Source organism: Oncorhynchus keta, chromosome 5 (assembly GCF_023373465.1).
Source record: "Oncorhynchus keta strain PuntledgeMale-10-30-2019 chromosome 5, Oket_V2, whole genome shotgun sequence".
Lineage (NCBI taxonomy): Eukaryota > Metazoa > Chordata > Actinopteri > Salmoniformes > Salmonidae > Oncorhynchus > Oncorhynchus keta.
Window position 1 is genome coordinate 16,874,976 of NC_068425.1, and position 57,370 is coordinate 16,932,345.

Here is a 57,370-nt window from a genome sequence, read left to right on the forward strand (position 1 = left end):
ATGTGATGGAAGAATACACTGTGCATGTAGAGGTTTACAATTCCATTAAATTGGGTATGGTTTAACCAAAATATGCCCTATGACCTAGAATTGCCTTATGTGTATCCCACAAAAAATATTCACTGTTATAAGCTAACTTTTTTTGATGAATTTAAGGAAAATTCCCAAAATTCCTGGGCTTAACTTCACATGGAAAATGTCCATCCTTTGCAACCCTAGTTATTGCTCTAATGTTATTCTTCTACTATGAGAGATACTATGACAGCAATTACCTGTAATAGGTACACACGTATCTGGCACAAGTGACGATTAAACTGATTTGGATTTCAAAGACTGCTATTATTGTAATGTTTAATATTACAACATTGATGTGTGATACCTTTTTTATCAACACATATGTTTTGCAAATGTATGCCTTTATTACTATGATTTATATTGCCAGAATACTCAACGATGATTAACACTGCAGTTGTGTGTGTTTCTGTCAGGGTTGTGGTCAAATGCATGTCATTTAAAGTCAATTTGGCAATTGAACAAAAATCCAATTAAATTTGAAAATGTTCCTCATTGTAAAAGCATGTAACAGAATTGGGGTATTCCAGAATTGTTATTTACATGTAAATAAACATAACCCTGTTTTATGTTTTTAATACTTCCGATAGAATGCTCTGTGTGTCAGAGATGGTACCATTCAGCTTGTCTGGGGATGACAAAGGACTTCAACAAAGCGAAAATAGAAAATGATTGGAAGGAGCTTCTTCGCTGTTAAATTAGAGACGTGTAAATAAATGACTGTTGTGCCTTGTAACTACTTTAACATGTGGAACTGTTGCACTAATATATGCAAACATTGATTTGGCATACAATTTAAGATAGACAGTTTACATAAAGTTGTACTAATTTCATATAGAACAAATTGCACTTGAAATTATTTTTTTTAAAGTTATTGCAAATAAATGCATATTTTCACTTTTTTCTGGGACAATCAATGAATTAGATTTCTTCATCTGTAAATGCAATATGATATTTTATGTATTTCTATCTAATCAAAACTGGAATTTCTACTCAAAACAAAGTTTGTTTAAGTATGCTAGACATTTATAGAATAAATCATACCTAGTTTGATGATTCTGTCAATCAGTGAAAACGTTGATTTCCACTTTAAAATGGCATTTTATAGACTTTGTATTTCTATTAAATCAAAACTGGAATTTTTCCTCAAACCAGAGGTTGTAAAAGTATGCAAGACATTTATAGACTAAATCATATCTAGCTTGATGATTCTGTGACAAACGGTGAATTAGTTATATATACATTCTTAAATTGCTTTTGGCGAATGTCTGTTGAAGGTCAGAATAAAAAATGTAAACTTTACTTCGGTCTCACAAGGTCATCTTCTGCCGGTGACTATTAGTGACCAATAGTGGGTCAGCTCCTCACAGTCCATGCTCGCTCCATGGATTATCCTCTTCAAATTTGTCTTCCGCAATAAATGGCTCTATTTTGGGGAGGTTCTGGAAGGGTCTACCCTCCATCCAGTCCGATAACAAACCACATCGACCACTACTGTAGTCTCAGCAGTATAACCAATGTAGCATTATGACTGTCATTCATACTAGAGAATCATAGCAAATAGAAAATGGGACTGCAAATTAGTGCTGGATGTGGTAATTTGTGTTAAAGTGGCAATATGTAACTTTTTGGGAGGCCTGACCAAATTCAAAGAAATGTGAGTTATAGGGGTTTTATTCTACTTGAAAGCAAGTCTAAGAAGCCGTAGATATGTTCCATGGGCGCAATTTCTATGCTTCCCGTTCTTAAGTTTTGTTTCTTACTTTCGATTTTGTATACAAGTTTCACACAGCTGAAACTATTTTTGCTTATGGAAAATATTCCACAGCGATTTAGAAGGTACAATATTTATCTACACTAACTTGTTTTTTCACTAACTGAAATTAGGCAAACTATTAAGAGTTTTAGCAACCAGGAAATGGAGGTGCAATTTCTGCATAGTGCAACTTTAAGTTATGAACCACTTCATCTTACAAAACCGTTTTGTCAATTTGGTCTTTCAACCAATGATCTGTAACTTCCAACACAAAAAAAATACAATTTCTATATAATATTAGAAAAATAACTTAATTTCAGCTATTTAACTAGGAAAGTCAGTTAAGAACAAATTCTTACTTAAAATTATGGCCTACATGGTATTTCTAAAATTGTATTTCCATGTCTAGTCATCAATTCCAAATCAAGGCAGCTACACAGAACATTGTTTATTTATAATTTACTACATTGCAAATTCAACTTAAAAAACATTGTTTTCCAGCAAGCATAAAACAATGAGATGTGGGGGTGGATGTCCTCAGTATTTGCAATGTACTCAAAGTGGAATCTATCATACGAAGAAAGAAAGCAACAGAAACCATGAAACTTGCAGAAGCCCAAGTAATGGTCCAGAGTCTTCCACCTAGTGTCCATATCTGTAAGAGAGGGAAAGGGAGTGTTAGTTATTAACTGTTTGACATACACAACTCATCTACAATGAGGCGGTGGAATAATACATTAGCACCAGTAAAATGGACGCATGGCTGTTGTTTTTTTTCAGCCATCTACTTCCCCAAAAGGCAAGCATACTGCAGCTCTGATTGACTGCAGTTTAGCTAGGACCATGGAGTAGTGTTTTGAATAAGTGTTATGAATAAAATTATGACACTCACTTCTGAAACTCCCACTCCCTGTTGTCTAGGGGGCACACCTGCCTGGTCTTCAACCAACGGGAGATACAGTGGAAATGGAATGCATGCTGGGAGAGAAGATATTATTGACATAACAGCAAACCAAGACAATAGCCGTGTTTGAATACACATACTACATACTTAGAGCATATACACTATTAGCTAATTTTAGTACACTGTAAACAAACGGTATTCTTTCAGTTGATCATACTAGCCCTTCGCTTGTCTACCTGGAAGTTAATGCTGTTGCCATGCAACCTCTCGCTAGCATAACAATTGACTCGCTTGACATTTTACAATTTTGTGTGTTTGTAAATTCAAGCTGGAGTGCCAGAGTGTACTCTGTGTGTTCGTAAATCCAGAGCCTTGGCAGATTGTCCGTTCATAAATTCAGAGCGTTTCGCCCTAGGAGTGCATCACTGGACACTCTTGCTGAGGAATAGGGTTGATCCAAGCATTCTGACCTCACAACGGCAGTCAAGCACCCAAGCTGACTGGCAAAGAGCTGGTTAGGCTGTTTTCATGTTATCCAGAGCGTTGGTGACTAAACGTGCTGCTGGCAACAATATATTTACGCTTTTTCCCCTGAAGTTAACTGACACCGGCCATATATTCACCGGGTGTTGAGCATTCGTAAATTCATCAGTTATTCTGGCCTCTGGCACACTCGAAGTGCTCTGTAATCGGAGTAGATAGCCATAATTAACCATGTCCATTGAGAAAGCACACAACTATAATACTTAGCTAAGAATTACGTGAATAATCTAGTCAATAAACATTGTGTAGTTCGTTAGATTATAGTTAATATACTGCCTGGCAAGATCGATGAATTAGTAACCAACTAACATTAGGTAACTAGCTAACATACTAGTACATACTGCTGTAATGCTATTCCTAAGGAAAGTTAAGCTAACAAATTGTCAGCCAACATAACATGTAACTTATTTGAAAAGTCATGACTTTATTACATTGCTCAACATTTGTCATAATTAGTTAAAGCAAGGAATTTGTATATACACTCTCAGACATCGGCTAAAAATGTTCCCAACATTTTCTTCAAATCTGAAAACGCTGTGAAGCCACGCCCATTTTCTGAAGAATTGCCTTATGGGCCAAAAAAGCACAGAAAGAGTGTTTACTGCTTGTATACTTTGTATTTTGGCAAATTTAGTACAACATCCAGGAACTATATCCATTCTATGACCAATAAGCATACTACATATTCAATTTACATCACAAATAGTATGGTTAGTGGGTTAGAATAAGTATTCGAACACAGCTCAAATTACATTCAAATTCTATACTTTTAGGGTAGTTCAGTATAATGCAGATTAGTTTAGATCATGCTGCTGTTATTTCAAGACTCTCACACTGAACTTTACAATCTAACTGATCAGGATGCATGCAAAATATACAAATGCAAAGAAGTCTGACTCACATTGCAGACTCCCCAGGCTACGGTGCACTCCTCTGATGTGGCAGAGGCCTGGTTAGCCTGACACTCTATACCTATGGAGAACAAGAGAAATGTGTAACACACACCTTTATTAACCCAGTAGTCAAATAATGTTCATGCATACTCACAGAGATCCATAATGTGATTCCTACAGATGGCACAGTTGTCCACCACAATGTCCCAGGCCCAAAGTGCCACTGCATTCCACTATAAAGAAGAAGAGTCCCATTAAATTATGATCATATCACTGGCAGTTAGTGTTTGCTTGATATTGCTGCTACTTCAAATAGGTATTAAAAAATGAGCATATTGTTATTCACAATTTATTCATGTTAATCTGGTGTCAGGAGACATTTAGTCATTCCAATCACTATTGCATTTGGCATTTCATCAGACAAGTTAGGCCTATTTCACTATCCACATTGATCACAAACAAGGCCAGGGTGAAAATGTTAGAATGTTTGATACATACATTTTCACTCATTCAGCGTCAATAAATAGACAACCTCACGTGCAACTGGGCCTGTCATATTAGCAAGATAACTAGGAAACTGACGTTAGCCAGTTGAGCAAATTAGCTAGTCATTGATTTCGTATGTCAATGCATCTCAAGCCGAACCAAGTAGTGGTTGGCTAGCTTCTATCACCACAAACAGTGAGATTAGTTAACTAATTAGGTAGCGATCAGCCCTAAAAGTGAAACGCAAACTCACTCCCCAAAAGTAGATACAGCCAAACAGGGACTCCGTCTAGTTTCAGCTCGCGAGCTAGCAAGTTATGCTAACTAATCGCGCGTAGATTGTACCCAACCCCGTATTACGCCTATAATAATATCGACCCTTACGGTATGTCTAAAATGTAGCTATGATTTATTTATTTTTTAAAATACCTTCTTCACTTCAAAACGTTTCTTGCTTGCTCCACTATTCGTGGCGCTTGGGGTATCAACATCCATCGCTGCCGCCATGTTGACTATCGAACTTTCGTGTGAACAGAGATATTAGAAAAAGGAGGAGATAGACATCTCATTAGAATATGAATAGCAAGACGTTCCGCCCCATACAGCAGAATGTCGACCAATCGTGCTGACGTTGTCATGCTGCGTCACACATTTGCTCAATGAATCGTCACGCAATCCTTTCTCAAAGTCGGGATACAATGTCATGTCGTATCCTACAAAAAGAAATTGAACTGTATTTTAAGACGGTTAAATGCTCTACTAACAAAAAAGCTGTTAGAATTGTAAGTATATGCATGTCCCTTAAGGTCCTTGTGTAATTGTAATGTGATATTGTACCCCCTAGCTCGATTGTCCATTGTTTGTAATCTATGTATGCTCGTGTTCTCTCATGTGCTTTATGTATTGATTTGTTGTTAATAAAAATAAAAATAAATTAAATTTTAAAAAAGATAGTGTCATGTTCAAAACTACCACGGAACCTAGAAAAAACGAGCTCAACTTGAAAAATCGATTTGAACGGACATCCAACTCGGAATTCCAACTTGGGAACCTTTCTAGAGCTACGACTTTCCGACCCGAAGATCCCTGGCATCATGATTTGGCTTCGTATTTTTCCAAGTTCCAGTTGTTTTGAACACGACATGGGAACACGGAAAAATACGAGCCAAATCATGACGTCAGTGATCTTCAGGTCGGAAAGTTGGGGCTCCAGAAAGAGTTGGATTACCATTGAAATCGATGTTTCCCAGTAGGAGTTCATTTTAACCGAGTTCCCAATTGTTTAAATGCTCTGAATTCTGAGATGACCGAGTTCCAATTGTTTTGAACGCTGCAAGAGGCCCGAGTTCCCAAGTTGGAATCCCTCGTTCAAAACAACTGTGAACCGGAAACATCCGACTTGCGACTTCAGTGCGTTCAAGACAACTGGGAAATCGGAAAAAACGAACTCCGACTATGGAAAATCGTTCTGATTGGTCATCCAACTCGCGATTCCAAGTCCCTTTGCAAGATGGCGCAGACAGAGATGGTCGCCTCGCTTCAGATCCTTAGAAAACTATGCAGTTATTTGTTGTTTTTATGTACTATTTCCTGCATTGTTAGCCCAGAAAATCTCAGGTGTTATTAAATACAGCTGGGAAGAACTATATAAAAGCGATGTCAACTTACCATCATTACGACCAGGAATACGTCTTTCCCGAAGAGGATTCTTGGTTCGGACCTCCACCCTGGCCATGCGATCTTATCCCAGAGGCCGACCCAAAACAACATAGTCGCCACAGGAGAGGCAGATGGAGTGGCCTACTGGTCAGACTCAGAAGGCCGACTGGTCAGACTCGCCAATGTCCAATCTCTAGGTAACAAGGTGGATGAAATTAGGGCATGAGTTGCCTTCCAGAGACACATCAGAGATCGTACCATTCTCTGTTTCACGGAAACAAGTGTGTGTGTAGGTAAGTAAAGAAATAAAGAAATAAAGCAATAGTAAAAATACATTACTTTTTGAAAATAAGAGTAGCAAGGCTATATACAGACACCGGTTAGTCAGGCTTATTGAGGTAGTATGTACATGTGGGTATGGTTAAAGTGACTATGCATATGATGAACAGAGAGTAGCAGTAGCGTAAAAAGAGGGGTTGGCGGGTGGTGGGTCACAATTCAGATAGCCCGGTTAGCCAATGTGCTGGAGCACTGGTTGGTCGGGCCAATTGAGGTAGTATGTACATGAATGTATAGTTGAAGTGACTATGCATAATAGATAAACAGAGAGTAGAAGCATCGTAAAAGAGGGGTTTGGGGGGGCACACTATGCAAATAGTCCGGGTAACAATTTTGTTACCTGTTCAGGAGTCTTATGGCTTGGGGGTAAAAACTCTTGAGAAGCCTTTTTGTCCTAGATGTGGCACTCCGGTACCGCTTACCATGCTGTAGTAGAGAGAACAGTCTATGACTGGGGTCTTTGACAATTGTCAGGGTCAGACCCATGCCAAATCTTTTTAGTTTCCTGAGGGGGAAAGGCTTTGTCATGCTCTCTTCACAACTGCCTTGGTGTGTTTGGACCATTCTAGTTTGTTGTTGATGTGGACACCAAGGAATTTGAAGCTCTCAACCTGTTGTCAGAGTCGGTACAACCACCCGATTTCTTCACACATCGCGCCGACAGAAACAAACATCTCTCTGGTAAGAAGAAGGGCGGGGTGTATGCTGTCACAGGCGTGTATATCTACCCCAAGCAAATACCTTGTCGGCCCTGAAAGAAGTTCACTGGAATCTTTTAAACTGGAAACCATACATCCTGAGGCTGCATTTATTGTAGCTGGGGATTTTAACAAAGCAAACCTAAGATTAATACTCCCTAAATTCTATCAACATAACGAATGCGCGACACGAGCTGGCAGAATTCTGGATCTGCTCGAACTTCCGCGATGCATATAAAGCCCTCACACGCCCTGCCTTCGGAAAATCTGACCATGAATCCATTTGGTTGCTCCCAGCCTATAGACAGAAACTAAAACAGGAAACGCCTGTGCTCAGGTTAATACAACGCTGGTCTGGCCAATCGGATTCCATGCTTCAAGATTGCTTCGATCACATGGACTGGGATATGTTCCGGATAGCCTTAGACAACAACATTGATGTATACGCTGACTCGGTGAGCGAGTTTATTAGCAAGTGCATCTTAGATGTTGTACCCGCTCTGACTATTAAAACCTTCCCTAACCAGAAACCGTGGATTAATGGCAGCATTCGCGCAAAACTGAAAGCGCGAACCACCGCTTTCAATCATGGCAAGGCAACCAGAAACATGACCGAATACAAACAGTGCCAACGTAAGACATTTAAATCTGTTAACCCTCGCAGGGATGCTGTCCCAGACGGCATCCCTAGCCGCGTCCTCAGAGCATGGGCAGACCAGATGGCTGGTGTGTTTACGATCATATCCAACCAATCTCTATCCCAGTCTGTTGTCCCTACAAGCTTCAAGATGGCCACCATTGTTCCAGTTCCCAAGAAAGCTAAGGTAACTGAACTAAATTACTATTGCCCCATTGCACTCACTTCTGTCATCATGAAGTGCATTGAGAGACTAGTCAAGGATCATATCACCTCCACCCTACCTGATACCCTAGACCCATTCCAATTTGCTTACTGCCCCAATAGGTCCACTGACGATGCAAAAGCTCATCAATAAGCTTATCAATAAGGACCCTGGGTCTCGACCCCACCCTGTGCAACTGGGTCCTGGACTTCCTAACGGGCCGCCCCCAGGTGGTGAGGGTAGGTAACAACATCTCCACCCCGCTGACCCTCAACACTGGGGCCCCACAAGCGTGCGTTCTCAGCCCTCGCCTGTACTCCCTGTTAACCCATGACTGCGTGGCCATGCACGCTTCCAACTCAATCATTAAGTTTGCAAACGACACTACAGTGGTAGGCCTGATTACCAACAACGACGAGATGGCTTACAGGGAGGAGTTGAGGGCCCTTGGAGTGTGGTGTCAGGAAAATAACCTCTCACTCAACGTCAACAAAACAAAGGAGATGATTGTGGACTACAGGAAACAGCAGAGGGAGCACCCCCCATCCACATCGACGGGAGATTAGTGGAGAAGGTGGAAAGTTTTAAGTTCCTCGGCATACACATCACGGACAAACTGAAATGGTCCACCCACACAGACAGCGTGGTGAAGGCGCAACAGCGCCTCTTCAACCTCAGGAGGCTGAAGAAATTTGATGTGTCATCTAAAACACTCACAAACTTTTAGAGATGCACAATCGCGAGCATCCTGTCGGGCTGTATCAACGCCTGGTATGGCAATTGCATCGCCCTCAACCGCAAGGCTCTCCAGAGGGTTGTGCGGTCTGCACATTGCATCACCGGGGGCAAACAACCTGCCCTCCAGGACACCTACAGCACCCAATGTCACATGAAGGCCAAAAAGATCATCAAGGATAACAACCACCCGAGCCACTGCCTGTTCACCCCGCTATCATCCAGAAGGTGAGGTCAGTACTTGTGCATCAAAGCTGGGACTGAGAGACTGAAAAACAGCTTCTATCTCAAGGCCATCAGACTGTTAAACAGACATACAGACTCAAATCTCTGACCACTTAAACTAGGTATCACTAGTCCCTTTAAATAACGCCACTTTAATAATGTTTACATATTCTACATTACTAATCTCATATGTATATACTATATTCCATACCATCTACTGCATCTTGCCTATGCAGCACGGCCATCAGTACGACCTGGAAATCACCGACGTCATGATTTGACCAAGGTTTTTACCAGTTTCCAGTTGTCTTAAAGTCACCAAGAGTTGAGAAACCTGCCGATTTTCCTCGGAAGTACATAATGTAACAATTCCAAAGCTATATGATATTACAGAGAACAAGTGAATTATCTCACATCTCGGAAAATATTTGTAATGTTGTACTTGTTGTTGACGAAATTCATGCTAATGGTTTTATTGTTAGCTATCGCCCAATTTGGGTCTATTCCCTTCTTGAAGGAGAGCTCTCCTTGTCCAAGAATCACCCAGAATGCACCGTGCAACCCAGTGACGACATTTCCACTAGATAGTACAGCCGCAATGTTAGAATGGACTTTTTCGTAAAAAGTAATGAAAACAAAAAATTGTTTTTTTGGTCTCAATTCAAGATTAGGCATAATGTTAGCAGTGTGGATGATGGTCACATTTTGGGTGATGACCAAATTAAGAGTAAAAAGCAGATCTGTAATTCTCATGTGAAAGCAAGTCTAAGAAGCGGCAGATCATCCGATAGAACAACGAGTCAGAAATTTCACCAGATGTACAAATGTGAAGTAACCGGTTGGCATTTACACTCACTAGCAAATATGATGATGAGAGGAAGTCTAGTGGCCGGCAGTGGGAGAAGATGAAGCGAGATGGATTTTGGCCGATATTCTTATAATTTTCTCATAGATTAACATTTGACAGTTTTGTTTCCAAAACTAGAATATGTTACGAACAGAGCGGACTAAGTTTTGTAGACTTTCCCCTTTGCCAACGTTTAAACAAATTTGTGTTCTTCAGAAGGAGCGCAGGGGCAAATTGTGTTATTGCACACACGCACTTCACAGAGTAGGCGTTCCCTAACGGAAATAACCAAATACATGCTAAAATATGCTAATAGGATCTCACAAGCTCGTTCTTGGCTTTACCCATCGTGTTGCTTGTTCTGCCCTCTGTGATTAATTTTCTCCCATTGGAAACGTCAAGCTGTGGTCTATCTTGAGTAGATCTGTTCTATGTGTGTTATTTCTATGCTTCCCGTTCTTAAGTGTTGTTTTTGCGTCTTTTACTTTTGTACACCAGCTTCAAACAGCTGAAAATACAATATTTGAATTTTAAGAACCAAGAAATTGCGGGGCGATTTATTTTCTTATTGCACCTTTAAGAAGATACATTTTAGAAATAGGTTGGGTTTAAAATCAAATCAAATGTTATTTGTCACATGCGCTGAATACAACAGTGAAATGCTTACTTACAAGCCCTTAATCAACAATGTTTTAAGAAGTTAAGAAAAAAAAGTGTTAAGTAAAAAACAGAAGGTAAAAAATACAAAATAAAAGCAACAAATAATTAAACAGCAGCAGTAAAAAAAACAATAGCGAGGCTATATACAGGGGGTACCGGTACAGAGTCAATGTGCAGGGGCACCGGTTTTTGAGGTAATTGAGGTAATATGTACATGTAGGTAGAGTTAAAGTGACTATGCATAGATAATAAACAGAGTAGCAGCAGCGTAAAAGAGGGGTCTGGGTAACCCTTTGATTAGCTGTTCAGGAGTATTATGGCTTGGGGGTTGAAGCTGTTAAGAAGTCTTTTGGACCTAGACTTGCCATGCGTTAGCAGAGAGAATAGTCCATGACTAGGGTGACTGGAACCTTTGACAATTTTTAGGGCTTCCTCTGACACTGCCTGGTATAGAGATCCTGGATGGCACGAAGGTTGGCCACGGTGATGTACTGGGCCCGTACGCACTACCCTCTGTAGTGCTTTGCGGTCGGAGGCCGAGCAGTTGCCATACCAGGCAGTGATGCAACCAGTCAGGATGCTCTCGATGGTGCGGCTGTAGAACCTTTTTAGATCTGAGGATCCATACCAAATATTTTCAGACTCCTGAGGGGGAATAGACTTTGTAGTGCCCTCTTCACGACGGTCTTAGTGTGTTTGTACAATGATATTTTGTTGGTGACGTGGACACCAAGGAACTTGTAGCTCTCAACCTGCTACACTGCAGCCTTGTCGATTGAGAACTGGGGCATGCTCGGTCCTCCTTTTCCTGTAGTCCACCATCATCAAATCAAATCAAATGTATTTATATAGCCTTTCGTACATCAGCTGATATCTCAAAGTGCTGTACAGAAACACAGCCTAAAACCCCAAACAGCAAGCAATGCAGGTGTTGAAGCACGTTGAAGCAGGCCAAAACCTAGGAAGAAACCTAGAGAGGAACCAGGCTATGAGGGGTGGTCAGTCTTCTTCTGGCTGTGCCGGGTGGAGATTATAACAGAACATGGCCAAGATGTTCAAATGTTCATAAATGACCAGCATGGTCAAATAATAGGTCTGGGACAGGTAACATGTCTGGTGAACAGGTCAGGATTCCATAGCTGCAGGCAGAACAGTTGAAACTGGAGCAGCAGCACGGCCAGGTGGACTGGGGACAGCAATGAGTCATCATGCCAGGTAGTCCTGAGGCATGGTCCTAGGGCTCATGTCCTCCGAGAGAAAGAAAGAAAGAAAGAAAGAGAGAATTAGAGAGAGCATACTTAAATTCACACAGGACACCGGATAAGACAGAAGTACTCCAGATATAACAAACTGACCCTAGCCCCCCGACACATAAACTACTGCAGCATAAATACTGGAGGCTGAGACAGGAGGGGTCAGGAGAAACTGTGGCCCATCCGATGATACCCCCGGACAGGGAAGGATATAAACAGGAAGGATATAACCCCCCCCACTTTGCCAAAGCACAGCCCCCACACCACTAACTTACCATCCTGACACAAGGCCAAGTATAACCCACAAAGATCTCCGCCACGGCACAACCCAAGGGGGGGCGCCAACCCAGACAGGAAGATCACATCAGTGACTCAACCCACTCAAGTGACGCACCCCTCCTAGGGACGGCATGAAAGAGCTCCAGTAAGCCAGTGACCATCATCTCCTTTGTCTTGATCAGTGGAGGGAGAGGTTGTTGTGCTGGCACCACATGGCCAGGTCTCTGACCTCCTCCTTATAGGAGGACTTTGTGGCTGTGGTAACTACTGATGACACATGGGCAAAGTACACAATGGGCATTAATAGTGGTGCTTTCAAGACAACTAGGAACTCAGAAAAAATGAGGTAAAATCATGACAGTGATTTTCAGGTAAGAAAGTCAGTTATTTTTTATACATTTTTATTTATTTAACCTTTACTTAACTAGGCAAGTCAGTTAAGAACAAATTCTTATTTACAATGACATCCTACTCCGGCCAAACCCGGACGATGCTGGGCCAATTGTGCGCCGCCCTATGGGATGCGATACAGCCTGGTTCTAGAAAGATACCGACTTGGAATTCCAAATTGGATGACTGTTCAAAACGATTTTCCCAGTTGGATCTCGTTTTTCTCCCAAGTTCCCAGTTGTCTTAAATGCACTTAAGTTGGAAGTAGGAGATTTCCGAGTTCCCAGTTGTTTTGAACGCAGCATACAATTCCAATGGAGTTTCCCATCTTGTCATAAGTATCTGTTAACAGTGGCCAAGGTTTTGTCCATGCAGGCCCACTCTCTGAGAAGATAAGTATCACCAAAAGAGCAGGGAAGGTAAAAAGTCAGGTTCTACCAAGATTTGAATCAGATCGCTGGATTCAGAGGGCTGGAGTCCAGAGTGCTAACCCTTACACCATAGGCCTGTTCTGGCACTTGGTGGCAGTCGATGGGCTCTGCAAATAGAGATAGTGCCAGTGCAAATAGAGACAGTGCCAGATTATATTTTACAGTCTAAATGTAAAATGCAACAAACTGCAACAGCCATAGACTGTAAAAATGGACAAAGAGGCAACTGCACACAAGATACCTTGAACTAATGAGATGCCTGGAATGTGATGATACCTTTACCTCAAGACAGTACCACTGACTGGCACATACATGTATTGCATGGAGCCACATTACATAAAATACTTTGATGGCGTACTTACCCAGAATTGTTATGTAGAGGATCAGCTAAAGCATGCAATGGACCAATCCTTGCACACCTCTGTCAGGAACATGAAAATCAAACAAAACTGTTAGACACTGACTTAGTGTTGTAGGAGATTTAATGAGCAAGAAGCCAATGTGCATTGATGTACATGCATCTAAGCGCCATGTAACAGCTGAAAATGCAACAACCTTATATATATATATATATATTCAGTCTTGTTCTTCATTTGCACAAAGGATATATATGAAACATAACATTTTGTGTGTAATAGAAAAGTTGGTCGAACTAGAGCAGAAAAATCTAATAGCATCATGTGACACTTGGTGGAAATGTATGGTACTGCAAATAGGGCTTTGGGTCTCTTGCATAATATATGCCATTTAGCTGACGCTTTTATCCAAAGCGACTTACAGTCATGTGTGCATACATTCTACGTATGGGTGGTCCCGGGAATCGAACCCACTACCCTGGCGTTACAAGCGCCATGCTCTACCAACTGAGCCACAGAAGGACCATCCAAGTTGCATCCAAGTTCTAAAATAGACTGAAAATCAATCAGAAAATGAACTTACAGACTCACAAATACAATTTAAAAAACACATTTCTGCATGATCAAATTACATTCAGTGAGGTGAGATGAAATAGCACTTGTCCATTTGGGACATATAGAGTTCTGTCCAAGCAGTAGACTTACAGCCATTTACATAACTGATTTCTTACTTTTTATTACAGTCTTCTTGTTTTTTGGGGATGCTGGTGCCTTAGGATTCTTCAGAGGCTTTGCTTTGGGCTTGGTTGGCATGGGTTTAGCCTTTCCTGGCTTGGCCTTTGTCATTGTCACCTTGAGGAGAGTGAGTTTGGGTTCGATTGATTTTGTATCCTTGAATCATTTGAGGGTCTTGCTAGGAGAAGCACTCTCCCCTGGACAGCTCTTAAAGACATGGACATCCCTCACACTTTGGCCCCGGAACTCAGGAGAGTGACCACAGGTGGCTGTCATCTTCAGGCTCACATTCTCCATCCACCTGAGCAGAGAAAGGGGACGCAAAGTTGTTAGAGCCTGAGGGTTAGCAGAGTTAAATAATTTGTGTGTACCTCTCCCTGACCCAGTCTGTAATACCTACATGTTTCAAGCAGACAACTATAGTCCCTATGCCCAAGAACGCCAAGGTAACCTGTCTAAATTACTATCGCCCCATAGCACTCTTGCTTTGAAAAGCTGGTCATGGTTCACATCAACACCATCATCCCAGACACACTGGACCAACTCTAATTTGCATACTGCCCCAACAGATCAATCTATTGCATGCCACACTTCTATCTCCCACCTGGACAAGAAGAACACCTATGTGAAAATGCTGTTGATCGACTACAGCTCAGTGTTCAACACCATAGTGCCCTCCAAGCTCATCACTAAACTCAGCACCCTGGGACTGAACACCTCCCTCTGCAACTGGATACCTGATGGGTCGACCCCAGGTGGTGAGGATAGGCAACAACACAACCGACACACAGGGGCTCCTCAGGGGTGAGTGCTTAGTCCCCTCCTGTACTCCCTGTTCACCCATGACTGCGTGGCTGCGCACGACTCCAATGCCATCATTAAGTTTGCTGAAGACTCGACGGTGGTTGGCCTGATCACCGACGGTGATGAGACAGCCCATATGGAGGTGGTCAGAGACCTGGCAGTGTGGTGCCAGGACAACAATCTTTCCCTCAATGCGAGCAAGACAAAGGAGTTGGTTGTGGACTACAAAAAAAGGAGGGCCGAGCACACCCCCATCCACGTTGACCGGGCTGTAGTAGAGTGGGTTGAGAGCTTCAAGTTCCTCGGTGTCCACATCACTAAGGAATTAACATGGTCCACTCACACCAACACAGTTGTGACAAAGGGGCAACCATGCTTCTTTCCCCTCAGGAGGATGAAAAGATTTGGCATGGGCCCTCAGATCTTCAAAAAGTTCTAAAGCTGCACCATTGAGAGCATTTTGACTGGCTGCATCATCGGTTACTAATGCAACTGCTTGGAATCCGACTGCAAGGGACCACATTTGTATTAATTTATCAGACATTTTAAAATGTAGATGTTCCAAAGGCATGCATCAGACGCTTATATGCAGCTTGTATGCATGGAGGCCTGGAGATGCGAAACCATGTTTATGTTCATTAACGGTATATTACAGTGAGAGCGACAGGCTTTTGCTTGACAATATCCGGCTGACAACCCCCAAGCCATAAGACTGCTAAACAAGACTGCTAAATAGCTAATCAAATCGCTACCAGGACTACCTGCATTTTCCCTTTTTTTGCACCAGCTCTCTTGCACTGACTCTATGGACACACATTGAACTCTACCTACACACTCACACATAGTTACACTGACATTGCAACACGCACATTACACGCGCACACATGCGTACTGACGCCACACACTCTCACTCTCACATTTGGACCCCAGGAAGATTAGCTAACACTACAGCGATAGCTAATAGGGATCCTAATAAAAATTACAAAATGACCACACGCTGCTGCTGCTATCCCTACCTATATGTACATTGCTACCTCAATTAACTCGCATCACTGCACATCGACTCGGTAGTGGTTCTCCCTGTATATAGCCATGTTACTTTTCCTTGTTATTGTTATTTGTTAGTCACTGTGTATTTTTCTTTGTGTCAGGATTTCACTGTTAATCTACACCTGTTGTTTAGGAAGCATGTGACAAATAAAATGTTGATTTCATTTATGTGCATGCATGTGCATGACTCCCTTGCACAGCAGCATCCACAAACTGGTCATTTACGTAGCAGTGGACTACTGACCTGCGGAGTGGCAGCAGGGTGCAATCACATAGCAGGGGGTTGTGGGCTCAGGTCAGGCAACTCCTCCAGCTGGTCCCCCCCCCAGAGACAGAGTGGTCAGCCCAGAGCCCAGCCCCACCAGGGAGTCTCTGGACATCTATGAACGGAATAGAAGCAACCACTCAGAAAATGGATTCTTCATAGAAATTAACGGGCAGTTTTTCATTGATAACTTGAAATGCTATTGACCAGAATTCTGCAGATAGAGATAATTTCTCAATGCAAACCTGGCAAAATACATCTCTTTATCTTTTATTTTACCTTTATTTAACTAGGCAAGTCAGTTAAGAACAAATTCTTATTTTCAATGACGGCCTAGGAACAGTGGGTTAACTGCCTGTTCAGGGGCAGAACGACAGATTTGTACCTTGTCAGCTCGGAGGTTTGAACTTGCAACCTTCCGGTTACTAGTCCAACGCTCTAACCACTAGGCTACCCTGCCGCCCCATCTCTCTTACCTTCTCCAGACCCATGTCATTCATCCTACCTTAGGCTCTTGGACACAGGAAGGAACGCCTTTGGTTCGACCCAGCGAATGGAATTTCTGGAGAGCTCGGTCAAACTGGAGGCCTTGGACAGCCCGTCGGTAAGCACCTCAGAAAGCTGATTGGACCCCAGATGAAGAGTGTCTAGGTGGGCGGACTTGAGAGTGCCGGGGGCTATAGTGGCTATGGTGCTATTGGTCAGGTAGAGACCTCTCAGCTTGGGGACTGAGGAAAGCTGGCCTGCCCGCTCCAGCTTACCGACAGTGTTCCCAGATGGAGCACAAGCAGGCTGGGCAGGGGGCCAGGGCAGCTCCAGGGAACATGGCCAGCTGGTTCCCTTCCAGGTGGAGGTAGGTGATCTCAGGGGCCCCAGTGAAAGTCTGTGAGCCCAGGGAGGTGAGTTCATTGTCAGACAGGTAGAGGTAGACCAGGCCTTTCAGTCCCCGGAAGGCACCGCCTTCGATCTCACGGACCTTGCAGTGCTCCAGATGCAGAGAGACCACCTGGTCTGTACCAGGGAAACTGTTGCTAGGGATGTAATGGAAGTGGTTGCTGCGAAGGTCCAGGAGCTGGGTATTAGAGGGGAAGCCGTAGGGGACTTTGGTGTGACCACGGTTCTCACATGTGGCGTGCTAAGCCTTCACCTAAGCAGGGGACAGAGAGAGGGAGATGGGTTCAGAGGGACATTTTCAAACAAGAATTGGAGAGCAGTTTTTATATGGATGACGGAATTATCAGTCCAATTCTTCTCTGAGTATGATGGCAAGTGTGCTGTCATGGCAGCAAGTTTGAACATCATTTGTGGCACAACATTGCATCATCCCTCAGCACCCCATACACCATCTCAGTATTAACAACAACAGCAACTCACATTGCAGTCACAGTTATCCAGACACTTGCTCTTCTTCTTAGGCTTGGCTGTGGGCAGTGCACACTCCCTGCTCTCCTCCTGGTCTTTTAACTCCTCCTTTATCATGTCCTCCCTGCTTCGGCAGCGCAGCTCCATAGGCCCCACTGCCGTCAGAGAGGTGAGGGGAACCTGCGCAGACCCCAATCAACTTCACCTTCCCTTTCTTGGCCCACTCCTTCAGGGGCCTCAGGTAGCAGTTACAGTGGATGGGGTTTCCTGTTAGGTTGAGGCGGGCTAGCTCCAAGGGGCCAGAGAGGGGCTCCAGGTAGCGCAGCTGGTTGTGGCTAAGGTCTAGGTGGGAGAGGAGGGTGGCCTGGCACATGTCTGTGTCTGCGAGGTCCTGGAGGGACATGTGGTCCAGGTAGAGGTGGGTGAGCTTCGGCATGGAGACAGTATCCTCACCCAGGTAGGTCATGGGGTTGTAGCTCAGGTCCAGGCGGGTGACTTGAGCCAGTCTTAAATAAAGGAAAGAAAATGGAAAGAGCATAAACAGGTCAAGTGTCATCAAGTTTAAATACTATTGGACCAGGGCACCATTGCACAATAGTGTCAGACATCTGCACAGTTTCCCACCGGGTCATAGTCTTTGTGGGGAAGAAATGCAGCTCATTGTGGTTGAGGCTGAGGCGTGTGAGGGTGAAGAGGCCAGCGAAGGCCTCCATGGCCAGGTTGTTGAGGGAGTTGCGACTGAGACGCAGCCACTTGATGTTGTGCAGGCCCCGGAAGGCCATGTTGGGGATGTAGACCAGCTGGTTATGTGTGAGGGACAGCATGTTGAGGAAGCCCAGCTGAGTGAAGGCCCCTGGCTGGATCTCTTCAACACGGTTATGGTCCAACGTCAGCTGCTTTAGGGATGACAAGCCGTCAAAAGACTCCTGTTGGATGGGGAGAGAGGGAGAAGACATGATGCATGTGACATTAAACAGCTAAGAAAAGTTGGTGGATGGGAGTATGGCCTTTGTGCAAGAAGTGACAGCTATGTGCATGTAACAATTTAACTTAGGCCATCCCCTCGCCGAGCTCGAACCAGGAACCCTCTGCACACAGACAACTGACACCCTCGAAGCATCGTTACCCATCGCGCCACAAAAGCCACGGCCCTTGCAGAGCAAGGGGAACAATTACTTCAAGGTCTCAGAGCGAGTGACGTCACCGATTGAAACGCTATTAGCGCGCACCACCGCTAACTAGCTAGCCATTTCACATCGATTACATGTACAACATAACTTGCACCTGAAAGGTACCATGTAGGTATCAATGTTACTAGAGTATTCTACGTCAATCTGATCTGGTGCTTCACTCACCAAAACTGACATTTATTTATTTACCCCATGTCCCCAGTGGAAGTGCCAGCCGCTACCTCACCTGGTAAAGGATCTCAATGTTGTTGTTGGCCAGGTTGAGGGAGACCAGGCGGCCCAGGGTGCGGAAGGCCCCTTCACGCACCGCCCTGATGTTACACTGCTGAAGGGTGAGGTGCAGGATTTGCAGGATCGCATGGGTCGGAAGCACCTGGATGCCATTTTTACTCAGGTCCAGTTTCACTGTAATTTGAGGGAAAGGAATTAGGAATGAGAAATAGAAAAAGTAGGGGGGGTTTAAATATGGAAAAGGAAAAAGGAAAATGTGTGGGTGGATGAATAGCAAAATTACAGCACTGCATGCATGCCATATATTAACGTTTAAACCATATCAAATAACTTGCAAAACATCCATCATTGATCATTTTGATTCATTGGCATCTCACCTCATCTATGATGGGGGGAACCTGAGTCAGATTCTTGCCGATACAGGCCATGGTGAGTTTGGAGTTGTCGCAGATGCAGAACCTTGGGCACTTTCACGCTTGAGCTGGTAAAAGTATGACCAAGAGCATCAAAACTGCAACTAGACAATCAGCAAAGGAACACATCTGTGGGGTTTTTGGGAAAAAGACATCAAACACAAACGGGGTTTGACTGTAGGCCTAATGTAATGACAATTATGCCATTTTTTACAGTCTCACAACTTTGAATACATATTGTAAATACAGTGAAAATAGTAGAATAGACTACTTCTTATAGCGACAAGGGAACAAAAATATTCAAAGACATGGAGAATCCCGTCTCCAACTTGGAAACCTTTACGCACCGAAAGGCTTTCACTCGGGACTCATAAAAACACTTTTCCAATGCCAGGAGGATTGTACGTTTTTATTTAACGCATATTTAAAGACTTAAAAGTTTAGTTATTGAATCTAAAAATAATTATCTGGTTGTTATTCAGCAGCATTCCATAACATTTGCTATTTGATAAATATTGTAACTTTTTAGAATGTTCCTATTGTATATTTAAGATGATAAACGTACCTTCATGGTTGAATTTGTCAAATTTGACATCCAATGCTTTTAGTATGTACCCTTCCCAGATAGCTTTATAAAGTTTCCTACTCAAGGAAGTGTAGGTCTGTATATAATTGTTCCACTGTGTAGGAGCTGCGCGCAACGGAGAATATGAGTGCCAAGGGGTTCACGTACATACTAGACTTCTACATTTCTAGAATGACTGAGCACTTGCAACAGTGAGGGGTCTCACAAACACTGCTTTGATAAATTATTTTGTTGGGTCTCTCGGCCCCTGCGAAACCTCACCTCAAATGAACACTTTGGCAATACATTTTTTGATAGATTAGAGGTCAAAGGTAGCCAACTGTCCCACTGGCATAGACGTCAATTCAATGTATATTCCAAGTTGATTAAACAACATTGATTCAACCAGTGTGCGTGTCCTACATAAAATAAAATTATAACATGATTATAACATGCCAGGGTTATTTCTAAATACGTAAATTACTCTATAATTTGCCAGTTTTTTTTGTGTAGCTTTTAAAACCAGAGTTTAATTAACAGTAGTCTGCTTGCACAACCTGGTCTCTGAGCATTTCTTATTATTCTGTATGTAAATCCGAGACACTCCATTTGGTATGATATGTTACCCTTTGTGTGGTATGTATTAATTTGTGGATGTCATCAACAATTTCGTATGAAATGTTATACAAATTACAATTTGTATTAAATGTTATGAATTTGCAAAACGTACAAGATGTAACAAATTTGCTAAATGTATGATATGTTACGAATACTAGCTAGGTGGCTAACATTAGCTAGCTTGCTGACATTAGCTAGGCTAGGGTTTAAGTTCAGGAGTTAGGTTAAAGAGTTAAGATCAGGGGAAGGGTTAGCTAAAATGGTTACGGTTACGGAATGGTTAGTTTAAAGGGTAAGCTTTCATTCTAAGTAGTTGTTAAGTAGTTACAAAGTAGCTAAAGAGTGGTTGAAGTTGCTAATTAGCTAAAATTGTCCGGATGAGATTCAAAACCTTTGGGTTGCTAGATATTCGAGATATACGCCCACCCATCCACACACACCCAGACTAACCACCTGACTTTCATTTTTGTAACCATGCCAAACGTTAACATATAATACTACGTTTAGTGTCCTGGATTTACTTTTACTATGTTACGTCTAGTCTATGAGACCAGGCTGGCTACCAATCTCACTTCCAGTAAACTACCCACTACTCTTAAGGTCACTGGAGTGCAAACTCACTGAATAAAATATATATTTTTAAACACAGCAAGCTAATGGAAAAGTGAAGGGCTGTTTTTCTATGCTTGAGAAGAGGCAGCAAACTGTGCCCAAGAATGGGTCTGGTGAAAGCATTGCTCCAACCTTCACTAGTTTAAAAGTGTAGAGCAGCTTGCCATTAAATTGGTTAATGCAATTAACAAAGATCAAAGACTGATGTGGTGTACTTATTTAATATTAGAAATACTGTATGAATCCGTTATGGATATGTAGTTTATCTATGACCTTTTCAGCCCATTCAACTGAGTTAATGTCCAACAGTTTATTCATTCAAAAGCACATCCCAGGCCTAATCTCTTTCCCAGATGAAGTGGCAGGTCCCCATACAAGTGGATCAAGTACAGTGGTCTGCTGCTTCCTTGAATAGTTGGCTTGCTCTATGCATTTTAGCCCCAACACATTCTCCCTTATCTGAGAATATTTCCAGTAAAAATGAAGGTTGAACAGAAGGTGTTGTGTGCACCTTGCTCAGTATTAGCCACAGGAGCATTATACACTGAACAAAATTATAAACACAACATATAAAGTGTTGGTTCCATGTGTCATGAGCTGTAATACAATATCCCAGAAATGTTCCATACTCACAAAAATGTTGTGCACAAATGTGTTTACATCCCTGTTAGTGGTTATTTTATCCTTTGTCAAGATAATCAATCCACCTGACAAGTGTGATAGATCAAGAAGCTGATTAAACAGCATAATCATTACACAATGACAATAACATACCACTCTAAAATGTGCCGTTTTGTCACATAACACAATGCCACAGATGTCTCAAGTTTTGAGGGAGCATGCAATTGGCATGCTGACTGTAGGAATGTCCACCAGATCAGTTGCCAGACAATTTAATGTTATTTTCTCTAACATAAGCCACCTCCAACGTAATTTTAGAGAATTTGGCAGTATGTCCAACCGGCCTCCCAACTGCAGACAACCACACCAGCCAAGGACCTCCACATCTGGCTTCTTCACCTGCGGGATCGTCAGAAATGGTGGGGGGTGCTGAGGAGTATTTCTGTCTGTAATAAAGCCCTATTGTGCAGAAAACTCATTCTGATTGGCAGGGCCTTGCTCCCAAGTGGGTGTACCTATGCCCTCCCATGGCTGCACCCCTGCCCAGTCATGTGAAATCCATAGATTAAGGCCAAATTAATTTTTCAATTTACTGATTTCCTTAGAACAACTGTAACTAGGAAAAATCTTTGAAATTGTTGTTTATATTTTTATTCAGTGTAGGTTTCAACATTTGGGATGGGAAAGAACCTACACCCAGAACAATAGTTTCTTCCTACTGTAAAAAGTCAATATGGTTGAATTAGATCCTTATTCAGGGTAGTGCTTGCTAAATTGTAATGTTCCCAGGCCATCCAGTATACGGAGACACCGAAATAGTCTGTTATAGCTGCGACAAAGAAATCAACACATTTATTCAGTTCTTCCCTTTTGATTCAAATCAAAATTACATTTCCACAGCAGCCCATATCACACATTTATATTTTATATCCATTTAACCCTTTTTTATTTTAATATAAAACCATTACTTATTGGGTAAATATGGAGAGAACCTGTGTTTAAGATCACATTTCAGTCCTTTCACTGCAGGTGAGGCAGGATAGACCATTCTTCTCCCAAATGTTTATGTCTGTAATATTTCAAAATCGGTCCATCCATAAAATAATGTATGTCCATAAGATGATGGGCAAGGCTCCTGCTGTGAGTCTTCTGAGTTGGCGAAATAGAGTGCAGTGCAACAGTTAAGTCCTTGTTGTGTGCGCTAAGGGCCCCCTTATGTCTGGGGGTGGGAATTGTTCTGTTCATAAATCCGTGAGAGTGTCTGTGTGGTCCGGTGTGACTCAGTTCTCAGGCCTGAAATGCTCCAGCGTGGACTTGAGGATGTTCCTGGCGCTACTGCACGACTCCAGGGCCTGGACGTGTCTGAAAGTCACAAATATACAGTCACACCGTTGCAATGATGGACAGTTGTACCTTTCATCTTTACTGTTTTTAGACACAGCAGCCTTACAACATAGGCACATGGGTACAATGTGCAATTTGGAGCATGTTGGCAATATCCTTGGTGAACTTTGTGCCAATGTGGTGTGTTTATCTGCAGTCGGAGAGGGTACCTGAGAGCTACGCTGCCGCCCATCACTCATGCCCTTACCGGGACATGAAGGCCTCCAGCACAGCGATGTGGTCCTGGGGGAAGTAGTCCTGACGCACAACGTACTCCAGGGCCTGCAAATGACCAGGCACCACATGTACTGGCTTCACCTTGTCCTCACTCTGAATGAGAGAGAGGGGGAGATATGAGGACTACAATAATACAAGGCAGAAGAAAACCAGGAGTTTTTCTACAAATTCATAGAACGTGTACCTTGAGGAGTCCCAGCATTACTAACAGCGATGATACAAAGTTGTAACCTTGGAAGGAGGGGCTTGCGAAGGCTTTCCTGAGAATTGCATCTGCATAACAAAAAGAGGACATATATACTTAACATTCGGTCATACAGATGAACGGAAACAGTCACATATCCATGGACTCAGTCATCTGGCCCCATGCCTTCAGTAAGTACTCAGAACTAAGATAAGTGGCCCTTACCAATACTGTCTAGGACAGCACTCTTAACCTGTTCATCTTCCTCATTGTACACAGAGGAGATTTTCAGGAAAGCCTCCGCTGTCTTACCAGCATCAGCCACATCTACCTGGAAAGAGAAGAACAAGGACAAAAGGTTAAACACGTCACCATCAACCTGTTTCAGCCTACTGACACACACTGTATGTCACCTCAGGTTTCCACTAAGTAGTTTGCTGTGTAAGGAATTCATGACAGGGTGTGTTAACCTGCTGTTCAAAGAGCAGGGCCCTCTTGGTGCCCAGTTTGAGCAGCTTGTCGGGGGAGGGGAAGCAGAGGAAGGAGGCGGCATCTGGGGATCGGGGCACTGACGGAGGAGAGGAAACCTGATTCACACTGCTGTACTCTTCTTCCTCCACATCATCTTCATCATTCTCCTCATCTTCATCACCCTCCTCCTCGTCTTCATCACCCTCCTCCTCGTCTTCATCATCCTCCTCCTCGTCTTCATCATCCTCCTCCTCCGGCTCCCCTTCATCATCGCTGCAGGTAGAGACAAAGATTTTCTCATGGCGGCTTGTGATAAAAGATAGGATGGTTGAGCTCCAGTGTGGGTAAGTCTAAAAGTATAAACTCATTTAATATTTCAATCCAGTACCTGAGTGATCCCAGCAGGTCTCCCATGTTCAAGCCATCCATTACCTCTCTGAGATCATCACAGCCCTCCTCCCCCAGGCAGTTACCTGACAGTACAAACACACAAAACACAACAACGTCACACATGAACTCTACAGATCCTACGAAAACATTACTAGCCAATGCAACATTTTCAATCCAGTTTTCATGTGTTGTAAGTCAAGTGTGTATCCATCATGTACCATTTAGGTCCAGTTTCTCCAGTGTGGCTTTGCCCTCAACTGATTGTGCCACCAGCAGTGCAGCTTCTCCTGTGATCTCCCCAAATGACAGATTCAGCTCCTGACAAAGACATAAAAAAATATGGGTATGAGTCAGGTGTATGAACACACATGAATTAACAATCAAGTGCAGTAGATGTTCCTGCAGCCAAGGGTGGGACCAGTGCTACCCTGTACCTTGAGGATGGGAAGCCCCTCAGTGACTGCCTCTGCGATGGCTATAGCCCCCTCGGAACGCACCAGACAGTCTCCAAAGTTTATCACCTGGATACTGCGCAAATGTTTCAGAGCCTGAAGGTGGAACAAAACACTCAGTGTCAGTCATAGTATGGCAAGTGCATTTGAGCATACATCAACTTCATGAGGGTTTCATTGTCATGCGGCCTTCGTACACAAGGCAAACCACTACTGTACCTGTGCCATGGCGATAGCTCCTTTCTTGGTGAAGGTGTTGTCGTTGAGGTTGAGGACCCGGAGCTGGGGGTTGTGTTGCATGGCAGTGGCCAGAGCAGTCACCCCAGGGTGGTTGATCCCATTCTGGGGCACATGCACCTCCTCCAGACTACCCATCAGCTGAGGTCATACAGTAGCATCAGACAGAGATAGCTATATAGACAGTATATGGCTTGTCACGGTCAGTACAGTTTAATCATAAACTCAGTGGCATTACGTTGGGAGTGTTCAAGGAGCTTTTATCCATGCTGCTGCCAGTACTAATGCTAAAGAGCTCCATGTGAACCACTGTGGTGATAAATTGCATATACTCTACAAGTCCAGACTGTCAGAAATTCTGATATGTTCAGCTCAGGAGCCAGTGTCTGTACCTGGAAGGCCTGGGCAAGGGCAGTGGCCCCATCGTTCTCCAGACGGTTTCTGCCTGCGATGAACACCTTTAGCCCAAGGGGGGTGCCCTGTGCACTGGACTGCTTATAGCACTCCGTCAATGCCGCAGCTAAGATCTGAGGAGACCACACATACAGAGCACAGTGAAAAAACTATGTTGGAAAAGTTACGATTGTCATGATAGATATTAAATCATGATATCATTATTCAACCTTAACACAAGCTAAACATTTCATGATAAGTTAAATTAGCTTTAGATATTCTCTGAAATTATACTGAGGGGGGGCAACTTTATGTTGTGGAGTCTGCTCAATAACACAATGCAGCTCCTATCAAACTGGAGACATTCTGCCCACCTTGCCTCCACCAATGCCCATGCCGCAGTTGTTGAGCCTCAGTTCCTGCAGTGTGTGACAGGCAGTGCTCTTAAGCAACTTCTCGATGCCCTTCACCCCGTCTGGTCCAAAGGCGTTGTCACTGAGGTCCAGCACGGTCAGTCTGGCGCCTGCTGTCATTAGCGCCGCACCCAGGGAGTTCTGAATAGGGGTGATGAAGGCTGAGTTTACAATCCCAGACCACATTTCACCTATCAAAAGGGAGTAAGTATTTTTTAAATATTCTCACCAGGGCTGGAGGGATCTCAGAACGCAGTCGCCCAGTAAACATGTCACTCCAGTAACAGTACTGAGGGAGAGAGGGTTATATAAAGGGTCAGCTAAGTATTGTCTAGCTAGAGAGAGATATATATGACAGATATGAAAGCAAGATGGAACAGAGCCAAAAGCAGGTATCTCATCAAAATCAACATATGAGATCATCCATCTTTCTCAGTGTGGCAGTCAGTGGAATCAATACCTGTCCTCTGTACCATGAACAATGCAATCAAAACACACTTCATCTCATAATCACTCTGTGACTGGTACCTTAAATTCACTCTTTGTCTCCAGGGCCTTAGCGATGGCCTGTGCTGCCTCCACCCCATAAGTGTTCCCCTCCAGCCTGAGTGCTTGCAACCCCTTGAACTCCTGGATCTCTTTCACCATCTCTTCCACTGGAAAGAAAGAGAGGGAAAGATTGAAGACACAGACCATGATTGTTTGAAGAACAATACATTGGTCTCCCGGGTGGCACAGTGGTCTAAGGCACTGCATCTCAGTGCAAGAGGAGTCACTACAGTCCCTGGTTAGAATCCAGGCTGTATCACATCCAAACGTGATTGGAGTTTTTTTAAATACAACAACAAAAAACATTTGGCATTGATTGGATACCACATTATACTTGAACAACCTATTGGATGACAATTGAAGGAGCATAAGCATAATGAGTCAATGGTCAATGGTTGGAATACTTACCAGATTGTGCATTGTCAAATTTGCGTCCTTGGCCTTTATAACTCAACTCTCCCTCAGTCACCTGAGTTTTGGCCAGAGAGTCGGCCAACTGTGCAACAGCATCCGTCGCCATCAGGACACCTGGGGAACATACTAACTTATGAACAAGAATATGCACTACTTACTTAAGCAACACATAATATATGATCAATTACCACCTAGTAGAGTACCTGCCAAAGACCTAGCGTTACCAAACACACATGCAGTTTGAAGTGACGTTATAAACATTCAGTTAGCTAGCTAGTTAACTTTAGCTAATATACACAGGGGGTGGAAAGTTGCTATGTCTGTAAACGTTGCTATCTTGCTATCATTGTGCTACCCTCTGGAAAAAGTGGAAACCCTTGCTAACTAATGTTAGCCAAGTAGCAATATATGTTTATAGTGTCGTAACTATCTGCCAACGAGTTATAAACACTTGGCACACACCATCTCATGCTAGGATAGTTGAGGCTAACTAGCTAGGTAGAAAAAGCTGAATATGGTTGATCATTTCCAATGGTGTGATAAAGCTGGAAATGTTCGACAAGAATGCAGCCATCAAAGCAAGTTACTTAACGTTGTTCTGACTTGACAAAGTCATAACATACTAGCTATAGTTAGTTAGCTAGCTAGCTTAGCAAGAGCAGGGCATGCCCTGGTAAGGCATCGACCAATTTGATCTGATAAATATGGCACCTCCCCTCACGTGTGACCTTACTAACGTTTCCCTGAATACATTTGCAAACGAAAATGTCTCTGAAGCAGTATGAAACGTGTATCAATGCTTACAAATTCGAAATTTCTGCGTATAACTAGTTGTTTCCAGAACAGCGCTATCTGTCACACAAGCTGTCTCCCGCTCGGTTCTGACGTTTAAACACTTCGAGGACCATGGCTGACGCGGGACACACGGGACTTGTAGTTCCAGGCAGTTTCGTAGCCCCATCTTCTTCTATTACATCATGGCGGTCCGCAAACAAACGTTAAAGTGTATGCCGCCAACTACTGTGCAGGAATGTACGATTAATCATGATCTGCTCAATTCTGCACTACCATTAAAAAGTAATACGAATACAAATACAATAAAAAATAAATCCCTATTAACTTCTACCCCCCCAAAAAAAAAAACACTCCACAACCCCCTACCCCGTTAAACTTCTACCACCCTCTCCCCCCAAAAAACTCCCCAACCCCCTACCCCGTTAAACCATATCATGCTGAAACACTCCACCCTTAGGATTGTTCAGTATGCCAACAACCATTTCAACAGTAACACCTGTTACACCCAATATCTCTTTTGCCGTCTCCACAATGACCTTCAACCTTGTATTTCTGCTTTCCACAACCTGAGTAGCATTGCTAACCTTACCAATAAAAGCTATGAAGTCTACTTTATTCATTATCAAAGTGTCCTTTGACACTGCACATTCATGCCAGGACCAGCAGAACCCCCACCCCCCCCCGACATTAGGTCCAGCCATGGAAGCTCCATCATTCCACACTGTAGCTCCACCAATCTGTCTTACAGATTCTGCAAATGAAACATCATGACTACTTCTATATATCTGAGCCTCTCTAGCCTCTCTCTGCACCTGACATCCACCAAATGCTGCGCTATGTTCCCCCCCACAATTATAACACTTAACTTTCACATTGCTCCCACATTCACTGTAATCATGTTCCCCTCCACACTTGGCACATGTTTTCCTTCCTTTACATTGTACAGCTACATGTCCCATTCTTTGGCATTTGAAACACCGCAATGGGGATGGGACAAATAACTCTGACATTTAAACTAAGGAATCCTATCTGTACTCTTCCAGAAAAAAAACCTTCATCAAACCTCAGCAGCACTGAAAAGCTTTCACTTCTGATCAACCTTTTGTCCTCAATCACTCCTTTCACATTTTCTTTAATATAATCTATGGGCATAGGTATTGGGACCCCAGTGATGACACCTCATAACCTAGCATAAGCACCTGGGACATGGCTTTGAATTTTATTCTTACGTGTTTCTACAGTATTTTCAGAATCTTCTCTTGCTGAGCCTGGCTACCACAAAATATGAACAATCTACCATTTCCAATTAACCAAGGTAATTTGACTTCTTTCTCTAATTTGACTTCTTTTAGTCAGATAGGGTGGAAATGAGGCCCTGTGGTCTTCTCAAACACCATCACCACTTCCCACTCCAACACAAAGTTACTCTTGCTTCCTACCTTTATGCTTTCTTTACCAGATGCTCCACTGCTTTCTGTATCATGAGCCCTCTTCTTCCTATATCTTTCCACTACCGACCATTCTGGCCCTCTTCCTCCCGCTCCATACCATCAGAACGGTCATCCATATTGTTTGAATTCCAGCACAGCTGTTGCTTCACCAACCTTCTCTCCATTTCGTCCGCACGACTCGCTGCCACCGCTCTCAACAATCAAAATAGCCTCTTTGGCTAATCTCATCTGAAGCTTTATTTTATGTCAAAAAGCAAACACACTTTTAAAAAATCCTGTGATACTGAACAGTGTAGCTATATTTACAGCTTTATTTGATCAGTTCTCTGAGTTATCAGTGCTTGGGAGAACTCCAGTAGCCCAAAGGCTGACAGATGGTGATATTCAAGTCATAAACCACATTTCCATCCACAGTTTTTAATGTGAGTAATGTCATACATATAAAATAAAATCCCGAAAGCTACAATGAAAATAGGAAGTTTCGGTACAATTTTATAAATGCCAACAAATCATTTGTTCATTCGACATGGTGGGATCCTTTTGTGTCGGTAAAATTAATAATGCGAGAAATGGTGGTGGAAACCAGTGGAGGCTGGTAGGATGAGCTATAGGAGGACAGGCTGATTGGAATGGGTGGAATGGAAAAAATGGAACAGAGTCAAACGTGTGGTTTCCATATGTTTGATGTGTTTGATACCGTTTTAATGAAATCCATTCCAGCCATTACAATGAGCCTGTCCTCCTATAGCTCATACCACCAGCCTCCTCTGGTGAAAACTCATTTATGGGCAAATATTGATATATACCTCTTTTATGTCCCACCTACCATGTGGGGTGACTGGCAATAGTGTTGGCCAATCATCAGTCAGCACCACATTCATGTTCTGTGTAACTTTCATTTTGGGGCAGTTGACTTGACATATGGCTACAGCATAAAACCCAGATTGTTCTGTGCTAAAGTTAGTCAGTCTTTAAATGCGTTTGTTGTTTGTGTATAATAAACATCAGGGAAAGAAGGTTTGTTAGGGTCTTTCCACCTATGTCCTCCACATTACCTGTATAGTAAATGATTAGCTAGTTAGATTCACAGTGCTAGCCAGGTTAGCTAGTGTACTGAGGTGATTGAGCATTAGCTAACATTAGCTCACAATCAGTAAAGATCTCAAACCACAACACCGGTGTCAGAAGTTCTTTTTGTTGAAATGTGTGTTCTTTTTGTGAGCCATCCAATCTTTTCTGTGGACTTTCTGACATTTTGGGGTGTTCTCACTGATCGTGACATTGCTAGCTAGCTTGTTAGCTAGCTAAATTCAGTTGCTGGATTCAGGTCTCCCCTCCCTCTCCATGTGCTGCAAGCCAAATATTTTTATAATCCTTATATCTGTGTGCAAGCCCTGGACTTGTTGCTATGGCAACCAAAAGGCAGCTAGAACTGTGAAAACAAGACCCTGCCACTGCAGAGGGACAGCCAGGCCTATTTTTGTTCAAGTTATTATTTTTTCCTCTTCTGGATTTTTAGTTTTTCATTTTATTTTCAATAAAAGTTTGGACCAGTAAGAGAGGAGAGAGGTGCAGCAGCTACCCAGTCCTAACAGCAATGCCAGAGGAGAGGGGGAGAAGAGAAGTGCCAGTGCTGCCCCCGGCAATGTTGTACCCAGGGATGGTGAGCCCTCCAGTGACGGTGACCAGCCGAGCGACAGTGACACCAGCGATGGGGATCCCAGCGGCAGTGACTCAGTGATGGTGACCTCAGCGACATTGACCAGACCAACGATTTGCGACCCCAGCGGCGGAGATCCCAGCGATAGTGACCTCAGTGGCGGTGACCAGACCAACTATAGTGACCATAGTGGCGATGATCCCAGCAGAGGTAACTCCAGCATCCTGCAGCCCACTCTGAGGTCACTTCCCTCGACACCGGGCAATGCCCGCATCATGCCTCGAATTTCCCGGCGGCATCGACGGCCATAGGCATTGCAGCCCCTGTGTGGCTGTAATGCCCCCTAAAAAAATCCACAAATTTGATGACTTGAGACTCGACTTGGAATAAAATAAAATAACTTGAGACCTGACTTTGACGTGGAGCCTCAAGACTCGGGACTCGACTTTGATTTAAGACTGGTAACTTGAAATTATCTGTAATGTTTTGTCACTCATTTTCAGTGGCAATTTTAGCATGTAAATCTTGGTGTGGGAAACTCAACATTTCTTTTTAGAGGCAAGCCAGCAAAGCAACTACACAGCACAACACAACACTAAACAATACATTAATTACACTATAACAGTGACAAACAGTGCCCACAAACTTAGGGTCTACAAAAGTTGTCCAAACAGCAGAGTCCCAACAGCAGTCCCAACACAGATACATTTTAGCTAGAATTTCTCTTCATTATTTGTCTTCATATGACAAATATTGAAAAGGATTTGCCAGTAGATTGTCAACTTATTTCATGAGGATGAAATTCTACACAGGGACACTCAAAGTCAATCTTAAATGAATAATCCTTTATTAACAGAAGCTGGAGAGATCACAGTCAAACTTAGATGCATAAAGTACCAGTCTGAAGTGAGCTCCACCAAGGCAGTCCCGTTAGTTCTCTTATATACTGCTTACACAGACAAGTTATATTTGCATGATTCAGCTTATTCCTTATTCATAATTCATTAATCATTAAGGTTTGGTTCATGCATGTGACCGATCAATACTGGTTCATGCATGTGACCGACCAATACTGGTTCATGCATGTGACCGACCAATACTGGTTCATGCATGTGACAGACCAATACTGGTTCATGCATGTGACAGACCAATACTGGTTCATGCATGTGACAGACCAATACTGGTTCATGCATGTGACAGACCAATACTGGTTCATGCATGTGACAGACCAATACTGGTTCATGCATGTGACAGACCAATACTGGTTCATGCATGTGACAGACCAATACCTCACAAGGCTTCTTCTCTCCAAGCTGAGACCTTGAAACTGAGATATCATTTCGTTCTCAAAACAAGGTTCTGGGCGTACTGCCAAATTGCAAATGCTGATAGTGAGGATTCGTTCAATCAGTCACTTGCATGAAGACAGAAATTGGTTATTAGTGAAGCAAAAACATAAAATGTTCCATCACACATGACCAGTCCAATCAAAGCTACAGTAGATATAACGTCATTTGACGTCATTTTATCTGTGGCCAATGACCTTGAGCCTTCTTGGATGGGTACTTCTGTAACTCTATGGTAGCACCCAAGGGGCTTGAATTTTTGAGCTCTCCCGTAGATTTTGCGGTGACATAGTGTCCCCATGAGTGACAGAACACTGAGCCAATCATGGTGCAACTAGAGAACATTACCAACCCCTACAATCCTGTATATTCTGCTGGCTGCCCCAACCCCACAGAAAGCACTGAGCTATGCTGAAATACCTGCATTTTGGAGCTGCCTTACTCAAGAAAGCAAAAAAAGAGATAATGTTTGCATGCAGCTTAACTAAATAATGTTTTTTTTTTATAAATGTTTGCAAACTGACGTGACACGTATTAATGGCAAAATAACATGCAAAACAGGCCCCCCCAATTTTTTCAAATTACATTTTTGTTTTCCAAACCTTTCCCTTGAGACATAAAAAAGAGGGGAAGGAAGTTGTGTTTGGGACAGAGTTGAGTTATTGACAAGACTGGTGGGGGTCGGGCGTGCAGGTGGCTCGTGCTGGCTGGGCGGACTGGCTGAAATTTGATAGAGGATGTCTTAATAAAGTTGTTCATTAGTCAGGCTATTGGTTAAAGCTGCAACACAATATTGATTATTGAATTATCATTGATCTAGTTCAGTCTTAACTTAAACCAACTGTCAATAACTTAAACATATTTAAAAATGATCTCTTACCTAGCTTGATGACTGTGAGCATTTTTGCTTACCTATTGTTTTTCTAAATCAGGCGTCACCAACCCGTTGATCGTGGTCGACAAGTCAATCTTGGAAGCATTCCAAATCGATCGGAAGAGTTTTCAAAATCAGAGAAAAAAGGGGGTATATCTGGCCAAACATATACAGTTTCTAGGACCAAGATGCAGCGTGGTACGTGTTCATCATTATTTTAATAAACTGAACACTAAATACAACATGGAACAAAAGAAACAACTGAAACAGCTCCGTCAGGTGCAAAACACACTAAACAGAAAATAACTACCCACAAAACCCATGTGGGCAAGAGCTACCTAAGTATGGTTCTCAATCAGAGACAACGACAGACAGCTGTCCCTGATTGGGAACCATACCTGGCGAAAAACAAAGAAATACAAAAACATAGAAAAAAAGAACATAGAACGCCCACCCTAGTCACACCCTGGCCTAACCAAAATAGAGAATAAAAAGCCTCTCTATGACCAGGGCGTGACACCCTGACTCCCGCCTTAACTAGCTCAGGCACTTGTTGTAACACCAGACTTTTCACCAGGCTGTAGAGCTTGCAAAAAGGGGTAATGTGGAGCGGCACCACAACAACATCCACCCTAAGTTCAAAGAAACCTACCCGCAAAAGAGACATCTTTGTTCAAAGAAAGTTGATGAGCTCAAGTCTGTACTGAAAACACAGCAGTCACTTTTTACCAAACCGACAGCTAATAGTAAGGCTGCAACAGAGGCATCCTTCCATGTCAGCCATCCCTTGGCTAAACATAAGAAATCATTCACTGATTGAGAGCTATACAAGGAGGCAATGGCCGTTGTCACCCAGACGTTATTCAAAGGATTCAAAAACAAAGAGGACATAAAAAATGCTATCAGAAGTGTGCCACTTGGCCCAGCCACTGTAACAAGAAAGAGGACGTGAATTTTTAAAATTATTTTACCTTTATTTTACTAGGCAAGTCAGTTAAGAACAAATTCTTATTTTCAATGACGGCCTAGGAACAGTGCGTTAACTGCCTGTTCAGGGGGAGAACGATAGATTTGTACCTTGTCAGCTCTGGGATTTGAACTTGCAACCTTTCGGTTACTAGTCCAACGCTCTAACCACTAGGCTACCCCCCAACAATTGCTCAAGGATTTTTCACTTTGTGTGTGCTTTTCGCTGCAATTTGATGAATCCCAGGATATGACAGCCACTGCACAGCTGATGATGTTTGTTCTCATGGCTTTTAAGGATTCAACTACTAAGGAGTCTTTTCTCACCCTTTAACCATTAAAAGGGAGAACAAGAGGTGAGGAAATTTACAACGAGTTTAAATGTTATGTGCATGATAACAGCATTCCCATTCATAAGCTGGTAGCGATCACTACAGACAGGGCACCGGCAATGCGTGGGGTGCATTTGGGCTTCGTTGCACTGTGCCGTTGCCCCGATTTCCCAGAGTTTTTGAACTATCACAGTGTAATCCATCAGCAAGGACTAGCTAGTAAAGTAGTGGACTTGTCTCATGTCATGACACTTGTCGTTATGATTGTTAATTCGATTTGCGCAAAAGGACTTCAGCACCGCTGGTTTAAATCTTTATTAGATGAGCTTGATGCCGCATACAGTGACTTGATTCTCCACGCTTGCGTAAGGTGGTTGAGTCCTGGGAAAGTACTGCAGCGATTTGTTGACTTGCTGCCCGAGATCAAATCATTTCTGGAGTCACAAAATGAGGAGCATGAGGAACTGTCTGATGATGCATGGCTGCTAGACTGTTTCCTCAAGGACATAACAGCCAAACTGAACCAGCTTAACTATGAGCTTCAGGGAAAGACAAAGACGTGGCACACATGATCAGCGCTGTCAATGCCTTTAAGGCCAAGGTGGGTATGTGGGTCTCTCAGCTGAGGAATAGAAGGCTGGTGCACTTCCCAAACCTGTTGAATTTATCTCAAACCCTCTCCCCCCCATTGAGATCGAGGAGGTGTCCACCAAATTCCAACTAGTATTTGCTTTACCAATTGGAGTTGACATGGAGATAATTGAGTTGAAAGCAAGATCAAGAGACAGTAACTTTTGGGATCTTGTAACAGTGAAAAGTCTCCCCTTCTTTCATCCTGCTCACTTAAGGTGAAGGCCTACTTTGGATCAACATATCTCTGTGAGATGGCCTTTTCACAGATGAAAGGAATTAAGTCAAAGAACAGGTCTTGTCTAACTAATAGACATCTCACAGACAGTGTTAGACTTGCTGTGTCAAACTATGAGCCAGACTACAGAGCACTTGCTGATGGTGTGCAATCACAGCCATCACATTGAATGTGTATGTGTCACCAAAGCCCCATATACTATTGACCTGTATGCTCTCGTTGGCTGGCCCTCACTACATATTCGTCATGTAACCCACTGGCTCCAGGTCATCTATAAGACTTTGCTAGGTAAAGCTCCACCTCCCCCCTGCTCACTGGTCACCATAGCAACACCCACCCATAGCACATACTCCAACAGGTATATTTCGATGGTCATCCTCAAAGCCATCACTTCCTTTGGCCATCTTTGCTTCGAATTCTTTACTCCCAATGACTGGAACGAATTATAAAAATCACTGATGCTGGAGGCTTATATCTCCCTCTCTAACTTTAAGCATCAGCTGTCAGAGCAGTTTACCGATCACTGTATCTGCCAATCTAAATAGAGCACACCCAACTACCTCATCCCCATATTGTTATTTATCCTCTTTTGCACCCCAGTATCTCTAGTTCCACATCATAATCTGCACATCTACTCCAGTGTTATTGCAGTGTTAATCACTCCAGTGTTATTGCTAAATTGTAATTATATGGCATATTTATTGCATTACCTCCCTACTCTTCTAAATTTGCACACACTGTACATTGATTTTTTATTGTGTTATTGACTGTACGTTTGTTTATGTGCAACTTTGTTGTTTTTTGTCGCACTGCTTTGCTTTATCTTGGCCAGGTCGCAGTTGTAAATGAGAACTTGTTCTCAAAATAAAGGTGAAATATTACATATATTTTTTAAATGATTACAATACTAGGTGGGGTGAATATATTTTATATGACATACATTATTTTTTGTTAACTAGTAAATGGCAACATACAGCAGTGTGTTTAAATCATTTCTAACTTGTTAACAATTTCTGCTAGTTCGTTTTTGCTAACTGAGGAGTGTTAATTCACCTGTTTCCATACACGTTTTTAAAGCATTTCTCTTACAAAGGAGTTGTTTAAACTGCATAACTATCTATCTGGACATGGAATTGTATTTGGGGATTTTTTTACTCCTTTTCAGATTTTTACAGGAAAATGCCAAGGGCACTCTCTGATGTGTGGAGATATTTCACTGCAGCTAATGTAGAAGGAAAAGCTGTGTACATGTGCAAATACTGAGCCAAATCATATGTGAAGAATGCATCAAAGATGCAGAATCATCTGCCAAGTGCATAAAGTTTCCTAGCCGCGTCCTCAGAGCATGCGCAGACCAGCTGGCTGGTGTGTTTACGGACATATTCAATCAATCCCTATCCCAGTCTGCTGTACCCACATGCTTCAAGATGGCCACCATTGATCATGTTCCCAAGGAAGCTAAAGTAACTGAACTAAATGACTATCGCCCCGTTGTACTCACTTCTGTCATCATAAAGTGTTTTGAGAGACTAGTCAAGGATTATTTCATCTCCACCCTACCTGATACCCTAGACCCACTCCAATTTGCTTACCGCCCTAACAGGTCCACTGACGATGCAATCGTCATCACACTGCCCTATCCCATCTGGACAAGAGGAATACCTATGTAAGAATGCTGTTCATTGACTACAGCTCAGCATTTAACATCAGTACCCTCCAAAATGGTCATTAAGCTTGAGATCCTGGGTCTCGACCCCACCCTGTGCAACTGTATCCTGGACTTTCTGACGGGCCGCCCCCAGGAGGTGAAGGTAGGAAACAACATCTCCACCCCGCTGATCCTCAAAACTGGGACCCCACAAGGGTGCGTTCTCAGCCCTCTCCTGTACTCCCTGTTCACCCATGACTGTGTGGCCATTCACGCTTCCAACTCAATCATCAAGTTTGCAGACGACACAACAGTGGTATGCTTGATTACCAACAATGACGAGATGGCCTACAGGGAGGGAGGAGGTGAGGGCCCTCGGAGTGTGGTGTCAGGAAAATAACCTCTCACTCAACGTAAACAAAACAAAGGAGATGATCGTGGACTTCAGGAAACAGCAGAGGGAGCACCCCCCATCAAGTAGTGGAGAAGGTGGAAAGTTAAGTCCCTCGGCGTACACATCACGGACAAACTGAAATGGTCCACCCACACAGAAAGCGTGGCGAAGAAGGCGCAACAGCGCCTCTTCAACCTCAGGAGGCTGAAGAAATTTGGCTTGTCACCTAAAACACTCACAAACTTTTACAGATGCACAATCAAGAGCATCCTGTCGGGCTGTATCACCACCTGGTACGGCAACTGCTCCACCCACAACCGCAAGGCTCTCCAGAGTGTAGTGCGGTCTGCACAACGCCTCACCGGGGGCAAACTACCTGCCCTCCAGGACACCTACAGCACCCGATGTCACAGGAAGGCCAACAAGATCATCAAGGACAACATCCACCCGAGCCACTGCCTGTTCACCCTGCTATCATCCAGAAGGCGAGGTCAGTACAGGTGCATCAAAGCTGGGACCAAGAGACCGAAAAACAGCTTCTATCTCAAGGCCATCAGACTGTTAAACAGCCATCACTAACAGTGGCTGCTGCCAACATACAAACTCAAATCTCTGGACACTTTAATAAATGGATTTAATAAATTAAATAACGGCACTTTAATAATGTCTACATATCCTACATTACTCATCTCATATGTATATACTGTATTCTATACCATCTACTGCATCTTGCCTATCCCACAAGGTCCATCGGTCATCCACATATTTATATGTACATATTATTATTCATCCCTTTACATTTGTGTGTATAAGGTAGTCGTTGTGAATTTGAAAGATTACTTGTTAGATATTACTGCACTGTCAGAACTAGAAGCACAAGCATTTCCCTACACTTGCATTAACATCTGCTAACCATGTATATGTGACCAATAAAATGTGATAAGATCTTTGTTGGTGTTGACTTAATAAATATGCCTTGCTTCAAGAGGGGTAAGATGAGATGAAACTACTCAATATCCCCATCTGCTGGCCTTTGCGCCTGAACTACAAAGAGAATATTTTTTTTTTAAAGTGAAAGCTCTCCTAGCTAGATTAATTTCTCAAATAAAATACAAATGCAAATGTTTTAATTTCGCGTATAATTGATTACTTCCTTATGACATGTCTAAACATGAAACCTGTTATTCACAGCACACCTCACCCTACCCTTGAAATAATCTCACTAGGACCTTGTGGCAGCCAAGCAACTCAAAAATAAACGAGGGAGGGAGGGAATTCACTGTTCAGCTGAGGAATTGGAAGTGAAACTCACATGTAAACTGTCCATGCAAAAATACCCTTGCACTGGATGGCTGGTAGCTGTACAGCTCTAAATTCTTTGTGCTGAGATTTTCCTCTGTCCATAGCAGCAAACGTCGATTTATGTGTTTTATCACCAGGTGGGTTGTAACTTCCTCGAATCGTGCCCAGCTAACGTTAGCGAGCTAGCATGAAAACTTGAGGCATGGTTAATTATTTATCTAGCTAACGTTAGCTAAACAAAACAAATTTTTGGCTAAACTGGCCAAGTATTGTTTTCTCGTTGCTGTATACTTCGCACGAGCTCTTGAACCTAGTTTATTTATACTGGCTAGTTAGTAGATAGTAGTCGTCAAAATTATGTTTATGGGCCTTTCTCTTTTTACAGTGTGCAGAGATGGACATGGACCGTGAAAAGCGCCAGGAGGGCATTCAGAACGCCCTGGGATTCATACAGTGAGAAATAAGCATTTCCCCTGCAATTCCCACAAGTTTTCAACTAAATTGTAGCCAGTTGCTCTCTTACTTGTTATTCATCCTATACCCACAAACGACCATACGGCACTAGTTCACTTGTATTGATAGGTTATCTTTTCCTCTGTGTCTTAGGTCTTCTTTGCCTTATCCAAAGCCTGAAGGCTATAAGGTAAGGATTAATGAATGCGATGACTGTCTTCTCTCTTGACCTTAGTCTAGGCATGTCTACACCCCCTATACTGTTCCAAAGAACATGTTGTGTGCTCACAGTCATGCAGCTTGCCCTTTGCAGCAATTTCTCCTTTTCACATTTGGTCCATGGGAAAAAAAGTACCAAAAACAGCCATAATACTGATTAGACACATCCATGTCCTTTATGGATTTTCCTGTGTACTGTCTTTATCTCACTCCCATGCCATATTCCTCTCCTCTTCCCTGAATGTCCCTCCAGGGGTTTCTGACCCAGTTGGTGTGTGACCTGCTAGATGAGGGGAATGCAATGTTCAGGGAGGGTGAGTGGCAGCAGGCCATAAAGGACTTCAGTGAGGGTGTTAACGTGGCCCACTATGCCCAGGCTGAGTCTCTAGAAATTCCCTCAGCCCTGCTGGAGAGTCTGTATTTCAACAGGGCAGCAGCCTACCACAGCATGGTGAGTCAGAGTGGTGTGTCACCAGGATTATGCATCTTTGATCCACAATATGGATGATTGAATGAGGTTCTGTATACAAAAGGTATGAAGTCATCTCTTAAATTGAATATTTAATAGCAATTGTGTTGTAAGCAAATGTGCTGTAGTGGGCAAATATTGAACCAACAATAACCATGGCACTTTCAGTATTTTGTGTTGTTGCATCACATTGTTTCATTGCATCATGTGCAACATATTTCAGCCTCATTGAACTTTTGCCATCATGCCACACTTCCTCAACATCCCCTTGAAGTTACAGAGCCTGTATCATCTATCATTACCCCATTCTCATTAGCCTGTATTAACCACTGTATGGCCTTAGTCTTTCACTCTGTGGCAGAACCCACACGTTACCTGTCATCTCTTTCTCTCCATCTCTCTCAGGGGGAGTATGAGCAGGGTGTGCAGGACTGTGACAGTGCGCTAGCGCTGTGCAAAGACAGTTGCAGGGTACTCTACAGGAAGGCTCTATGCCTGCGGGAGCTGGGCCGCTTCAGAGAGGCCTACAACTGCAGCACGGGCTGCCTGCTCACTACGCCTAACGTGAGTAACATTATGAATTACCCCTTCACATCAGAGGCTGTTTTCTTGGACTAGAAAAGCATGCACACCTTTAAAAGGTTAAGTAGCATATTGTTTTTATCTATAAAAAGTCTAGCACAACTAGCAACCTTTCTTTTTACCACTTGACATATGTCATTTGGGATTCCTCATGATCTGCTAGTGGAGAAGGATATTTTAATTTCATACAAGTGGATTTGTTTCCACATTTCCTTCTCTCCTTCAAATACCTTTTGATGTTTTTCAAAAGAATGTGAGAAGATGTGACGAGGGGGGAGACCTCACACCGTACTTTTGAAGTATCATGTAGCTCAGAATAAGTTTTTGTGAAATTAATTTAATAAAAAGCTTATTTAAATGTCAATAATATTTTTTTTTAACTATTGTACTCTTTATAGGACAAACACGTGTATGAGTTGGCACAGGAGCTAGCTAATAAACTGGGCCTGAAGATACGCAAGGCCTATGTTAGCACACAGGTGAGAATCTGTTTCCAAAGCAGAAGGTCTTGATTTAAACAGCATGGCAACTTACCTTCCATGATAAGTGGCTTGGATTCAATTGTTCTCATTCTGCCATTCTCTGACCAAATATGCCCTGGATTAAATCTCAATTTGGATTCATAACAATTGAAGTCATTAAATTTGACATTTTCTTTAGGTTGCCTCTTTATGGAGTTAGTATTTGTTTCCTTTGCAGGAGTCGGCCACATCTGAGCAAAGTAATGGGAACACGGTTCCTTTCGCAGGAGAGGCAAGTACAACAACTTTCACCATTACACTTTTAAGGTTGCACTATGCAGAAATCGCTCTGCCATTTCCTGGTTGCTAAAAATAACAGTTTGTGTAATTATAAGCTAGTATTGTTTAGAGAATCATTGTACCATCTAAACCGCTCTGAAATATATTTTCCATAACCAAAAATATATTTTTCAGCTGTTTGAGGCTGGTGTACAAAACCGAAAGTAAAAGACGCAAAAACAAAACATAAGAATTGGAAGCATATAAATAGAGCACATAGAAAATATCTATCGCTTTTTAGACTTGCTTTCAAGTAGAATGATAGAAATGTGGTTATAGATCTAAGTGAATTTAGTCGGGCTGCCCAAAAACTTGCCACTTAAACTGGTTGAGATTTGGAATGTACTTTGGTTTACCTGTTGATTTATTGTCACTTAAACAGCTGTTGTCTTTCTCTTTTCGCCTCAAGATGTATGGCAGTGGTCTGGATTCCTTAAGTGACATTTCATCAGGTAGTAATTCTCCTGACCAGAAATGTTGAATTACCTATCACATTGTAATGTAAGGACTATCAAAGAAGATTTCTTCTAGAAAATTAAACTCACCTGTTCCCTCACCCTGTCTTTCAGTTGTTTTCTCCTGCAAGCCTCTATCTGCCGCTATCCCAGTTAGTGATGAATCCTCTCCCTCTGGTCCTCTGGTCTACTCCAACCTTCTGGGTAGCCCTGTCCAAGGCCCTCGGGGGTTGCCCTTCTCTGTGCCTGAGTCAGAGCACCTGGGTGACAGTGAGCTGATGGGAGATGATCTAGACAGCCTGCTGGACTGTGTGAGTTTGTCTACTGGTTGACGTAATATTCAGATCTAGCTTCCCTGAATCTGTCAATGCAACTTCTCATTCTCTCCCTCTCGTTCTCATTCAGATTCCCCCTCAACGTGCCTTTCCCATCATCCTCCCCAGCTCAGCTTGTGTCCCCATCCAGCTCCCGTTTCCCTCAGGCCTGCCCGCACCCTCGCCCCGGCTCCCCCCAGCCTTCTTCAACTCAGCCATCAGCCAGCTCAACTCTCTGGACACCTTCCCAGGCATGGGTGGGGAGGATGCCCTAGGTGTGCTGAACTCTTTAGATGGCCTTGATGCACTCGACTCTCTAGATACTTTAAACAACCTGGACACCCTTTCAGACCTTGGTGGTGGGGATGCCCCGGCTCCCACAACAGCACTCTATTCACTTGATGCCTTAGATGCCCTGGACAGTTTTTACCCACTTGGGGGTGCAATAGCAGCCAAACCAGTGGTGGTGGGGGGAGGGGGGCTGGACTCCCTCTCTAAGTTCAACCTGCCTGGTGAGTCGATTGAGGGCAGTAATGTCTTGTTCGCTTATAGCAATGTATACATGGTTCATTTTTCTTTAAATTTTTAACACCAAGAAAGTTGTGAATCTAATGTAGATGTTATAATTGATTGTTTTTTGTTCTCACGCTATCTTAAGGTGCAAGAATCTCCCACAATGTTCTCTCTGCAACATGTTCGCCCAAGAAGTCCAACCACACAGTAAGCCATTTATTTCTGTCAGCAGAATTTGCTGGACTCCCTCCCGTACCTTGTGTACATTTAAATTAAAACATTTATTATGCAACATTTAGGTCACATACAACATTATAGATGGAGTTCACCTTTTACAGTGTCATGCTAGTTTTGCCTTGACATATTAACTTAAATGAATTTCTATTACCATGGCGATGTAGGTGGTAAAGAATGGCCAGGTCTCCTCCAAGCTCTCTCAGCTTATCAAGAACCCCCTAGCAGCCACCCATGACTTCATGCAGGCCTGTGCCACGTGCTACAGCTGGATAGGTACAGTAGTGGTCATGAATAACTTGCTCTCAGACAGTGTCCTTCCCCCAATTTACTACTTACTACTTTACTACTTTTTGTTTTTTTGTAGTCTACTTTTTCTCCCCAATTGGTAGTTAGTCTTGTCCCATCGCTGCAACTCCCGTACGGACTCGAGAGGTGAAGGTCGAGAGCCATGCGTCCTCCCAAACGCGTCCTCCCAAACACGACCCCGCCCAGCCACGCTGCTTTTTGACACACTGTTCGCTTAACCAGGAATCCAGCCGCACCAATGTGTCGGAGGAAACTCTGTACAGCTGGCGACCGAAGTCAGCGTGCTTGTGCCCGGCCCGCCACTAGTCGCAAGAGCGCAATGGGACAAGGACATCCTGGCTGGCCAAACCCTCTCCTAACCCAGACAATGCTGGGCCAATTATGCGCCGCCTGCAACACAGCCTGGGATAGAACCCAGGTCTGTAGTGAAGCCTCTAGCACTGCGATGCAGTGCCTTAGACCGCTGCGTCACTCTGGAGGCCATCATAGCACTGAGGTTAACTTCTCTATTGTTATCATTCTATGTCCCCCCTTAACTCCCCTTTCTCTCTCTGTCTCTCTCCCCCTATTTACCCCTTTACCCGTATATCACTCTCTCCTCCCTCCCTTTTTCTGTCTCTCAGGTCCAGGGGTCCTGGACTACCAGCACCAGGCAGAATTGGCCCACCGTTGTAAGCGGGACATTCTTCTGTGTAGGATCAGGGCTGCAGGGCACCCTGTCTGGAACAGGGTGCGACCCCGCCCCACGCACAATTTTACTGGGCCGTTTGTGCTCTGCAAGGGTACGGAAAATAACAGTCACTGGTGTGGGAAAGAGGCTCTGTTTAGATGAAGAAAATGTGTGTGTGTGTCATAGGATGAATAACCCAGTTTTAATCTGTGGGAAAAGGTTAGCGTTGGTCTGTTTGTATATGTAGTAATCTAAGTTCCTTCCCTCTGTGCAGAGGTGCTGGAGACTCAAAAGTGTAAGTACAGGGCGGGCTGTACGTTTGCCTACTGCCAGGAGGAAGTAGATGTGTGGACCCTGGAGAGGAAGGGAGCCCTGAACAGAGAGCTGCTGTTTGACTCACAGAGCCCCAACAATGACAGGCCCACACTCAGCGTCAAATGCCTACTGCAGCTCCACAACGGCATGTTCATGTACCTCTGTGAGGTAGGACACACACACACACACACTTGTGCCCTTACACAGACCCGCCTCCATATGTCCAAGCTTGACCAGTGAAACATGGTAGAGGGCTGCGAGTCCCGACAGGGAGCGTGCAGTCAGACAGACTACTTTGGGATGAAAATATTTTTTCTTGTCCTGCAGATTATTTGGAAACGGTTGTCTTTCTGCTTTGTATGCTTAAAAGCACATGTTTTGCATTATTCACGCTCTGCTTCAACTTCAGTAGCCTACCTTTCCTCTCCTAGTTGGGAGTGAGAGTTCAAGTGTGCCGAGTATGTGTGGTCTCATTGAAATAGAGTAGGCTGCCTACATGGGCGGAGAATCACGTGGCCGTTAACTTAAATGTGATTAGACTGTAGCTTACCACAATGTGTATAAATACATATTGATAATGGAAAGAAGTGGAGGCGCTCAACCAACGTGAGATGAGGTGCAATAAAAATGGGATGGAAAAAATCTGTCCTGCGCAGACCTCTAAAACAACCTTACTCATGCTCCCCCCTACTTCTTGTCTCTGTTTACCTCAACTTTCCCCCTCGTTCTCTTCCCCCCTTTCTCTCTCCTCAGGAGTGCTATGACAGTAAGCCCAGGATCATCAGTAAGCACAGTAAGGAGGTGCCGTCCACCTGCTCCAACCCCTGCGCCCGACACCCATTTGACAAAAACAAGTGAGTCGTGTTTGGTACACACACACACACACACACACACACACACACAAACCCTCACCCCCCCCCTGCCCTGCAGGTGCCTGGTGCATGCGGTGAGGTCCAGCAGCGTGCACTACACTAAGATCCGCCCACTGTATACCCAGTGCCAGTTGGACGTGTGCCGCCATGCCCAGCGCTATGGCTGCCAGCGAGAGGACAGCTGCTCCTTTGCCCACTCTGTCATAGAGCTCAAGTGCTGGAGGCTGCAGCAAGACTCTGGTACAGTCAGATTGATGCACACACACTCATGAACATTGTACTTGGTCTCAGACACACAGAGACATACTTATTCCTGTCTAATAAATGTGAAAACATTTTAAAATGTTTTTAATGTAAAATATCTTTATTTGTAAATGTTCATTTCTAAACTAAAAGTCAGGAAAATTTCAACAATGTCCAGTAGGTGTCAGTAGACACTGCCATTCAATTTTGTCACAGTTGATAAACACTGTTCATAAATACTGTCTGTAAAAAGTGATGCCTAGGCTCGACTAGGCATCACTTTTCTGTGTATGTTCCTGTACTATAGGCATCACTCATGAAGAAATTGTTCAGGAATCCAAGCGACACTGGCATAAAAAACAGGAGCAGAACACGCACAAACCCAAGGTATAATATCCCTGCTATTCTACATTTTTATTTTTTTATTTTTTTTATTTCACCTTTATTTAACCAGGTAGGCTAGTTGAGAACAAGTTCTCATTTGCAACTGCGACCTGGCCAAGATAAAGCATAGCAGTGTGAACAGACAACACAGAGTTACACATGGAGTAAACAATTAACAAGTCAATAACACAGTAGAAAAAAAGTGTATATAAAAAGAGTCTATATACAATGTGTGCAAAAGGCATGAGGAGGTAGGCGAATAATTACAATATTGCAGATTAACACTGGAGTGATAAATTATCAGATGATCATGTACAGGTAGAGATATTGGTGTGCAAAAGAGCAGAAAAGTAAATAAATAAAAACTGTGGGGATGAGGTAGGTAAAAATGGGTGGGCTATTTACCAATAGATTATGTACAGCTGCAGCGATCGGTTAGCTGCTCAGATAGCTGATGTTTGAAGTTGGTGAGGGAGATAAAAGTCTCCAACTTCAGCGATTTTTGCAATTCGTTCCAGTCACAGGCAGCAGAGTACTGGAACGAAAGGCGGCCGAATGAGGTGTTGGCGTTAGGGATGATCAGTGAGATACACCTGCTGGAGCGCGTGCTACGGATGGGTGTTGCCATCGTGACCAGTGAACTGAGATAAGGCGGAGCTTTACCTAGCATGGACTTGTAGATGACCTGGAGCCAGTGGGTCTGGCGACGAATATGTAGCGAGGGCCAGCCGACAAGAGCATACAAGTCGCAGTGGTGGGTGGTATAAGGTGCTTTAGTAACAAAACGGATGGCACTGTGATAAACTGCATCCAGTTTGCTGAGTAGAGTGTTGGAAGCGATTTTGTAGATGACATCGCCGAAGTCGAGGATCGGTAGGATAGTCAGTTTTACTAGGGTAAGCTTGGCAGCGTGAGTGAAGGAGGCTTTGTTGCGGAATAGAAAGCCAACTCTTGATTTGATTTTCGATTGGAGATGTTTGATATGAGTCTGGAAGGAGAGTTTGCAGTCTAGCCAGACACCTAGGTACTTATAGGTGTCCACATATTCAAGGTCGGAACCATCCAGTGTGGCGATGCTAGTCGGGCATGCGGGTGCAGGCAGCGATCGGTTGAAAAGCATGCATTTGGTTTTACTAGCGTTTAAGAGCAGTTGGAGGCCACGGAAGGAGTGTTGTATGGCATTGAAGCTTGTTTGGAGGTTAGATAGCACAGTGTCCAATGACGGGCCGAAAGTATATAGAATGGTGTCGTCTGCGTAGAGGTGGATCAGGGAATCGCCCGCAGCAAGAGCAACATCATTGATATATACAGAGAAAAGAGTCTCATAATATGGTGAGGCAACGGCTCTTGTGTCGTTTGTCTGATTCTCTCTACCTTTTGCCTATGTTTTTGTCCTCTCTATGTTTGACTCATTGACTATAGCCGGTGTACATGCCACCACCATCTTCATCCTCAAGTGGTGGAGGAGGCTATAGCTTGAACCTGAAGAAGAAGTTTGTTTGTGGTCAGTGCTGGAGGGACGGGCTGGTCAGCGAGCCGGACAAAGCGCTTAAGTACTGTGCAGCCAAGGCCAGGCACAGGTGAGGCTGCACCCTACCTAGCATCCCTAGCCAGATGGAGGCCAGTGCTTCACTGTATTATGCAACAATTCTATATGACTGACCACTGTTATTCACTATTGTCTATCAAATGGCCAATGTATGTTAGATGTGTCGTCTGAGATATCTGTTTTTTTTTTTTTGAATAACAATAGAGACTGTTCATCTCGGGGACACAAACCAAGGTGTATGGAGCGTTTACAGCAAAGCCCTATGTAATTTAGGATAGTATCTTTCTGGAAAGTCCACCATAACTCTTACATCTCTCTCCCTGTAGTTGGACGAAGGAGCGTCGGGTGCTGTTGGTGAAGTTCTTCGAGGGAAAGAAATGGGTGATGGTGCGGACGTTGCCTTTTGCCAAGACCTACCCCCAGCAGTATGACGTGTGTGCTGCCCCCTGCTACTTCTCATGCACGATCTGCTTGAAATTATTTTTGATAGACTCAACCAAGCATATTATCATTGTGTCTATTTAACTTATAATGAACTATTATGTTTGTGTGATCATGGGTAACGGTATATATTGGTAAGTTGAATTTAATACTTAATCATTGACACTGTGCAAACTTGTTTCCACAAACATCCTCGCAGTCTGTGTAACGGCATAACGTGTCCCCCTCAGATATGTGCCAATGTGGTGAAGCAGAAGAAGTGCCACTACATTGGGAACTGTGCCTTTGCCCACAGTGAAGAGGAGAAGCAAGTATGGACTTATATGAAGAACAATGGCTGTAAGTTTACACTATATTTTCGTTATCCATTAAACCTTTTGTTCCACATTATTTCCTTTGTTTATGTTGATCTATGAGAGGGATTGGTTCAGATGCCTATTATCCCCACCAGTACACATTAAATCAAATTGTATTAGTCACATACACATGGTTAGCAGATGTTAATGCGAGTGTAGTGAAATGCTTGTGCTTCAAGTTCCGACAATGCAGTAATATCTAACACGTAATCTAACAAATTCACAACAACTACCTTACACATAAATGTAAAGGGATGAATAAAAATGTGTACATATAAATATATGGATGAGCGATGGCTGTGCGGCATAGGCAAGATGCAGTAGATGGTATAGAGTACAGTATATACATATGAGATGAGTAATGTAGGATATAAACATTAAAGTGACTAGTGATCGTGATACCTTTTTATTAAGTACATTTATTAAAGTGGCCAGAGATTTGAGTCTGTATGTTGGCAGCAGCCTCTGTTTGTAATGTCTGTTTAACAGTCTGATGGCCTTGAGATGGAAGCTGTTTTTCAGTCTCTTGGTCCCAGCTTTGATGCACCTGTACTGACCTTGCCTTCTGGATGATAGCGGGGTGAACAGGCAGTGGCTTGGGTGGTTGTTGTCCTTGATCTTTTTGGCCTTCCTGTGACATCGGGTGCTGTAGGTGTCCTGGAGGGCAGGTAGTTTCCCCCTGGTGATTCATTGTGCAGACTTCACTACACTCTGGAGAGCCTTGCGGTTGTGGGCGGAGCAGTTTCTGTACCAGGTGGTGATACAGCCCGACAGGATGCTCTTGATTGTGCATCTGTAAAAGTTTGAGTGTTTTAGGTAACAACAAATTTCTTCAGCCTCCTGAGGTTGAAGAGGCTCTGTTGCGCTTTCGTCCCTACGCTATATGTGGGTGGACCATTTCAGTTTGTCCTTGATGTGTACGTCGAGGAACTTGACTTTCCACCTTCTCCACTACTGTCCCATCGATGTGGATGGGGGGGTGCTCCCTCTGCTGTTTCCTGTAGTCCACAATCATCTCCTTTGTTTTGTTGACGTTGAGTGAGAGGTTATTTTCCTGACACCACACTCCGAGGGCCCTCACCTCCTCCCTGTAGGCCGTCTCGTCGTTGTTGGTAATCAAGCCGACCACTGTAGTGTCGCCTGCAAACTTGATGATTGAGTTGGAAGCGTGCATGGCCACGCCGTCATGGGTGAACAGGGGAGGGCTGAGAGCGCACCCTTGTGGGGGCACAGTTTTGATGATCAGCGGGGTGGAGATGTTGTTTTCTACCTTCACGACCTGGGGGCGGCCCGTCAAAGTCCAGGACCCAGTTGAACAGGGCGGGGTCGAGACCCAGGATCTCATGCTTAATGGCGAGTTTGAAGGGTACTATGGTGTTAAATGCTGAGCTGTAGTCAGTGAACAGCATTATTACATTGGTATTCCTCTTGTCCAGATGGGATAGGGCAGTGTGATGGTGATTGCATCGTCAGTGGACCTATTGGGGTGGTAAGCAAATTGGAGTGGGTCTAGGGTATCAGGTAGGGTGATGACAGAAGTGAGTGCAATGGGGCGATAGTAATTTAGTTCAGTTACCTTCGCTTTCTTGGGAACAATGGTGGCCATCTTGAAGCATGTGGGTACAGCAGACTGGGATAGGGATTGATTGAATATGTCCGTAAACACACCAGCATCCTGGTCTGTGCATGCTCTGTGGGATGCCGCCTGGGCCGGCAGCCTTGCGAGGGTTAACACGTTTAAAATGTCTTACTCACGTTGGCCACGGAAAAGCAGAGCCCACAGGCTTTGGTAGCGGGCCGTGTCAGTGGCACTTTATTGTCCTCAAAGCGAGCAAAGAAGTGGTTTAATAATCTGTCTGGGAGCAAGACGCCAATGTTAGCGACGGGGCTGGTTTTCTTTTTGTAATCCGTGATTGACTGTAGACCCTGCCACATATGTCTCGTGTCTGAGCCGTTAATTGTGACTCTACTTTGCCTCTATACTGACGCGTTGCTTGTTTGATTGTCTTGCGGAGGGAATAGCTGCACTGTTTTGTATTTGGTCATGTTTCCAGTCGCCTTGCCATGATTAAAAGTGGTGGTTCGCGCTTTCAGTTTTGTGCTAATGCTGCCATCAGTCCACGGTTTCTATTAAGGAAAACTTTTAATAGTCACAGTGGGTACAACATCTCCGATGCACTCGCTCACCAAGTCAGTGTACATCAATGTATATGGATTAGTATTGTTACTTACGTTCTTCTTTGAACCTGTTCCTGAAGTGAAGGATATGCAGCAGATGTACGACATGTGGCTTACAAATCAAAACCGTCCGGCGGATGACACCCTGATCACCCAACACATAGAGGAGAAGCAAATTGTCATGCCAACCGACTATGCCGAGCCAATGGTGAGTGAATGCACTTACTCACAAAACCTGTTTGAGTGGATGTTCACCTTTCTCATTCGTAAAAGCTATCTACCATTATCAAGAAGGACTACATTTTGATAGTGTGCGTGCATCTTCATGCAATGTATGCGTATGTCTGTCAGTACGTTACGCATTCATACACACTATGAAGACAGTTCTACTGTGTGCGTGTATTCTAGAGCGGCTTCCACTGTCGTCTGTGTGGGAGGCATAGTAACAGTGAGCGCCAATGGCAGCAGCACATCTCCTCAGAGAAACACAAGGACCGTGTATTCAGCTGCGAGGGAGAGGACGAGAGCCTCACCTGGACATACCGCTTCCCCGGACTCCGCCTCGCCCTTTGTCCCAGGTAACACTCGCCCAGAGTCACAGTACTGGGTCTCAATACTGTAGTTCCTTTCTCATTACCCATCAAGAGATGCTCTGTATATGCACACAGAAACACCTGGGATATGACAGGGTTCACTTACCAAACCCTTGTCCTATTTGTTCCTATCAAATTTTATCGGTGCACAGTGATTGACATATGCATAATATATATCAATGTGATTGACAGGCTGGAGAGTGGCTGTCTCGAGGGGGTGAGCTGTGACTACGCCCACAGTGCTGAGGAGCTGGTGGAATGGCAGGAGAGGCGGGAATTCCTGCGGCGGAAGCTGGCCAAGGCCCGTGAAGACATGCTCATCATGCCAGACGAGTTTGACTTTGGGAAGTACAACTTTCTCCTACAGGACTGAAGCCCCTGTCCTCTATGTGAGACACTTGTACCTGTAAACAGACGGCAGTCGTCTGTTTTGTTGAAAACCCTGGGGGGTATTTTCTTCATTAGTTCGGTATTAGTTAACAGTTAATACAGTTTATACCTGTTTGAGCTGGTTAGGACTGCAAGTGCCTTACTTGTCCAATATTTTCAAACGGGCTTAACAAATGAGATCTTGGTGCCTAATTTGAGTGGGGGAAAAAGTAATTTAGCACTGCCATTTAACAAAACCATACCGATCAAATATCTCCATTACTAGTCTGTTTAGTCTATGTATGTCTTATTGAGGGATATGAAGAAATCATTTAAGCTTGCGTTCTGATTGGACTCTTTATACAACCCTTAAACATTCACAAATGTTCTTCCATCAAATGAAAACCGATTTGCTGGAAGGCACAAGTTATTCACTTTCACTTTGTTAAATGTGTCTTATGCCACTTAAAGCTGCAATGTATAACTTTTTCGGTGACCTGAGCAAATTTACATAGAAATGTTAGTTAGAGCTGTCATTCTCATAGAACAGATCATTCAATGTGCCCTATTTCTATGCTTTAATGTTCTTAACTTTTGTTTTTGTACACCAGCTTCAAACAGCTGAAAATACTATATTTTTGGTTATTGGAAAGATATTTCACAATTAAGATGGTACAATGATTCTCTACATTTGCTTGTTTTGTCACAAACTGAAATTAGGCAAAGTATTTTAATTTTAGCAACCAGGAAATTGTGAGTGATTTCTGTATATTGCATCTTTAAAGAATTTGCTGCTGCCATTGTAGACAGACAAACATTACAGAATGTGATCACAGGGGTACTGCAGGATGTTCATGGAAATATATAAAAACACATTTTATTTAAATGTTTTATTCAATATTGTGAGCAACAAGATTAAACATTTTTTTAAATTAGACATACAATATGAGGATAATACCTTATTTCTAATGATGTGAACTTTATTTCTCAACTCCTAATATTGAGCTAATTGCACTCACAGGACAGTGTTTCTCCAAAAAATATGATTAAACATTTTCGGGCTGGTAAAACGTTTTCAGTGTAAACATAAACAACTAAACTAGAAAAGACATAATGGGGCTATATATTTTAAATAAGATCATTTAAGAACAACCACCAAAATAACTAACATAGAAAGGGAAAATCTCAAATTCAAAACATTTCATGGAATTAGATTTGATGTCACTCCAATAGCATAAGAACATGTCGTAAGCCACGGCAAAATGGGTAGAATTTCAGAAAATTTGCTTTAAAATTGTAAATTGTCTGTCAGCGACACACGTATATGCTGGAGTTGGCGTGGGTTTGAAACCTGCCCACTACCCTTTGACTCACCCTGACTTTCACATTGTACTCTCTTCAATAAAGCAAAAATTATGAAAGGAATGGGACTGCCACACTCTTTCAAAAGAAATTTGCTTAAGCTTAATTTTCTCTCAGCCTGATGATAAAATGTGTGGAATTGCAGGAAACTAGCTTTAAAACAGTAACATTTTCTCTCCGCCTCATGACAAACAAAAAATACCAAATGTGTCTCTGCGGTCAAGAGGAGGGCCTCTACAATTAGCGGTCAGACTCTACCACGCCTACCACTACTACTGGCTAAATAGATTGAGGATGCTAACTAAGGCCTTACCTGTGGGTATATAGTTGATCTATAATTTAATATCCAATACAAGGGAGATTGGAAGTTCCTCAAATGTGCCTGTAGTAGTAGTTCCTATCTAGCGTATAGACTCACTCATGGTAACCTGAAGACAAGATTATTATCTGCCCAGTAAATTTGAAGTTGGGAATAATGTATCTCCGCATATCTAGTCCTGCACATTAATACATATCGATGTTGGCAAACAATAGGTAATAACACGGTAGTTAAACCTGGCAAAATAATCTTATTGATTTTTATACCTTTGTTACCAAATCATACTTTGTATTGTTGGGTTCAGAGTATGCTTCTGGGTGTGTCATTCCTGTTTTGCAAGGGTGGTGGCCTAAACCTAAGACTGTCATTCTAAATAAGGAGAGGGAGAATACATAATTCAGAGTTGTGCAGATGAGAGCATTTAGCCTGTAATCCTAGAAGCGGAAAGAGGCAGTGAAGCATACGCAATCTGAGCATTTTCTGTTATTCTGTATGTCAATCGAGACACTGATTGTTTTTAAATATATTTTTATATTTTTATTTAAATGTATTTTATTTAACTAGGCAAGTCGGTTAAGAACAAATTCTTATTTTCAATGACGGCCTAGGAACAGTGGGTTAACTGCCTTGTTCAGGGGCAGAACGACAGAGTTTTACCTTGTCGGCAAAGGGATTCGATCTTGCAACCTTTTGGTTACTAGTCCAACGCTCTAACCACTAGGCGACCTGCCGCCTCAGTATGATATGACATAGTTATATGTTACGTTTCGTATGGTATGTGTTCATTTGTGGATTTCCATCACCCGTACAATATGTTCCGAATTAGCTAAATGTATGGTATGTTACATTCTAGCTAGGCGTCTAATGTTAGCTAGGGGTTAGAGTTTAGGAGGTAGGTTAAGATGCTAAAAAGTAGTAAGTTGTTCAGAAGTTGCTGAAATTGTCCATGAGATTTAAAGTAGCAACCTTTGGGTTGCTAGACATTCATCTTATATGCCCACCCATCCACCGTTTTTGTCTTAAGTAACCATACCAAACGTAACATACTAATTTGAGTGTCTCGGATATACATTTACTATGTTAGTCTGAGACCAGGCTGGGTAAGGGTGGGGGTAACACTCACTTTTTTTTGGGGGGGGGGGTTCTCTTGAAATAATATTGAGATGTTCTGTATACATCACTGGTAATTATGTTAGTGTTAGTTCATAAGCTTTGCACATGGGAAGTGTGTTGAATACCAGCTTTAGCCAGTATAGAGAGGTAATGGATACTCTCGGAATGAACCAAATAGAAGGTTTAAGTTTGTTACTAAATACTATTTCGATGACAATTATTATGGCTATAACGATTTTAATTTACATTTTAAAAGAATCTATAGAGTGGGAAGTGGTATGTTTCCTAATATACAAAGTCGGTGAGCTGGATCCTGTTGATTTGCCATAGGTCAGTGTTGTCCAAACTCTGAACGTTTTGGTTTTTGCCCTGACACTACACAGCTGACCCAAATGACCAAAGTTGGATGATTAGTTTATTTTTTGAATCCGCTGTGTAGTGCTAGGGCAAAAACCAAAAAGTGCACCAATTGGGGTCCCGAGGACCAAGTTTGGGAAACTGTTACATAGGTTTTGTCCTGGATTAAATTATTCTAATCAAGAGTGAATCACATTGACCTTTATCACATCCATCTATGTCATTGAACTGATTGCACCACAATATATCTACCTATGTTACTTTTTTTCAGGCAGTTTAATCCTTGCTGGCTGGAAACAGTTCTTGAAACTGAAGTACCCCCTCTCAAAACCCCTTTATAAAAGTGCACCCTTGTTAAACAGTATTCACACTGTTCTCGTGACCACGTACTATTTTTAGGTAGCTGCCATACTGATTGAACAGATGGTTAGAGACCGCAGTGTTTGTGCATTTAATTTCCAAAGGAATGAGTTGTATACTAGACCTAAGAAAACAATAATTACTTTTATTTTGTGTGAGCTATTGACCAAATCTGACATGCTAAATAAAACTATTTTTGAGAGAGAATAGATGCCAGATCCTTTTTTACAGTTATTGACAGTTTGTTATGGTTGTGTAAAATTAATAAATTACAATAAGTAACACTACCAGTGACCAAGGTCTATCTTATTAAAGGACATTTTTGTATATTGTGTAAAAATCTGTTGTGTTCTAGTTAGTGTGGTTCGAATCAATGAGGTTCAAGCGGAGGGTTAATGATTTCCACCTTCAGATCTTGTTCATGATGTGCTGTTTAGTGTCCCGATTGCTTGTGAGTGCGTGGTGAGATGGGGGAGGTTTCGTACCTTTCGTGATCGAATACACAAACCTGCTCCCAACTTGTAATTGGCTGATGGGTATGATTGACAGCCTATACAGTAAACCGAAACGGGATAAATTGAATGATTAGTATCATTGGTCTTTCACAGAGTATTTTGTATATTCATAATACTAGTAGGCGTGGCTACTGAACTCAACAAATTGCCCGCACATTGTATCCTCGTGACATGATTGAAGTGTGTGAATTTGTTATACCCTTGCTATTCTTTTCAACACATTTGTGACAGACACATTTATCCCGATAGAGGGTAACTTCAAGCCAGTGACGTTAGCCACATTCATACAGTAATGTTTTAACAGTCAAATTTCATTAGTGTCCTGCAACTTCTTTGTGTTGTTAACTAAATGGACTGATGCAATGTCATTGAAATATAAACTTTGGATCATGTGCAACATCTTCAATTGCTTAGACGTTAAATACTGGCTACCTGGGTTTATCAACCTTTTATTTACAGCTAGCGCTGCGATGCAGTGCCCTAGACCACTGCGCCACCTGGGAGGTCCGCTCCTTGTTTTTTTTTTAAGTTTAGGAATATTTGACTATGTCCATTTGACTGAACTGCCTTGGGGTCAAAAAAAAGACCACCCATGGTTAAATGCTGCATTGTCGGAAACTAGAAGTACAGGCATTTCGCTACACCCGCAATAACATTTGCAAAACACGTATGTGACCAATTACATTTGATTTGATAACAGGAACTGGGATGAGAAAAATGTTGGCCAACTGAGGCGTCACAAGCATGGTAAGCATCCCTTTCACTTCCAGCATTATGCTGTTTTTGGCACCACTGCTTAAGGGTGGCACAAATGTGTAGCCTAACAAAGCAGTTTATTTATTTCACCTTTATTAAACCAGGTAGGCTAGTTGAGAACAAGTTCTCATTTACAACTGTGACCTGGCCAAGATAAAGCAAAGCAGTGTGATACAAACAACAGAGTTACACATGGAATAAACAAGCATAAAGTCAATAACACAATAGGAAAAAATCAAGTGTATATTAGAGGTCCACCGATTAATCGGAATGGCCGATTAAATTTGGGGCCGATTTTCAAGTTTTCATAACAATCGGAAATCAGTATCTTTGGACAATTTTTACACCTTTTATTTAACTAGGCAAGTCAGTTCAGAACAAATTCTTATTTACAATGATGGCCTAGGAGCGGTGGGTTAACTGCCTTGTTCAGGGGCAGAACAACAGATTTTTTTACCTTGTCAGCTCGGGGATTCAATCTTGCAACCTTAGATTTAACTAGTCCAATGCTCTAACCACCTGTTTACATTGCACTCACGAGGAGCCTGCCTGTTACGCGAATGCAGTAAGTTGCTAGCTAGCATTAAACTTATAAAAAACAATCAATCATAATCACTAGTTAACTACACATGGTTGATGTTACTAGTTTATCTAGCGTGTCCTGCGTTGCATATAAATGATGCGGTGGCATTCGCGAAAAAGGACTCGTTGCTCCAACGTGTACCTAACCATAAACATCCATGCCTTTCTTAAAATCAATACACAAGTATAGATTTTTAAACCTGCATATTTAATTAATATTGCCTGCTAACATTAATTTCTTTTAACTAGGAAAAATTGTGTCACTTCTCTTGCAACAGAGTCCGGGTATATGCAGCAGTTTGGGCCACCTGGCTAATTGCAAACTGTGTGAAGACTATTTCTTCTTAACAGACAGCCAACTTCGCCAAACGGGGGATAATTTAACAAAAGCGCATTTGCGAAAAAAGCACAATCGTTGCACGACTGTACTTAACCATAAACATCAATGCCTTTCTTAAAATCAATACACAGAAGTATATATTTTTAAACCTGCATATTTAGCTAAAAGAAATCCAGGTTAGCAGGCAATATTAACCAGCTGAAATTGTGTCATCTCTTGCGTTCAGTTTAGGCAGCCTGGCTTGTTGGAAACTGATTTTCCAGAATTGTATGTAATTATGACATAACATTGACGGTATTGCAATGTAACAGGAATATTTAGACTTATTGATGCCACCTGTTAGATAAAATACTGAACGCTTCCGTATTTCACTGAAAGAGTAAATGTTTTCTTTTCAAGATTATAGTTTCCGGATTCGACCATATTAATGACCTAAGGCTCGTATTTCTGTGTGTTATCATGTTATAACTAAGTCTATGATTTGATAGAGCAGTCTGACTGAGCGGTGGTAGGCACCAGCAGGCTCGTAAGCATTCATTCAAACAGCAATTTTGTGCGTTTTGCCAGCAGCTCTTCACAATGCTCCAAGAATTGCGCTGTTTATGACTTCATGCCTATCAACTCCCGAGATTAGGCTGGTGTAACCGATGTGAAATGGCTAGCTAGTTAGCGGGTGCGCGCTAATAGCGTTTCAAACGTCACTCGCTCTGAGACTTGGAGTAGTTGTTCCCCTTGCTCTGCAAGGGTAACGCTGC

General features: G+C 42.9%; 3 protein-coding genes, 1 long non-coding RNA gene and 1 pseudogene across 6 annotated transcripts; 1 reads left to right on the plus strand and 4 right to left on the minus strand.

Moving 5' to 3' along the window:
* Positions 1-2,261: 2,261 nt before the first annotated feature.
* LOC118384582 (RING-box protein 1) lies at positions 2,262-5,247 on the minus strand. Its single transcript, XM_035771235.2, has 5 exons — positions 5,084-5,247; positions 4,323-4,401; positions 4,177-4,247; positions 2,721-2,806; positions 2,262-2,483 (listed from the first exon to the last, which is right to left on the minus strand). The coding sequence occupies exons 1-5, from the start codon at positions 5,159-5,161 to the stop codon at positions 2,471-2,473; spliced, it is 327 nt and encodes a 108-aa protein (XP_035627128.1). The 5' UTR covers positions 5,162-5,247; the 3' UTR covers positions 2,262-2,470.
* Positions 5,248-6,294: 1,047 nt separating this feature from the next.
* On the minus strand, positions 6,295-9,690 carry LOC127930024 (uncharacterized). The gene is made up of 3 exons (XR_008136546.1): positions 9,364-9,690; positions 6,993-7,078; positions 6,295-6,506 (listed from the first exon to the last, which is right to left on the minus strand). It is a non-coding gene; the product is annotated as an uncharacterized LOC127930024 (long non-coding RNA).
* A 3,832-nt stretch (positions 9,691-13,522) lies between these two features.
* Positions 13,523-19,387, minus strand: LOC118384172 (chondroadherin-like protein; annotated as a pseudogene).
* A 3,071-nt stretch (positions 19,388-22,458) lies between these two features.
* On the minus strand, positions 22,459-27,919 carry LOC118384583 (ran GTPase-activating protein 1-like). 3 transcript variants are annotated; one of them, XM_035771236.2, is made up of 15 exons: positions 27,762-27,919; positions 26,952-27,071; positions 26,523-26,650; positions 26,224-26,283; positions 25,956-26,135; positions 25,581-25,715; positions 25,171-25,329; positions 24,934-25,047; positions 24,718-24,817; positions 24,498-24,582; positions 24,109-24,382; positions 23,864-23,969; positions 23,639-23,727; positions 23,426-23,547; positions 22,459-23,196 (listed from the first exon to the last, which is right to left on the minus strand). In XM_035771236.2, the coding sequence occupies exons 1-15, from the start codon at positions 27,916-27,918 to the stop codon at positions 23,115-23,117; spliced, it is 1,911 nt and encodes a 636-aa protein (XP_035627129.2). In that variant the 5' UTR covers position 27,919; the 3' UTR covers positions 22,459-23,114. The 3 variants fall into 3 exon arrangements, with proteins under 3 accessions (XP_035627129.2, XP_035627130.2, XP_035627131.1); XM_035771237.2 differs by having other exon boundaries at positions 23,388-23,547; XM_035771238.2 differs by lacking the exon at positions 27,762-27,919 and adding an exon at positions 27,561-27,681.
* A 10,620-nt stretch (positions 27,920-38,539) lies between these two features.
* Positions 38,540-54,629, plus strand: LOC118384173 (zinc finger CCCH domain-containing protein 7B-like). The gene is made up of 23 exons (XM_052518860.1): positions 38,540-38,730; positions 38,979-39,046; positions 39,200-39,236; positions 39,519-39,716; positions 40,140-40,298; positions 40,715-40,795; positions 41,016-41,069; positions 41,526-41,568; positions 41,686-41,882; positions 41,977-42,397; positions 42,544-42,605; positions 42,800-42,908; positions 43,565-43,723; positions 43,886-44,094; positions 44,680-44,780; positions 44,857-45,038; positions 45,349-45,428; positions 46,848-47,005; positions 47,301-47,406; positions 47,646-47,754; positions 50,030-50,157; positions 50,358-50,527; positions 50,735-54,629. Exons 2-23 carry the CDS (start codon positions 38,988-38,990, stop codon positions 50,913-50,915), a joined length of 3,003 nt encoding a protein of 1,000 aa, XP_052374820.1. The 5' UTR covers positions 38,540-38,730; positions 38,979-38,987; the 3' UTR covers positions 50,916-54,629.
* The last annotated feature ends 2,741 nt before the right edge of the window (positions 54,630-57,370 follow it).

Bases quoted from the DNA above. Each gene is read 5' to 3' on its own strand.
- LOC118384583 (XM_035771236.2), bottom strand. From the start codon at position 27,918: ATGGGGCTACGAAACTGCCTGGAACTACAAGTCCCGTGTGTCCCGCGT. The intron at 27,072-27,761 runs GTAAGCATTGAT...TATGTTCCCCAG, and splicing joins TACGCAGAAATTTCGAATTT to GTGTCCTGATGGCGACGGAT. The intron at 24,583-24,717 runs GTACATGATGGA...TTGTACTGTCAG, and splicing joins GGAGAAACTGGACCTAAATG to GTAACTGCCTGGGGGAGGAG.
- LOC118384173 (XM_052518860.1), top strand. From the start codon at position 38,988: ATGGACATGGACCGTGAAAAGCGCCAGGAGGGCATTCAGAACGCCCTG. The intron at 39,717-40,139 runs GTGAGTCAGAGT...CATCTCTCTCAG, and splicing joins CAGCAGCCTACCACAGCATG to GGGGAGTATGAGCAGGGTGT. The intron at 44,781-44,856 runs GTGAGTCGTGTT...CCTGCCCTGCAG, and splicing joins CACCCATTTGACAAAAACAA to GTGCCTGGTGCATGCGGTGA.
- LOC118384582 (XM_035771235.2), bottom strand. From the start codon at position 5,161: ATGGCGGCAGCGATGGATGTTGATACCCCAAGCGCCACGAATAGTGGA. The intron at 4,402-5,083 runs GTATTTTAAAAA...TCTTCTTTATAG, and splicing joins AACGTTTTGAAGTGAAGAAG to TGGAATGCAGTGGCACTTTG. The intron at 2,807-4,176 runs GTGAGTCAGACT...CTTCTCTCCCAG, and splicing joins TAGCCTGGGGAGTCTGCAAT to CATGCATTCCATTTCCACTG.